The sequence below is a fragment of the Lepus europaeus genome, chromosome 17, assembly GCF_033115175.1.
Source record: "Lepus europaeus isolate LE1 chromosome 17, mLepTim1.pri, whole genome shotgun sequence".
NCBI classification, from domain to species: Eukaryota; Metazoa; Chordata; class Mammalia; order Lagomorpha; family Leporidae; genus Lepus; species Lepus europaeus.
In genome coordinates this window covers 1,001,506-1,069,809 of record NC_084843.1, presented here as the reverse complement: position 1 = coordinate 1,069,809, position 68,304 = coordinate 1,001,506, and the positions used below count along the sequence as shown (strand labels likewise).

At 61.4% G+C, this 68,304-nt stretch overlaps 2 protein-coding genes across 3 annotated transcripts; one reads left to right on the top strand and one right to left on the bottom strand.

Moving 5' to 3' along the window:
* Positions 1-13,287: 13,287 nt before the first annotated feature.
* Positions 13,288-47,886, top strand: PPP2R2D (protein phosphatase 2 regulatory subunit Bdelta). 2 transcript variants are annotated; one of them, XM_062214146.1, is made up of 9 exons: positions 13,288-13,369; positions 13,453-13,545; positions 29,226-29,323; positions 34,172-34,337; positions 35,078-35,190; positions 37,873-38,050; positions 40,182-40,346; positions 42,279-42,540; positions 47,417-47,886. In XM_062214146.1, the coding sequence occupies exons 1-9, from the start codon at positions 13,363-13,365 to the stop codon at positions 47,694-47,696; spliced, it is 1,362 nt and encodes a 453-aa protein (XP_062070130.1). In that variant the 5' UTR covers positions 13,288-13,362; the 3' UTR covers positions 47,697-47,886. The 2 variants fall into 2 exon arrangements, with proteins under 2 accessions (XP_062070130.1, XP_062070131.1); XM_062214147.1 differs by lacking the exons at positions 13,288-13,369; positions 29,226-29,323 and having other exon boundaries at positions 13,463-13,545.
* Positions 47,887-55,101: 7,215 nt separating this feature from the next.
* BNIP3 (BCL2 interacting protein 3) lies at positions 55,102-65,813 on the bottom strand. The gene is made up of 6 exons (XM_062215338.1): positions 65,672-65,813; positions 59,606-59,756; positions 59,008-59,092; positions 57,639-57,745; positions 57,423-57,572; positions 55,102-55,762 (listed from the first exon to the last, which is right to left on the bottom strand). Exons 1-6 carry the CDS (start codon positions 65,715-65,717, stop codon positions 55,717-55,719), a joined length of 585 nt encoding a protein of 194 aa, XP_062071322.1. The 5' UTR covers positions 65,718-65,813; the 3' UTR covers positions 55,102-55,716.
* Between the last annotated feature and the right edge of the window lie 2,491 nt (positions 65,814-68,304).

Here is a 68,304-nt window from a genome sequence, read left to right as displayed (position 1 = left end):
AACAACCCAGAACACCTATCTAGGCAGAAGTCTTATTCCCGGGGTGAAAATGCGACCCCAGAGCCTCCTCCTGCCAGGCCGCGGGGTCCTAAGTGCAGGAGGACCCTCCAGTCCTGCGCCCGCAGCTGTGCGGGGGCGCCCCCTGCTGCCAGGCACTGCACGGGTGCTTCCGGAATGCAGCCGCAGGTAGAGCCACAGCCAGACTGCTCTCCCAGGACTCGCAAGAAGGACGCTGTTGTCCCCTGCTGGTGAGCGGCCTCAGGTGACAAAAACCCACGTCACTGGTGCATCTTCCAATGTCTCATAGACATTCCTCCTCGCTCCCTGCCAAGGCTCGGGGGCTGCAGTTAGGACCTCGGCGCAGACGCGGGGAGACTCCCTCTCGCCTGGCCGACAGACGCGAACACTGCAAGTGACAGTGTTACCGTACCTACACAAAACGAGCTCCAAATCTTCAGGTCTAGTGAGAGAACCTTCCAGAAACCTATAGGGAATCTGCATTTAGAATATCAGAAAACTGAGAAATGTCGGGCGACTTGCCGGGCGATCTCGTCTGCCACAGGAATACGGGCTCTCGCTGTCTCCAGCTGCAGCTCACAGGTCAAGTCTCACCGAGCGCACGCAGCGAGCTGGGGGGGGGGGGGGCAACATCACCACTCACAGCTCAGTCACAGGCCCAGGCCTGCTAGGGTCTGCTGACCGCTGACATGGACCCAGCCAGCCCAGGGAGATGACAGGGTGCCGGGCTCAAGGTGGGGGGACTGGAGCAGAGGGCGGCCTTCCCAGCAGGTGCACATGGCGCTCTGGGGAGACACCGGCCAGCAGGTGCACACGGCGCTCTGGGGAGACACCAGCCGGCAGGTGCACACGGCGCTCTGGGGAGACACCGGCCAGCAGGTGCACACGGCGCTCTGGGGAGACATCAGCCGGCAGGTGCACAGCGTTCCTGACGTCTTCTGGTGATGAGGATCTGAACTGAGCTCTTCAGAGACAACTGCTGGCCCCAAGCCTTGGGATATCTTGTCACCATGGGGACACGACACGGGGACAGGCCCCTTCTCATCTCTGGAGATTCTTACTCTCAACAAAAGGCCTCCCAGCTGGGCGTGGGGCTGCACCTGACCCCCCTCTGGGGGAGCCCAGGGGTCCTGAGACCTCTGACGCCTGGCCCTGCTCAAGGCCCCCACACAGAGGGGCCTCCAGGCACAGCTGGGGCAAGAATGGCCCTGGTGCTGGAGGAGCAATCCAGGCCCTGGCTCAGAGAATCACGTCCCCACCCCTCTGCTTCGCCCCCAGGCCCTCCCCGGGCCCCCACCTCACCCCACTGAGTCCCCCGCTGTTCCTAAGCCCGGACGCTGCCCCTCTTGCTGCCCCCAGGTGTCCCCTGGGGGCCCCAGTTCCTCTCGGCCACAGGAGCCTTAGGGCTCTCTGCTTATGCTGTGCCACCGGCCATCGCCACAGACAGCCCAATCAATGCCATCCTCCTGCCCCCAGAGCCACAGCCAGGAGTGCTACAGACGATCTGGGGTCTTCCATGCCCGGGGGTCAAGGTCAGGACCCTCCAAATCCCCGGGGAAGCTGCCCAGAGCCCAGACTGGCTGCCTGTCCTCACAAAGGCTCTGGCCCTGCTGCCCCAGGACTGAGGGGCCTTGAAGTCCCAGTCCTGACCCCTGGACCTGATGCGGAGAGAGGCTAGAGCGACTTCCCAGAAGTGTGGCGCCCACTCCTGCTGACCAGGGAGGCTCCAGGGCCTAACCTGTCCTCACACAGCACACGGAGCCGGCAGGGCCGGAGGCCATCGCCCAGAGCTGCCGGCACTTGGGGACAAGGGCTGGGCTGGGCTGGGCTGGGAGAGGCGGGGCCCAGCTGCTGGGGAGCTCTCTCCTGAGCAGACACGGGCAGTGGACGGGCACAGGGGGCACAGCGGCCTGGACTGGCGTTGGAAAGGGTGGGCAGTGCCCCTGCTGGGTCCAAGGACAGCCAGGCCTGCGTCCCTGAGGGGCCGGAGCAGCAGCCAGCCAGTGCCTGGCCACGTCCTGGTCATCGTCTCGCCTGGGGCTGCTCCTCACCCGGCTTGCTTTGAAGCCAGAGGCCGCTGCAGGCTGAGGCCCTCAGCGGGGGCCCCCACCAACCAGGAGCCAGGACGGGGAGGGCAGAACCACAGACCGAGTGGGAGGAGCTGGAGGCCGCGCAGGGAGACCTTGGAGCCTCAGGCCACGCCCACCCCATGAAAGCAGAGCCCCTGGCCCGTGTGTCCACGGGACACGTGTGCCCAGGCCAGCTCCACAAATGTCGCCCAGCAAAGGCACCCACGGAAGCCAGGGGCGTCCACGGGACACACACCTGCCTGCGTGGACTGGAGGTCCTGGCACTGTCGTCACAAAGTCTTTGTGGAGGCCTGGGGCGCCAGGAATTCCTCACAGTGTCTCCCCCGACCCCAGTCTTCAGTCCCCCACAGCCAACCCAGCAGAACGATTCGGGGCCCAGGCTGTGAGAATGGGCGCTCGCCCAGCTCTTGTCCTTCAGAGTGGACAGGAAGTGCCTCCATTTCCCCATCTGTAACCCAGCGAGGGGCAAGCGCAGACCCTGGGAGCACTGCCTCCAGCCAAGATGGCCACCCTCCACAGCTCCCACCCCTTCCAGGCCCAGAGAGGTGCCCCGTGTGGTCCGCACATGCTCAGCTCTGCCAGGCCCCACCCGGCTTCCTCCTGTGACTGCCTAAGACCACCTGTCACCGGGCTCCGGACCCCTGGCACAGGCACCCCTCGGGGAAGGCGCCAGGCCATCCACAGGCAGCCTCCCTCTCATGCCCCTTGCCCGGCCATTTGACTGACAGGTGCCATTCAGCTTGAGGCTGGCAGGGTCACAGGACGTGAGGCCCACATCGGGAATCAGCTGGCGGAACAGCTGGCGTTTGGGGCTAAAAATACAAAACTATTACAGACACATTAAAATGAAAGATTCAGGCATAAACATAACAAAGTGTGTCAGACCGACACGAGGAGAACTACATAACTCCGACAGGTGACCCAGAATGGCGAGTGGAGACTGCCCGGGTCCCCGCCTGGAGGGCCCCGCATGGCCGAGGCGTCCCCCGCGTAGCTTCTCCACAGTCCCCGTCAAAACCCCAGCCCATTACCTGCATACGCAGAGCCGCTGATTCCAAGGACAGGACCGAGGGGAGGGCCGTGCAGCACGGCGTCCCACGTGAGAGCACGTGCCATGGGGTCCCACCTCGGCGTCCTGCTCACGTCCACCCTGGGAGGCAGCAGGTGAAGGACCAAGCACGTGGGTCCCTGGGAGACCTGGGTGGAGGCCCTGGGTGGAAGTCCTGGCTCCAGACATCAGCCTGGCCCAGTGCCAGCTGTCACAGGTACCTGGGGGAGATCTGGGGAGTGAACCAGCCCCTGAAGGCGTGTGCGAAGCCCAAGGAGGCTGGCGTGCGGGGCACACGTGTTCCCGAGACCACCGTCACAACTGCGTGGCCTAGAGCAAGAGGCATTCTCGCTGCCGTGGCTCCAGAGCCGATCCAAACGAGGGTCCCGGGCTCAGAACCCGGCTGAGGGCTGGGCGGCAGGGGGCCGGGCTGGGCTCCCTCCGGCAGAGGATCCCCCTGAGGTTCTTCCACTCTCACCTCTGCAGGGGGCCGGGGGCCAGTCGGGGGGGTCTGGGCTCCTCCTCTCGTCCTGGGTTTGTTCCCCTCAGTCTCTGCAGTGAGGGGTGGATGTGCGGGGAGAGCAGGCCGACAACCTGGGGGTGGGTCTGGGCTCCCAGTCTCTGTAGTGAGAGATCTCACTTCAGCAGGGGCGCCCAGGACAACCTGGGGGGTGGTCTGAGGCTCCCAGTCTCTGAGTGAGACATCTCTGCCAGCAGGGGGCGCCCAGAGACAACTGGGGGGGGTCTAGGCTCTCCCAGTCTCTGTAGTGAGAGATCTCTCCAGCAGGGGGCGCCCAGGACAACCTGGGGGGGTCTGAGGCTCTCAGTCTCTGCAGTGAGAGATCTCTGCCAGCAGGGGGCGCCCAGGACAACCTGGGGGGGTCTAGGCCTCCCAGTCTCTGTAGTGAGAGATCTCTCCAGCAGGGGGCGCCCAGGACAACCTGGGGGGGTCTGAGGCTCTCAGTCTCTGCAGTGAGGGTGCTCTGCCAGCAGGGAGCGCCCAGGACAACCTGGGGGGGGGGGTCTAGGCCTCCCAGTCTCTGTAGTGAGAGATCTCTCCAGCAGGGGGCGCCCAGGACAACCTGGGGGGGTGGTCTGGGGCTCCCAGTCTCTGCAGTGAGAGATCTCTGCCAGCAGGGGGCGCCCAGGACAACCTGGGGTGGTCTGGGGCTCCCAGGATCCTTGACAACGGCACTGCCAATCCCTCAACCAGAGGTCCCACTTGCAGCTCAGAGATTGGAAGACGCAGGGCCGAGGGCGTGTGGGGTGTGTGTGTGTGTGTGTGTGACGTGTGTGGTGTGTGTGAGGTGTATGTGGTGTGTGTGGTGTGCACACAAGGAGGCTTCAGAAGCTCACTGGAAAGTGCATTTGGTAATTTGCATGGATTTCAAAACTTTTTACACCAAAACGAACTTTTAATTCCGTTTCCATGAACTTTTGGAGCACGCTCATTACGTGTGATTTATCTGTGCTGTGTGTGGCATATATGAGGGCATGTGTGGCATGGACGCCCATGTTCCACTGTACTGAGGTGCATGTGGTGTGTGTGTGCTGTGTACAGCATGTGCTCTGTGTGTGGTCCATGTGGGGTCATGTGTGGCGCGGATACCCGTGTGCCGTGTGCACTGTGAGGGTGTGTGTAGGGGACAGGGTGCCCCTGCTCACCCGGGCAGGATTGGATCCGGATCCTGCTCCGCCTCCTTAGGCTGCGAGTGCCCCTGGCCCATGGACGCAGTCAGGGGCTCGAAGGGCTGTGGCAGAGGCTGGGCTCTCGCGGGGGCTCCTGGCAGGTGGCCTCAGGAATGGGGCTGGGGTCCCAGCTGGGGAGGGGCGGCCGCATCTCGGCTTCTTGCAGAGGAGCTCTGGGGGCGCAGCAGTCCTCCCAGCTGCGCCCCAGGGGAGAGGCCGCCCCGCGTGGCCCCAGCAGGGCAGCGTAGGGCAGAGCAGGCCATGGCATGTGTCTGCGTGGATGCTGGGCCTGCTTCGCCCAGCCCCAGGCTTCCCGGGGCAGGGGACGCACCTGCCTGCTCCTGTGAGTCCAGACCAGGAGGGTGGGGGCTGCGTTTGCTGCCAGGACGTCGCTGACACCCCTGGGCCAGGTAAGTGCACACTGGGCCTGCTCAGCTGGCCAAGGGCAGGCTGTGGCCGAGGGCCTCACCCCTGAAACAGGGACACAAGGACCCCCTGTGTCAGTGGCCAGTGCATGCCAGCGGGCCTCAGGGGCAGAGTTGGGACAAGGGCTTGGCCAGGGGCCCTGCCTGGCTCCAGGGGGCGCCACACCTCCGGGACAGCGGGTTCTCCGGAGCCGCCCCCTCCTGCCCAGGCAGTACCTGCTGGGCAGAGCCTTGGGGCTTCCACCCCGGGTGGACACTGGGCACGTCTTCTCGCTCAGCCAGCAGAGGGCTGCAACGCACCACCCAGGCCAACCCTGAACGCGGCAGCAGCGCCGGAGCTCGTCTGCCTGGGTTTTCTGGGGTCATTTTCCTTGGCCGGTGAGGGCGGTGTTCGCACGCCAACCCCCAGCACTCTCGAGCCGTGCCCAGGGACTTTCTTTTCCCTCCTCTCGGCCTCGTGACTTCCTCTGTTTACGGAGGTGAGGTCTGGAACGGGGCGCCCGGCCGCACCTGCCCAGTGCCCTGTCCCCTGAGCTCCTTCGTGGGGTCACGCTGACTTCCCTGAGGGGCAGGAGCCTGCCGAGCTCGAGGTTCCGGTTAGGAAGAGCACACTGCTGCATTTCTTCTTCTCTGTTGATTTTATTCATCCGCGGATTGATTGGCTTGAGAGACAGAGCGCCCATCCACTGGCTCACTCCCCACAAGGGCTGAATGCAATCCAGGCGTCCACGTGGGTGGCGGGGGCCCTGGTACTTGAGCCGCGGCTGCTGCCTCTGGGGTGCACCTGTGCAGGGGGCTGGAGGCAGGCACTTGGATGGCGCCGCCTTCCTCTGCCAGATTCACTGACTCGGGAGCAGCCCTGGAGCTGAGCCCCTCCGTTCCGGGGGGCGTTTTGCTGCCCCGGGAGCAGGTGGAGCTGAGCAGAGGACGAGGACAGGAGGGGCCGTGTTCTGGGACCAGGAAGCTCACGGGCCCGGGCACCAGCCTCAGCGTCCTGCTGTCAGGCAGGCTGACACATCCCAGGGGGCCCGGAGGACACAGCTGCCAGGTGCACAAAGGGCTCCCCCCAGTGGACAGAGCCCCCACCCCACCCAGACGAAGGGGAGGAGCTGGCGATGTGTGACACCAGGCACGCCTCCTGCCCGTGTCCAGCCTGGGCCTTTCGGCTCTGCCCAGCTCAGAGTGGCCCTGTTTGTATAACAGAACCAAACCCTGCCACAGAACGCCAGGAAGCTGGCGTTTTCATTCTTGAATGACTCAATCCCCATCTGTGAATTGCTTTAAAGAAAAAAAAAGAGAGACACTTAAAATGAGCAAATGTTTTATTCTCTTCTAAAGATCAAATTTGAAAATGAGAAACGTGAAGTGGCTGACGAGCTCCAGAGAGAAACACACAGTGCAGGTGCACCTTGACTTTGGAGGGGAGAGGGTCCCTGGGCATGTGGACTCTCACGGCAGGGACAGCCCCTCCACCTCGCACACCTTGACTTTGGAGGGGAGAGGGTCCCCGGGGGGCGTGGACTCTCACGGCGGGGACAGCCCCTCCACCTCGCACACCTTGACTTTGGAGGGGAGAGGGTCCCCGGGGGGCGTGGACTCTCAAGGCGGGGACAGCCCCTCTGCCTCGCACACCGCCCAGCACCTGCCACTGTGCTCCTGGGAGCCCCTGCGCCCCAGGGCATGGGCCTCACTCTGCCTTGCTTGGCGTGGAATGGCTCAGGGGCTCCGAGGTCTGCCGGCAGTCGGGCACGGAAGTGAGAGGACCAGGGCTGGTGCTGTGGCACAGTAGGAAAAGCCACGGACTCTGACGCTGGCGTCCCACGTGGGCGCCACATGGAGTCCTGGCCTCTCCACTTCCCACCAGCTCCCTGATTATGGCCTGGGAAAGCAGGACAGCCCAGTGCTGGGGCCCCTGCGCCATGGGGGAGACCTGGCTCCTGGCTTCATCCTGGACCGGCCCCGGCCGTTGCAATCTAGAGAGAGAATCAGCAGGCGGAAGACCTCCCTCTCTCTCCTCTCCATCTCTCTAACTCTTTCAAATAAATAAATTTTTAGAGGTAGCGAAAGGACCAGCACTGAGGGGCTGGAGGGAAGCGCACAGGCCCTGGGCTCCCGGCCGGCAGCCGCAGCCCTCGAGATCCCGGGAGCTCTCCTCCTGGGGGCCTGGCTCCCTGAGAGGACCAGCAGGAGGGCGCCTCACCTACCCCTGGGCGGGATGCTGGGGGGTCAGGGAGGTCAGGGGCCCCTGTGCCGCTGCTGCGAGGCCTGAATGGCCCACAGGACAGGGCACTGTGGTGCCCCGGACCCTGAGAGTCCGGAAGGGTCCTCAGAACCTGAGGTCCCTGGGCAGTAAGAGCAGCCCCGCTTGAGGTGGGGGGCTGGCTCGTCCCGGACCGGCTCAAGTCCCCAAGGGGGTGGGGGCTCGGGGCTCTGGGCCACCCTCGGGGGGAGGGTCCACCCTGGAAGCATCCCCCCAGGGTCGACGACACTGGAAGACGCCTTCTTAGCTCCAGCGACTCCTGAGGGAGATGAAGCCCCAGAAGCCGGGGTGTTTGCACCCGCAGGGCTGCCCGCCCCCCCCGGGGGGGGGGGCACGGGGTGTAAGTCACAGCCACCACTCACGCAACTGACCGGAGCCCTCCGGCCCCTGGTGGCCATGGTTGTACAGGCCCCCTGCTGCCCCTCTCACCTGCAGCCCAGGTCGTAACCCCAGCCTGAGCATTCTGGCAGGGGGTGTGCAGACCTCACCTGAGAGATGCCACTCCCCCAAGTGCCGCGTCTGAGCCGAGCCGAATCCCTCCAGGCTGCACCACACCCTTGCCAATGCCAGGAAGGGAGAGATTTCCCCCCCCACACACACACACACACACACAGCAGGTGGGTGACTGGAGCAGGCGGGAGGTCTGTGGGGAGGCCTCCTCTCCACCCTGCCACAGGCTCGGCCCCTCCCCCACCAACCTGGAGCTCCGCCTCCCTCCATCAGCCTTGCCCCTCGCTGACCCCACATCCTCCCTGGCTGCTGCTGGGACGAGAGCTGTGTGCAGCGCTGCTTTGCTCACCGTGGCTAACCCAGCGCTGCACGAACCCCTATGGCTGCCATGGAGATAGAGCCCAGAGAACGGGGATGGGGGGTCTGAACCAAGGCGAGGGAGCACGTGGACACTGTGCAGGGGCGGGGGCTGCAGACTGGGCCGTGGGAACAGGTGGCAGGGCTGCGCCAAGGTGAGCCCTGTGGGCCCCGATGACAAAGGGAGGCACTTAGGGTCCTCGTCAGGGGCCTGACTGTCTCCCCCTCCCCACAGGCATCCCGCCAGCTCCAGTCCAGGTGAGAGGTCACAAGCTCTTGACTTCCAAACACACAGTGTTGTGCCAAGTCCATGGCTCTCAACCACTGCTGTCTGTCAGAATCACTGGGAAGCCTGGCACACAGATGGCCAGCCTGTCTCCTCATATACACACACCATCACCATCACCCCCATCACCATCACCGCCGTCACCACCATCACCGCCATCACCATCACCGCCATCACCACCACCATCACCACCATCACCGCCATCACCATCACCGCCACCATCACCATCACCACCATCACCGCCATCACCACCACCATCACCATCACCACCATCACCACCATCACCGCCATCACCACCATCACCGCCATCACCATCACCATCACCACCATCACCGCCATCACCACCACCATCACTGCCGTCACCAACACTGCCATCACCACCACCATCATCATCACCATCACCACCACCATTAGTACCACCACTGGCACCCCCATCACCACCACCACCACCACCATCACCATCACCACCATCACCACCACCATTAGTATCACCACCGGCACCAGCGGGGGCAGCCGTGAAGCTCACAGGGCAAGCTCTGCCCACGGCTCCCAGTGGTGGCGGCAGAGGGACGGTCCTGTCCGGGTGGTGACGGCTGTTACACAGGTGGGCCTCCTGCTTCTAGAAGCCGGGGCCATGTACAGGAGGCCCTGAAGCGGGCAGGTTTCGGCCACTCCCACAGGGAAGACGCACAAAGGAACACAGCACAGATGGAAGGGGCTGGTCTGAGTCAGCCCAGGGTCTCTCAGAAGTGAGCACAGGGGCCCGGCCAAGACAGGGCCACCCGCTCAGGGGCAGCACCCAAGCCAAGCTCCTGGAGGACCACAGAGACAGAGAGGAACGGAGGGGAGGGAGGGCATGGAGGCAGGAGCAACGTGGGAGCCGGAGCCGCGAGGCCTCAGCTCCTGCAGGTTCCAGGGACGGCACTAACCTCACGCTGACGTCAGCAACAGCAAACTGCACCCAGCTGTTCCGCGAACAGGGACTGAGGGGCATGGCCGCCTGCCACGGACGGCTCGTCCCCGCCCAGGCCCGGCAGGCAGGCAAGGCCTCGGGACACCACAAAGGATGTGCGGGAACAGCCTAAGTCAGAGGTTGGAGCACTGGGCGCCAGGGGAGAGAATGAGAAACATTTAAAATTCATCTCAAAAACACAAACTGAAGTGGAGGAAACACAAGAACGGGAACCCGCGGCAGGAGGCGCCTGGGGGAAGAGGCAGAAGTCACAGGGGCAGCGGCGCAGGAGCAGGGCATGGCTGTTGAGACTGGCCAAGCCCACGCAGGGGACAGGAGCCTCCAAAGAGCGGGAGCGAAGCGAGGAATCCGCTAACACTGCTCAATCCCATGGGCTCTGGAACCTTCTGGATTTTGCTGGGGACACCCGAGTCTCCCATCGAGTTCCAGAAGGATCTTGGCCATGGCCCCGAGGACCATGATGCCTTTCAGGCACGAGACGGGCAGCCCAGTCCCATTACAACCTGGGGGACACCCAGCTGCCTGTGCTGAGCACTCGGGGAGGGCAGGCTCAGGAGAGGGGAAGAGGGAACAGGAGCGAGCGAGCCAGCTCCACACCAAAGGCCCATGCAGGGGAGACGGTGAAGTGGTGAGGGCAGAAGGCAGGGGCTCCGGCTGCCGCCTCCAGGGAGCCGACGGTCATGCGGAGCCACCCTCTTCCAATGCTTTCATCCTGGCTGGCGGCACTGCAGTGTGGCCGCTTTTCTTCGTAGGAATTCAATCAACAAAACTTAAAAATCCGCAGACCTGCAAAGGCCACGTGATCCACGCGCACCCAGCAGGACGCGGGAAGGCCCTGGGTTGTCCCCACCACACACGCCCGCCAGGGTCTTTTTTGGTGTCCAGGAGAGTCCCGGCCCCACCTGGAGGCCACGCGTGACTCCTTCTCTCAGCCCGGGAAGTGCGTGACCTCAGCGGGACACGTGGGGACCCGGCACAAGTGCGTGGGTTGCAAGGCCCTGTTTCTCTGGACAGCGTCCTGGATCCAACATGCAGGAGATGACACACGGGCTGCAACTGGACACGCAGCCCAGCCGCCAGGCTCCGCCAGGGCCCACAGGAAGCCCCGTGTGCAGGAGCCCCCACAAAGAACCACGCGGCCACAGAGAGCCTCACGCATCCTCCTGCACGCCGTGAACCATCTTCAGGCAACTCACGGTGCCCAACCCCACGGGAAGCCACAGAAACAGCGTGGGGTGCTGGCAAAGCAGTCCTTAGGGGGAGTCCATACATGGATCCAAACACTGAGAACCTAAACCCCCACTCGGAAAACCGGGAGATGAGCAACGTGAAGCTAAAAGCAGCAGAGGAAAAAGCAGCAAAAATCAGAGCAAAAAGCATGAAAGTGCAGATGCGAAAACAGTGGGGAAAGACGTCAACAAGCCAAAGCCCACCTTGTTGTTTAGTGATTTTGTTTTTTAAATAAGATCAATAAAACTTATGGCCAGGCTAACCCAGGAAACAAGTAGAAGACATAAATTACTACACCAGAGCCGGCGCCGCGGCTCACTAGGCTAATCCTCCGCCTTGCGGCGCCGGCACACCGGGTTCTAGTCCCGGTTGGGGCACCGATCCTGTCCCGGTTGCTCCTCTTCCTGTCCAGCTCTCTGCTGTGGCCCAGGAAGGCAGTGGAGGATGGCCCAAGTGCTTGGGCCCTGCACCCGCATGGGAGACCAGGAGAGGCACCTGGCTCCTGGCTTCAGATCAGTGCAGTGTGCCGGCCGCGGCGGCCATTGGAGGGTGAACCAACGGCAAAAGGAAGACCTTTCTCTCTGTCTCTCTCACTGTCCACTGTGCCTGTCAAAAAAAAAAAAAAATTACTACACAAGAAAGAGAGGCATCGCCAATGATCGCAGGGTCATTAAAGGGACATTAAATACTGCGAAGCTCCATGCCACTGATCACTCAGGCAAAATCAGCCAGTTCCCTGAGAGGCACATCCAGCAGAACTCACGCAAGGACAGTGACCACCAGGAGAACTCCGTCTGTGCAGAGCTAAAGCCATGCTCGTAGCCTTCCAAACCTGCCGCACGGGCCCAGGCATCCTCCCTGGTCCCCGCTCGCCCCCACCTCTCTTTCTGGAGCAGGTTCGCCTGCTTCGGGACGCCTGGGCTCTCCAGGAAGGCGCTGTGTAGGAGACGCTGTCTAGGGATATTGTCGCAGGGTAAGGCTGTAGGAGGCCAGGGACAGGCAGTGGGGCTCCTGCCCTGTGATGGTCACAGACAGCAGCCGGCTTCCACTGGGCGTTCACCTGCCGTCAAGGACCACTTCCCAGTGCTCCATCTCCCCCTCCCCACCTTATGGGGACGGGACTTTGAAACAACCAATCCCCTCCGGTGGCAACAGAGCCAGTCTGCACAGCATGGGGGCTGAGCTTGCATCTGATGAAGCAGTGCCGGGTTCTAGAATCGCGGGAGCGAATTGTGATCCTTAAGTGCTGTGATGTTTGGCGACATTGAGACGCTGTTTAGGGAATTGGGCACTGGCCAGTCGGGTGGGAGTGGTCCCCCGTCACCCGGCTGAACTGTCCTGGTGCCCTGCCCCCGCCCCATCACCCGCGGGGTCTACAAACACCCAGACAGCAACACCGGGATGGTGTGGGATGAATCAGGGGCGGGGGGGGGGGGGTCGCCCCAGGTCACCACGCTCCCCCAGCTCCCAGCCCCCCTCCTGCCCGGCTCAGCCTCTCCCCAGGCCACTCGGAACCCTCTGCTGTCGTCCAGGCCATTACCTGCCACCCCAGCAGGCTCAGCCGTCCTCCCCAAGGCCCCGGCCGTCCAGGAGCCCTCCTCGCAGGCCGCTCGCCCCCCCCCCCCCGGTGACCTCGGAAACGGCTCTGGTGGCCCCGGTGACCCCCGAGCACCCGCAGAGGCCCCGGCCACCCGAGCCCGTTAGGCCGCCCCCACGCCGCGCGCGCCCCCAGCCTCGCTCCATGCTGCGGTCCCTGCCGCCCGCTGCACAGCTCCGACTTCAGTCTTCTCACGGCGGCTCCGCCCCAGCCCCGCACCGGGCAGCGCGGGCTATCTGCGCGGCGCCCCGGAAAGCGGCTGCGAACCCAGACCCGGAAGCCCACGCGAGAACAGCTCCCACAGGGGCAGCCATCAATACCTTGCGAGGCCCTCCCCGGGCTCCGCGCCGCGCCAGGTGCGCTCAGGTGCACCACCTGGATGCCCCGCCCAAACGCGCCGAGGGCACGCTCGATTGGTTGCGCCGTGCAGGGCGCGCGCTCCCATTGGCCGGGGCGTGAGCTGGGGGCGGGGCAGACCGAGAGGCCCGCCCGGGACCCGAGAGACGCGGACGGATGTCAGCGGTTGGTGCTCAGGAGCGCGTCGGCCGAACGCCAGGCACACGGAAGCCGCCGGGCAGGCCGAGGCCCGAGACCGTTGTTTGCACCCCCCGGGTTCGGCCTCATTCCGCCGCCTTGAGGCGCCCCCTTCCCGGCCCGCAGTAGGGTCGGTCCCGGCGTCAGTGCAGCTCGCGCAAGCGCAGTCGGCGGGCGGCGCGCCCCCGGCAGCCTCCGCGGCCCGCCCCGCCCGCGGCCGCCGAGGAGGCGGAGGGGGATGACGTCATTCAGCGGGGCGACGGGTATTGGGCGCCATTTTGAAAAGGGAAAAAAAAATCCCTCCCCGGCGGCGCGGCGGCGGCGGCGGCGGCGGCTGGGCTGAGCGCGGGGCGGCGGCGCGGAGGCGCCTCCTGGTCCGCCGCGGTCTGTCCCCGCGCCGCTGCCATGGCGGGTGAGCCCACGCGCGCGCGGGCGGGGGCCGGGCGGGCGCGGGGCGGGCGGGGGCCGGGCCGACCTGACGCCCTGTGTTTGCAGGAGCCGGAGGCGGCGGCTGCCCCGCGGGCGGCAACGACTTCCAGTGGTGCTTCTCGCAGGTCAAGGGGGCCATCGACGAGGACGTGGCGGAAGGTGAGGCCCGCGTCCCCGCCCGCCGCGGCGGAGGCCGCGCCCGGTCCCGCCCCGGTGCCGCGGGGCCCGGCGTCTGCGGCGCCAAGGTCACGGCGGAGCCGGCGAGCGGGTGCGGGGAGTGGGGCTGGGGTCCCGGGCTCTGCGCGGCCGGGGGCGGGCCGGGGGCGTCGCCGCCCTGGCCCCCGCGCGCCCTGGGCCGGTGCGGAGCGGACGCGGGCGAGGTCGGCAGCGGCTGCCGCCCGCCCGGGGGTCCCGGTTCTCGTCTTGAAGTTCGCGTGGACCGGACGGGTCCGGGGCGCCGGCGGACGCGCTCGCTCTCGGAAGGGAGCGGCCGCGCGAGGGTGCACGGCGCTGTTGCGGCCCGCGGGGTGACCCGCAGCGGCGCGCGGACGCTGTTGCTTGGCTTGGTTGCCTGGAGCGCTGAGAGGAGCCGTGATGGAGGCGTGTGGACTGGGTCCCGCGTGGGGAGGTGGGCGTTGCACGGTGACCCTTGGCCTGTGCGCTCCACGTGCTGGTCCTGCCCAGCCCTGCAGAGCTCCGCGGCGGCCCTGCGCTGGAGAAGGCAGCCGGGTCCTCTCCCGGCTTCGGGCGGGGGCCGGGGCCCGGGGTGTGGAAGGTCATGGGGGGGGCACAGCGGCGAAAGAGCTGTGACCTTTGTGTTTAGAACCAGCAGCCCTGGGGATTAGTTCTTGATGCAGTCCGGTGTTGCTGTGGGGGGTGACTGGGGGTGATTCTCTAAGTGGAGGGAGCTGCTCCCTGGAGCAGGCGCCCACAGGAGCGCCCGGGGCTTCCAGCACGGGCTGAGCTGCTGTGCACGGCTCCCTGTCGCGGAACACAGTCCAGCAGCCACCACACGCGTGGCAGCGTCATCCTCAGCCTCCCTGTCTCCGGAGCACGGGCGTCCCCTCCGGCCACTGCGCTTTGTAGCGGACCCAGCAAGGAGGCGATGAAGCTGCCAGTCGTTGAGTGCCCGTTGCATGCCAGAGATGCCCAGGTCCTTGGCCTGTGCCGCTGATGGGATCTTCGCGCAGGCCGTGGAGAGAGGGCCACCTCTTCCTAGTTCCAGACAGGAAGAACGTTATCTTGGCGGGTGCTGGGTGCTGGAGCTGGGCCGCCTGGCTGCAGAGCCTGCCTCAGGGACCCTCTGGGCGGTGCTGAGCCTGCCATTGCGGGATGTGGCCACCCAGCCTCGGCATCAGAGACCCCGCCGCCAAGAACTGTGAGACACGGCCAGCTGTTGTGCGGCTGCTGCTTGCAACACCTGCATCACCTGGGGGAGCGCTGGTTCAGGTCCTGGCTGTTCGCGCTTCCATTGCTCCCTGCCGATGGGCCGGGAGCCGCGGGTGATGCCTCAGGACTGAGCCTGCCGATGGGCCGGGAGCCGCGGGTGATGCCCCAGGACTTAGCCTGCCGATGGGCCGGGAGCCGCGGGTGATGCCCAAGGACTTAGCCTGCCGATGGGCCGGGAGCCGCGGGTGATGCCCCAGGACTTAGCCTGCCGATGGGCCGGGAGCTGCGGGTGATGCCCAAGGACTTAGCCTGCCATGGGCCAGGAGCCGCGGGTGATGCCCAAGGACTTAGCCTGCTGATGGGCCGGGAGCCGCGGGTGATGCCCCAGGACTTAGCCTGCCGATGGGCCGGGAGCCGTGGGTAATGCCTCAGGACTTAGCCTGCCGATGGGCCGGGAGCTGCGGGTGATGCCCAAGGACTTAGCCTGCCATGGGCCAGGAGCCGCGGGTGATGCCCAAGGACTTAGCCTGCTGATGGGCCGGGAGCCGCGGGTGATGCCCCAGGACTTAGCCTGCCGATGGGCCGGGAGCCGTGGGTAATGCCTCAGGACTTAGCCTGCCGATGGGCCTGGAGCCGCGGGTGATGCCCCAGGACTTAGCCTGCCGGTGGGCCGGGAGCCGCAGGTGATGCCCCAGGACGACCTGGATGGGGCTCCTGCCTCCTGGCCTCTGCCTGACCCATGCCTGACTGCTGTAGCCGTCTGTGGAGTAAACCAGTAGAGGGAGGCCACAGCGTCTGTATTTTGTGACAGAGCCGCCTTTGGAACTGCCTGGTTTCACCCGTGACTCTCGAAGTTGAAGGGCGGATGTGAGCGGACCCCGGACAGTGGGAGCGCCTGCCTGTCGGATGCCGCGGCCCCGTTGCCTGGAGTCGCAGCAGAGTGTGTGGCCTCCTCACTTTGAGAGAAGCTTGGGTCTTCCAGAGAGAGATGGGGAGGATCGTACACTGAACCTGGGTTGTGTAACGCCTTGTAGATTCCTCACAGCTGGTTCCTTTTCATCTCAGAATTTGTAGCTGTGGCTTGATGCTGAGATTAATTTTTATTTTGAAAGGCAGAGACAGAACTGTCTGTTGGTTCGCTCCCCAAATGCACAGAGCAGCTGGGGCTGGGCCAGGCTGAGACTGGGAGCCCAGATCTCCCCCTGGGTCTCCGTATGAGACGGGGACCAACTACCTGAGCCACCACCTGCCGCTCCCAGGTGGGCCTGAGCGGCCAGGGAGAGCCGAGGGGGCACTGAGGCCCGAGCCCTCGACGTGGCACCTGGCCACCCCACGCCAGGCGTCACCCCGGGTGCTTTAGTGCTGATGTGCCTGCGGAGGACCCGGAGCAGGCTTGCTCTGTCGCTCTTGGAAGAACTTGAAACGTTTGTTCCTCTTTAAAACAACGACATGCGTGTTTTCCTGAAACTCGGAATGAAGACTACTCTTCTCAAGAGAAAGGTTGGGAAGGTGAGTCCCGGGCGTGCGTGCTCACTCGGGTGCCGCCGTAAGAAGGCAGTCTGGCCTCCCACTCGCGGGGAAGCCAGGGAGCGGTGACGCAGCCTCTCCGTCAGCGTCGTCAGCGGTTGGTGCTGTGTCTGAGCTCATGGCTGCTCCGAGTCTGAAACCTTGTCCGCGAACCTTGATGCCAGGCACGTGAGCATCGGAGGCTCTGCCTGAGCCTTCGTGGTCCAGTGCGAGTGGCTTGGTGACCGCGTCCCTTGGTCGCCTGGACACACGGGTGCCCTGGGCTGCTCTGCTCTCCCAGTGCTGACGCACCGCGGTGAGGAAGCCCCGAGGGAACTGCACTCTGCGTCGCTGCCCCTGAGGGCACCAGAAGAGGCCACGGCCAGGAGCTGTCAAGGCTCAAGAAGTGCACGCCTCCCAGAATTCCAGTTTTCTCCTGAGAGCTTGCATTTTGTCATTGGCAACTCATTTATTTCCTGTGAAGTATGAGGATCACTGTCTTCATTTTCTGGAAAATTCCTGTCAAGTGGGAAAATCTGAATGCCCAAATACGATGGATTGTCCTGGCGGAGGAGTGGCGCTAGGTGACGCTGGCGTCTCGGGTGGCACTAGGTAGACATTGGCGTCTCGGGTGGCGCTAGGTAGACGCTGACAGCTCGGTGGCGTTAGGTGGACGCTGGCGGCTAGGTGGACGCTGACGGCTTGGGTGGCGCTAGGTGACGCTGACGGCTTGGGTGGCGCTAGGTGACGCTGATGGCTTGGGTGGCGCTAGGTGACGCTGATGGCTTGGGTGGCGCTAGGTGACGCTGATGGCTTGGGTGGCGCTAGGTGACGCTGACAGCTTGGGTGGCACTAGGTGACGCTGGCGTCTCGGGTGGCACTAGGTAGACATTGGCGTCTCGGGTGGCGCTAGGTGGACGCTGACAGCTTGGGTGGCGCTAGGTGACGCTGACGGCTTGGGTGGCGCTAGGTGACGCTGATGGCTTGGGTGGCGCTAGGTGACGCTGATGGCTTGGGTGGCGCTAGGTGACGCTGATGGCTTGGGTGGCGCTAGGTGACGCTGACAGCTTGGCTGTGCTTTTCCTGCAGGCGTCCCTCCTTGCCGTGTCACAGCTTGTGGAGGTCGTTCCTGAGCAAAGCGAGGTTTTCTCTTTCCCTGTGCTAAGGCCACCACCACGTGGGTGGGTGCCTGCTGGCAGGACGTGCCCAGGCCCCAGCAGCCTGGCCCCGCGATGGCGCTCGCTGGTCCCTGCCGATGGCCGCACAGTGAAGACAACAGGGAACGTGGCGGGGCCGGCAGGTCTCGGGCTGACCAGCTCCTGGTCGTCCCTGGGTTTTCTGTATGGAAGTGGAGTCTGCAGACGGGAGTTGAGGCGGTGCAGCTGTGCTGAGAGAACGCGGCGAGAGTCCCTCCGTGTTCCACGGCGTGCTGGAGCCCTCGCAGGTGTCTGCCCAGCACATGGGTCTTTTTACACGGTCTTCCATGGGCGCGTCCCTCTGTGTTTTCAAGTGTACTTTGTGTGGGATCGGCTTGTGTCCCGCGGGACCGTGGAGTCCTGACCCCGATGCTGTGCTGCAGCTTGTTGTCCTCAGGTCGCTCTGTGACAGGTCCGGCCGGGACCCTGCCGTCTGCCAAGCTCCCCGGATCCTGGCACAGCCTCTGCGGTGGCCGTGCTGCCATGCTGCTCCTGCACGGGCGAGAACACGGGGCCTTGCTCAGGAAGGGTGCGTCCGCTCCCAGCAGTCAGCTCACGGCTGCTGGCTCGGACTTCCACCCGAGCTTCTGAGTGCAGAGCCCAGACTTAATACTTCTAACCGAGCTGCCTCCTCAGCCTACTGTTGACTGCCTTTCATGGTTATGTAGTGCACTTTTTAAAGATTTGTTTTTGAAAGGTTCATCCCCAGATGGCCACAGCCAGTCCTGGGCCAGGCTGGAGACAGGAACTCCCTCCTGCTCTCCTACATAGGCGGCAGGAGCCCAAGTGCTTGGACAGCATCCGCTGGGTTACCTGGATGGAAGTAGGGTATCCTAGACTAGAAATAGCACTGCAGTGTGGGGTGCTAGCATCGCGAGCGGTGCGTAACCCTCTGTCCCGGTGCCGGCCCTCCCGTCTGCCTACAGGCAGAGTGGGCACAGTGTCGGTGTTGCCCAGCGCCCTCCCCAAGATGGTGCCCACTTACACCTTCCCCAGAGGCCTCCCCACATGCAGCCAACATCCGGGCTTTCGATTTAAGCTAATTTAATACCAAACCTGTCGTAATTTTTATTTTCTTACTAGTTGTGTGAGAAAGATTTTAAAATTATTTTTCAGCTTAATCACTAGGCTCAGTGCCCCTCCCTGTCTTTGTGCCCTGTAGGGAACATTCAAGGTAAAACACGTCCCTGAGTAGAAGTCACTGTGCAGGTCCTCACTTCAGAGATCAGTCGAAAGTTTACCTTTGGGGTCACAAAAACCAAAAGCAGATGGAGCCCCCACTGCAGCCTTTGCTCTCAGAACTCTTGTCTGGGCAGGCAGGCAGGGGCTACACAGGGGGAGCCCAGCCGCCCCTGCGGTGAGACTGTCTGTGCCCTCCCCCAGAGCAGCCTGGGGTGGAGTTGGGCTGCACTCAGGCTGCCATAGGTTTAGATCTGATTCGAAGTCTAGCAGTGGGCTTTAATGCTAATTTTAGGGCCGGCGCCGTGGCTCACTAGGCTAATCCTCTGCCTGTAGCACCGTATCCCACATGGGCACCGGGTTCTAGTCCCGGTTGCTCCTCTTCCAGTCCAGCTCTGCTGTTTCCTGGGAAAGCAGCAGAAGACCCCAGTGCTTGGGCCCCTGCACTTGTGTCGGAGACCTAGAAGAAGCTCCTGGCTCCTGGTTTCAGATCGGCGTAGCTCCAGCCATTGCAGCCAACTGGGGAGTGAACCAGCAGATGGAAGACCTCTCTCCCTCTGCCTCTGCCTCTCTGTAACTCTGCCTTTCAAATGAATAAATAAATTAAAAAAAAAAGTAAAAATCGGAGACTGGTGTTAGCACAGCAGATTAAGCCTGTTGCTTGGGACGCCAGCATCCCATATCAGAGGCCAGTTCCAGTGCTGGCTGCTCCACTTCCAATCCAGCTTCCTGCTAATGTGCCTGGGAGGCTAGCAGGCATGAGCTTCTGCCTGGCCCAGCCCTAACTGTTGGGACCGTTTGGGGAGTAAATCATCAGATGGAAAATTCTCCCTCCTCAATCTACATTTCCAATAAATAAACCTTTAAAAAAAAAAAAAAAGTACACACCGGGCTTGCTGCAGTGTGCCGTGTGGCTGGAGTCCGTGTCAGGTCAGGCGTTGCGTGGTCAGTTTTGGAGTGCCCAGTAAGTACGCGTGCTGACAGCTGTGTCAGGCGGACTCGTGTGGAGGCTGGCGGAGTTTCCGATTGGCTTGTAAGGCTGCCAAGCTCACCGTTCTTATTTACTAAAATGATTTCTTGGGGGGGGGGGGGGGACTGAATTTTATTTACTGGAGAGAGAGTTAGAGGCGGAGACAGAGCCATGTCTTCCATCTGCATGTCCTCTCCCAGGTCGCAATGGCTGGGATTGGACCAGACCAAAGCCAGGAGCCACAGGCGTGTGTTCAGCTGGGCCACCTGTTGTTTAGACTTTTTCATTTTTGTGGCGTGGAGGAAATGGCATGGATGTTTTGTATAAATCAGATTTTCCTTAAAAACATTAGATCTCTGATGAGCTTTCGTGGCAGAGGTTGAGTGTGGCTCCCCACATTTTGGGTCTTCTGAGACGGAATGGTATAGGCTCTGGTGTTACTGGCCAGCCCCCAGCACAGGACTGACTCCCTGGGCCACCCTCCTCTCCTCGTGCACCTGATTGGAGTAGTACAGCCTTTTAGGTTTAGAGAGAAAAACAAGTTTAAAATAGCATTTTTTTGGGAAACATAGTATAGCAGGGTATATTTTTATTTTTATTCTTTTTTAAAGATTTGTTTTATTTATTTGAAAGTCAGAGTTACACAGAGAGAGGGAGAAGCCTTCCATCCTCTGGTTCACTCCCCAATTGGCTGTAATGGCTGGTTCTGGGCCTATCAGGAGTCTCCTCCAGGTCTCCCATGTGGGTGCGGGGGCCCAAGGACTTGGGCCATCTTGTACACCTTCCCAGGCCATAGCAGAGAGCTGGATTGGAAGTAGAGCAGCTGGGACTCGAACCAGCACCCATATAGGATGCCAGCACCGCAGGCAGCAGCTTTATCCACTGCGCCACAGCACTGGCCACAGCAGGTTTTTTTTTTTAATGTTTATTTATTTATTTGAAGAGTTACACATAGAGGCAGAATGAGGCCTTACATCTGCTGATTCACTCCCCAGCTGGCCGCAATGGCCAGAGCTGCACTGATCAGGAGCCAGGAGCTTCTTCCGGGTCTTCCACATGGGTGCAGGGACCCAAGCACTTGGGCCATCTGCTGCTGCTTTCCCAGGCCACAGCAGAGAGCTGCATCAGAAGAGGAGGAGCTGGGACTGGAACCGGCTCTGGCATTGCAGGCGGCGGCTTTACCCAGCAGGTTTTTGCTTGGGAAAAACAAAATAGTTTTGTCAGCTTTTGAATACAATTTTAAAAGATTGCCAAGTTGAGACCCTTTGAATGAAAGGTGAAGGTGCGTTGACCTCATGGTGGACTTCAGTTAGCAGCTTCGTGGAGGCAGAGTTACACTAGCAGAAGACGCGCCTTCTGTTGGTTCAGCTGCGCCAACTGTGGTGCAGTCAGTCCCTCCTTCCTCCATCCCCTGGCAGCCACGACCCACTCTCTGGTCTCTGTGGATCTGCCTCTACTGGACTTTCCTGCAGCGTCTGGCCGTCTTCCACGCGGCCTGGTTTCTCTGGGTCGGTTCTTTGGCCCTGTGCTGGCATGGGAAGCCCCGTTCCTCTCAGGACATCCCTGGCACTTGTGGGTTGGTGTTGCTGGGAGTGCTGTTGTACCAAGGGGGCCGCAGTCTGAATGGATTTGGCTTGGAGGGATGGGGCTTCCTGGAAGGAGCCTGGGCCCTGGAGATGCATGTCCAGGAGGTTTATTGCACAAGGCTGAGTCTGGGCCCCAGGCCCCTCTGCTGCCTGGCTCTGTGTGTGGTCCTCGGCACCTGCTCCTGCTCTGCCTTTGCCATTTGCCACCTTCATCTCAGGCCAGGCCAGTGTGACCACCCCATGGTAGACCTGAACTCCCAGAACTGAGAGCTGAGTAGCCTTTTCTTTTCTTACATAGTTTCCGCAGGCATTTCATTACAGGCATGAAAAGCTAACCCAGCACATCTTCAGTTATCTTGGGGAAAGCCATGTTTATCCGTGATTCTCACGTGTGTGAGCGGAGGGCAGCCCTCTCCGTCTGCATGTGGGTGTTCAGCTGCCCGGCTCCACTGGCTGAAATCTCTTCTTTTCTCCTTGGATTGTCTTGGTGGTTTCCCTTTACCTTGGTGGTATCAGCTGGCCAGAGGTGTAACACGTCTCTGGATTCTGGTTTCCGTCCATCCATCTGTGACTGCCCCTACTGCAGTCCCACATCCTCTTGAGTCCTGCAGCTGTACACTGAGTTTGGAAATCCCAAGTCAGAGTGGTGGGTCTGACATTGTGGTGCAGTGCGTTAGCCGCTGCTTACTGTGCTGGCATCCCACATCAGAGTTGTGGTCTGAGTCCTGGGTGTTCCCAGCCCCTGCTGTTGCACCTGGGAACACAGCAGAATATGCCCAGATGCTTGGGCCCGTCACCCACGTGAGATGGAGCTCCTGGCTCCTGGCTTCAACCTGGCCCAGCCCTAGCTGTTGCAGCCATGTGGGTAGTGAACCAGCAGATGGGAGACTGCCCTCCCTATTTCTCTGCTTTTTAATAGATACATAAATAAGGTTGTTTTTTTTTAAAAAAAAAAAAAAAAAGAAAGAAAGAAATATGGGGCCCGTGCTGTGGCGCAGCCAGTTAAAGTCCAGGCCTAAAGCGCTGGCATTCCATATGGGTGCCGGTTGGAGTCCCGGTTGCTCCACTTCCGATCCAGTTCCCTGCTAATGTGCCTGGGAAAGTAGCAGAGGGTGGCCCAAGTCCTTGGGACCCTGCACCCATGTGGGAGACCTGGAAGAAGCTCCTGGCTCTTGGCTTCAGATCAGCTCAGCTGTGACCGTTACAGCCAGTTGGGGAGTGAACCATCAGATGGAAGACCTCCCTCCCTCCTTCTCTCTCCCCCTTTTCCCCTCTCTCTATAACTCTTTCAAATAAATAAAATCTTGGGAAAAAATGAGTCTTCCAGCCTTGTTCTGATTAGCTTTCTAATTTCTGCCCCCCCCCCAAAAAAAAAAAAAAACAACTTGGCAGCTAGGACTTTGATGGACAGAGTACTACCTTGACGCTGTAGATTGGCTTAGAGAACATTGCCGTCTTCACGTGAAGTCCTCTGCTTTGAATAGTGTGTGCTTTTTCATTTATTCAGGTTATATTTAATGTTTCACTAGTGCTTTGCCATTTTTAGTAGATTGATACCTGCTGCCCCCAGGGTGTGCATCAGCTGAAGCTGCACTGGGCTGGGACCTCCAGTGTGGGGCGCAGGCGTCCTAAGCCGGGACATGCCCGCTGCGTGGTGGTCACTGTCAGGGTGGGAGTGTTTCTGCCCGCTTTGCCCTCACAGCTGGAGGCGACGTTGTTTCTGGCAGTCATTGCCCTCAGCAGGTGGCTCTTTCTGGGGACCGCCTCCTCACTCCGTGAACTCAGCTGTGGGAGGGAGGATGTTGGGAAGGGTAGGGGTCTCGTGAGGAATGTTCAGAACTCCAGCCGAGTCCTGAAGGCTCATTTGGTCAGCAGAGTAGCGTTTGCCTGGGTCGTGGTCCCGTGCCAACACGGGTATCAGGCCAGCCACTGGTGGAGAGGGAGGGGCTGGACGGGTAACTGTAGGCCTGGGTGGGGGTGTCTGACCTGTGACATCACCTGGTCTGGGCCTGCGAAGGCAGCCACAGGCAGGACTCGGAATCAGTAATGTACAGTTGACAACTCTGTGAGCCCACGAGTGATGGTATCAACACCCAAGGGGCCCTTGGCAGAAAAAAGGCTCCCAGCCCTGGTGTAGGTGGTGAGTTGTGCAGGCCCCGTGTCTTGGTGTCTGGTGACCAGGTTGGTTATGTCAGGCGAGGGTGTGGCTGCGAGCAGGGTCGCCGCGGTGCTGTGTGTGCCTTTAAGCAGTCTTTACCGCCCTGTGGAGCCTGGGCACTGGGGGCAGGAAAGGGCCTGGTGAGCTGTGACAGATGGGCGCTGGCAGCAAGGACTGAGCGGGGAGACAAGTCCAGCATCGCACTTGTGTTGTTCTGAAAACCTCAGTGCTGGGAAAGGTACGAGAATAACGCAGTAGACACCTGCCTGTGTCGCCTCCCCCGCTCGGCGGCTTCCTTATCTGCTGTGTGAGTGGCCGTCCTACTTTGTCCCGGACAGCCTTGTCCTCGCCAGCTGTGCGGCTCCAAGTTTGGTCTCAGACCCCCGGGGTGTCTGCTTCCCCGTGTGCCGCCTGCACTGCCCCAAAGCCCTCGTGTGGTGCTGTGGGTTTGACCTGGGTCTCAGAACTCACCTGCTGTGAACTTAGTTGCCAGTGCAAGGGTGCAGGCAGGCGTGTGGGTTGTGAGGGATCAGGGAGGGTCTCGTCCCTCTCTCTGAGGACACCGCAGAGGCCGCACCTTGGTCTTGCACTTCCCGGCCTTGAGAAGTAAGCCTTGGTCCTCATGGGTCGCCTGGTCCCGGGTGTCCTGCCGGAGAAGCCCAGACACAGTCGGACGCAGGCACTCGCCTCCGCTCACACTCACGGCCTCTACCACTGTCCTCCTCCTCCCAGCCCACACCCGAGCCCCCAAGCAGCCAGAGCAAGCGGCCCCGTTTCACACTCGGTGTTGGCTGGCACAGCAGTCACTTGTTTGTGGAACAAAGATGACGGCTGCCCTGTCCCGTGGGCATGATGCTGGAGGGCAGTCTGCATTCCCCCAGAGGGGTCACCCTGTGTCCTGCCCCCACGGTGATCTCTGCTTCCAGGAAGAAGTAGCCTGCATGCATGGACACAGAAGGCCCCTTGTCCACGTGAGCGCCCAGCCTCCCAGAGGGGCTGCCCTGGTGCTGGTGCCTTGTTGCTGCCGTGACGGAACGCTGCCACCTCTGACAATCCCCTCGGCCTCCTTCCCCTGCTCCGCGCTCCCTTGTTCTCTCCTGGCGTGACACTCGTGCCCTTTCCTTCTTTCTTTTTTTTTTTTTTTTAAGATTTTATTTATTTATTTGAGAGGTAGAGTTAGAGACAGGGAGAAAGGTCTCCATCCATTGGTTCACTCCCAAATGGCCACAACGGCCGGAGCTGCACCAATCAGGAGCCAGGAGCTTCTTCCCAGTCTCCCATGTGGATACAGGGGCCCAAGGACTTGGCCATCTTCTACTGCTTTCCCAGGCCACAGCAGAGCTGGATCGGAAGAAGAGCAGCCGGGACTAGAACCGGCGCCCATATGGGATGCTGGCAGTGCAGGCGGAGGACTAACCTGCACCACGGCACCGGCCACAGTCATGCCCTGTAAAGCCACCTCTGCCCCAGTTGCCTGACCCCCCCAGCCCTGAAGCGTCCTGAGCAGCCCCCGTTTGTAAATAAGGACTTCCTTTAGCTTTTTCCTGTCCTCTCCTTCAGCCTCTGGTTCCCAGCTCCAGCTTCCTGCTGAGGTACATCCTGGGCCTGCTGTGGGCTTGCAGGTGACCCGGTCTATGGAAGACCAGGGTTGAGTTCCCATCGGCTCCCAGGGTCCTGCTGTTGAGGGTGTTTGGAGAGTGAATCGGGAAGGAGCCACTCTCAGGGTCTCTCTCTCATTGATTTTTTTTAAAGGGGTGGGGGAATTCCGTTACAGGTGGTTATTACCTCGCTCGAGGTGACTGAGCCCCAGGGTGTGCGCCTCTGCAGCCCACGACGGTCAGGGTTTGCAGGCTCCTCCCGCCGGCGGCTCCTGCCCTGGGACTCCCCTCTCCTTTGGAGCTCAGATCCCTGATCTTCCTTTCTTATTTTTTTCCTCTGGTTTTGCCAAACTGCATCTTCTGTGGTTTCCTGAGAAAATTTTGTTTGCTTTGGCTCGTTGTCTGTCTGAAACTACTTTTACTCGTTCCTAGGAGCCGGCGCTGTGGCGTAGCGGGTGGGGCCGCCACCTGCAGTGTCGGCATCCCATATGGGCTGCTTCACTTCTGTTCCAGCTCTCTGCTGTGGCCCGGGAGGGCAGTGGAGGACAGCCCAAGTGCTTGGGCCCTGCACCCCATGGGAGACCCGGAGAAGCTCCTGGCTCCTGGCTTCGGATCAGTGCAGTTCCGGCTCTTGCGGCCATCTAGGGAGTGAACCAGCAGATGGAAGACCTCGCTCCCTCTCTCTCTTTCTCTCTCTCTCTCTCTGCTTCTCCTTCTCTCTGTGTAACTCTTTCAAGCAAATAAAAAAAAAAAAAGAATACTTTACTCATTTACTCCTTCCTGAGACTGAACTGAGCGTTTGTCTAGGCCTGGGGTGCCGGGTGCGGGTTACAGTGCTTTGCAACGTTGGAGACGGCTGGGGTGCCATCCAGGCTTCTGCAGCCCGAGTGTGGCCTGCCCACTGCTTCCCCAGCTGACGCTCTGGGCCTCCGGTGTCCACCACTGGAGTGTAGACCCCCTGGGCCTGGCTCTGTCCATGGAGGGCGCTGGTCCTCGCAGAGCTGCCAGCCTGGGCCCCGGTGCTGTGCTGTCGCCTCCTTCCCTCCCTCTGTGTCCTTCTGGGACTTGTGAACTGGTGATTGGCCGCCGAAACCCACCCCCTGCCTGTCTTTTCCTGTCTGTCTCTTTCTGTTCTCCTCAGACAGGCTTTTGAGGTTGGCGCCCTTTGAACCTCCAGTTGGACCTCCTCCGCTCTCCTTCCTCCTGTCCGCCTGCTGCCTGCCTTCCGGAAGCTTTGTCGGGTGCAGGCGCTGAGACAGGCCTGGGGGGCTGCCGGAGCCGCGTCCTGCCCTCCCTGTCAGGTGACAGTCCCCCGCTCCTAGGCCTGTCCTGAGGGCTGCCCGGTGACTTGGGTTGTGGCTCGCTAGAGAAGCTCCTTGAGGACATGAGCTGTGGCTCTGATGCGTGACTGGCGTGCTGTCTCTGGCTCTGACACAGGAGCTGTTGGTTAGATTGGTCGACTTACAAAGGAAGCCACACAGTCAGTTGTGAGCCCTGGGTTTGTCAGCTGGAAGGTTCACTAGGCTGCCCCCAGGGGCCAGGGCACAGGTCTGAATATGGAAACCTCTCCTCTCGGGCTCTGGCAGTGCAGAGAGGACCCTTGGGGTGGTGAGTGCTGAGCGCCTGGCATCTTTGAGGAACAAGAAAGGGGAGTAGCCGCTTGCTCCCACCCCACCAGCTATGGCTCCCCAAGCAGACCTCCTGCACCTCTGTGCCAGCGCCCAGCGCTGTTGCCCGGGGCCGAGGAAACCTTGGCAGCCATGTGCACGTGGACCACGAGGGTCCCTGATCCTCACCCTCCACAGGTGGAAGCTGCTTCACACAGAGCTTCTGGCCTCCTGACCTCTGCCTTAGCGGTGAGGGACGACTGGCACCTGCTGTGGGCTGTGTGGGCTTGCGGCATGGGATTGACGGACTCTGTGCAGCCACCAGACAGACAAGCATAGCACCAGAGAGCCGTCATGGCGGAGCTTGTCTGGCTGAGAAGAGACCGGTGCCACCGTGAGACAGCCCGAGGGCACCAGGCTGTGCTGTGGGTAGAGCTCCACACTTCCTGGGCAGAAATTGAATCTTCATGAAGTACAGAGTGATTGAAATACCCTCCTGAGTGTCTGTCACGACCATGCTTGTGAATTCAGCACAATTCTGGTGTTCTATGTATGTATATGTGTGTGTGTGTGTGTGTGTAAAATGAAATGATGTTGATCACTTGATGCTGCTGGTGTTAGCACACTTGTTGGTTTTGGTTTTAGGGCTTGCCACGCTCTGCCGAGGCTGTGCCCATCTTACGTTCCTGCAGAGTTACGCAGCGTCATGAAATCGCGTCTCCGCGCTGGCAGTCAGGGGCGTTCTCTTTTCAGATTTAGTCCATTTTAATCAAGTTTGGAAATCACGGACAGAGCTGGAATACCATTCATCATGTAATACCATACGTCCTCTGGGATTAGTGACATAGATTTAGCTGCTTTTAATCCAGTATATGATATTTTAGTTTCATTTAAGCAAATTATGTTATTTTGAGTAATTTAGGAGTGAGGCTTCTAATAAGAAGTAGCATAATCTTTTCCCTGAGTCTGAGGATTTCTTTAAAAAAAGGGCCAGTATCATGGCACAGTGAGTTAAGTCGCTGCTTGCAACACCAGCATCCGTGTTGGTACGCTGGCTCGAGTCCTGGCTGCTCCACGTGCAGTCCGGCTCCTGCTGACGCACCTGGGAAGGCAGCAGGAGATGGCCCGAGGGCGTGGGTCCCTGCCACCTGTGTGGGACACCAAGATGCCGCTCCTGGCTCTTGGCTTCAGTCTGGTTCAGCCCTGACCATTGCAGCCTTTTGGGGAGCGAACCAGCACATGGAAACTTACTCGTCTTTCCCTCTTTGTAGCTCTGCCTTTCAAATACATGAATAAGTAAATAAGGGGTTCACTAAGAGTGCCTGGTCTTTTCTTTGGGAAGGGGTGGGAGGGAAGCAGGAAAAGAAACTGGAGCACGAGTGAGTGCGTGTGTCCGAGTTCACCGTGACCCCCGCCTGTGTCTCGCGCACAGCAGGTGTTGGCTGTGTTTTGCCCGGCGGCCCTGTGCAGGTGTTGTTGGCTACTTCCGTGGTTTTTACACTCACACTAAAGGGTTTCACCCAGTCATCTTGTTCAGATGGTTGAGGGTTGTATTTCTTTGGCTTACCCTGTGTTCTTGGGTTCAATGGTATTTCTATAATTATGTAGCAAGAATAGTGTTGTACTGTAGTCCATCATATAGAGCTATATGTATGGAAAACTTTGATCAGTTTTTTTTAAGAAATGTATCCTGTTTGGAAAGGCACAATAAAGTTGCATCTTATAGACTGTATGCAATAAAATTAACAATAGACCTTATTTAACACAAAAAAATAAGTAAATAAATAAATCTTTTTTTAAAAGCCATGAGCATAAGAAAAGTTGTTTTTTAAGAAAGCAAAGCAAAGAAACCCCAGAAAGTGGAATCCAGGGATGGAAACAGCAGTGTGGATGCCATCCTGCAAACATTGGCAGGATCTTTTTTTTTTTTAAATTGATTTTCCTTTTATTTGAAAGAGATAGATGGAGAGAGATTCTGTATCACCGGTTCACCTCCCAGTTGCCCACAACAGCTAGGTCCAGGCCAGCGCCAAGAGCCCAGAACTCCATCCAGGTCTCCCGCAGGAGCGGCAGGGACCCAAGTACCTGAGGCGTCCCCTGCTGCCTCTCAGGGTCTGGAACCAGCTTCTCCTGGGTGGGATGCAAACGTCCCCGGTGGCCGCTAACCTGATGCACTCAAACCGCCTCCCAAATTCATTGCGTTCTGGCATGGCCGCTTGGGGGTGTCCCAAAGTGGTTGGGTATTTGGGCCTTTTCTTCCTCGTAGATCACTGTCGCTCAATCACCCAGCTGGTGTAGTTTCTGTGTACAAGCTCCTGACTTCCCGCAGGGCGGCCGCGCTGTGTGCCCGGCAGCAGGGGGACTTTGGGGCCCACCTTCCTGGCGCACCTGGGCTCTCCCTGCACCCAGGGGACCGCGCACTGGGTGGTGAGTAAAGCCCTCACCTCTGCTGTGCGCTGGGCTCTGCACTGGTCCCGGAAGTGGCCACTTGGTGATTCCAAGTTTGCCGTTGAACATTTTGCTTTATCTGGGGAGAAGGCTGTATGTGTGTGTGTACCTTTCTTCTTGTTCTTGGTGTTGATTTGTGATGTTCATTGTGACTCCTCCCACAAGCATAATCTGGTGAACTGCTTCTGTATTCTGTTGACAGCTGACATCATTTCAACCGTTGAGTTTAACTGCTCGGGAGACCTTCTTGCAACAGGAGACAAGGGCGGCAGAGTGGTTATTTTTCAGCGGGAACAAGAGGTCAGTAACTTACCACCCACAGGGCCACGGCGCAGCGCGTCCTCGCTCGCGGCGCTCACAGGGAGGGCCCGGCTCTGCTTCCCCACTGTCAGTCGCGCCTCGTTACCCCCCGTGAGCCGTGTCGCGTCTTCCTTGAGGAGTCGGCTCATCCGGCTCAGGGATGTGCACGAGGCTGTTAGCGCTGCTCTCCTGCGGCTGTGAGTTCCAAACACCGTCGGGCAGGGAGCAGAGGGGGGTGGCTGGTGCGGCCCAGCCCCAGGGGAGACAGTTCCTGCACAGAAGGACGGACGGGGAGGTGGGGGCCATGGCCGTCTCGCGCTCAGAGTGCTGAGAGCTCCGGTCCTTCATGCCCCTGGGAGGTTCCACTGTAATGCGGGAGGGGCCCCAGACACAGCTCTCTCGACAGACCGGGGTTTTTCATCTTGTGAAGAGAATGGGCAGCAAGACCAGGCCTCCTCGCCTCCTTGATTTCTGCTGAGCCTCGGGCAGCCGCGTCCTCAGTGGGGGAGAAGGAGCCACGGCCACACCTGCCGCACCGGCCGCACCTGCCGCACCAGGCCTCTGCAGTGCGGCTCTTGCCTTTCCCGAGCAGTCCAGACGCTCGGTCTCTTTCTCATCTCTTAAGTTCTAGTCTAGATTCGTGGTAAGACTGGCCGGGGGAGGGGCCCTGCTCCTTGCCATGACGCTGTGTGCGCAGAACGTGCCGGCCTGCCCCTGAGGGGCCTTGTGGCGTCTGTAACATACAACCCTGGGCCCGGGGCTGACGGTCCTGACAGGTGTCAGTGGATTACATGTGTTGCAACTTAGGTTGTGATCGTGTCTGTGTGAGGAGAGCTGGTTTCAAAGGCCTGTTTTGGGGTGGTGAGCCCTTCTCTCGTGAGTGATGGCTGTCAGTCATCTTTATAAATCGCGTATGTGACCGGTGCGTGGTTTTGAGCTCTTCTGCCCTGCTGGTCTCCCCCAGCACTGCTCTGAGATGGCCAAGTCACAGCTGTCCACGTGTCAGACTTCCCACAGAGACACGCCATTGCTAAGACCGTCATCTTGTTCTGAGACAGACTGGGTATTGCAGAGTTGTAAGGATTACGATGTGTTACGTCATTGTGTGAGGTGACATTTGTGTAGGACAGGTCCCTGAAGTTGTTCAGTTTGATAAACCTGGCCGACTACAACCTGGTAAACCCTGGGCAGCCTGATTTCCACCGTGGCCGTCCTGTTTTAGTGACCACAGAAGTGTGTCATGTGGTCTGTGTGTTGGGTGTTTTCTGGGGACCTGCGTTTTCCCAGCGTGACTGACGTGCAGCCATGGTTCCCACCTACACTCCCCAGGGGCTGCTGGCGGGGTCGCAGCACCACAGCCCTCCAGTGGGCGCCAACCCAGATTCAGGCGCGTCGGCCAGCGGGGAAATGAGCACCGTGGGCTGCCTGAGGCTCAGGGGCTTGCTGCCGGGGGTGCCCTGCCATCTCTCTGTGCGTCAGGGCACTGAGATGGGCGTCCCCACCACCCTGCAGAACGAGGTTGAAGCAGAAGCTGGCGTGGCCAAGGACACGTGTGCAAGGACAGGAAGATCTGTCCGCCTTCTCCCCTTTGTGTTTGGCGTCCTCTCCCCGCACCTCAGGCTCGCAGCTTCCAGTGCTGCCACGGGCCCAGCGTGCTCCCCTGAGACACCTGCTGCTGCTGGAGGCCGAGGGAGCGCCAGGGCGTGGGCGTCTGGTAGAGGTGGCAGGCGGGTGTCGCTGGATGCGGGAGGGCCTGGGCCTGGGCCTGGGCCTGGGCTGGGCAGCCAGCACGGGCTGCCCGGGCCGACTTTGACTTCAGCACTTCCTCTGCTGGCTCTGGTGGCTGCTTTCTTGGGCGTAGGACTGGCTTGATGGCACAGACTTGTCGTTTGGAATCACTTCATTTTCCTGTATGGCGTGCTGTCCTTTGCTGAGAGGGGAGCAGCCCCCGTCCTAGAGACAGCGAACGTGCTGCCCATCTACCATCAGTGCCTTGGAGAGATGGAAGTCGTAATGATGTTCACCCTCGTGCAGAGGGAACATCGTTCTAGATGTAGAGGTTTACTTGTTTAATTCAGTTTCTTTGGCACACGTCCTAAATGCTGAAGTGTAAGCTTTTCAGGTCCTGATTATAGAGCAAGAATTAAAATTGTGATGTCTGTGTTTCAATGAAATTGTTGATGGAACATTTCACTGCGGAGACACAGTTCAGAGGTGACTCCAGCACCCCAGCCCGACTCCTGTACGGAAGGAGAGGAGACAGATGGTGTCCCCTGGGCCTCGGCCTTTCCCCTGCTCTCCCTGTCCTCCGGGTGACTCGTTACTGAAGGTGGTATACAAGGGGTCTTCAAGGCGTTCATGGAAAATACGTATTATGAAAGGAGCCATGCGAGAATTTCGAAGTAAACTCGTACTAACATGTCACGACCTGGCGGAACAGGCCCTGGTGTGAGGCCCTAAGAAGGCTGTGCAGCCGTTTGAAAAAGAGCCTGTCAGAGCAGCATGGAGGCTGCTGAATTGACGCAGGAAACCTGTGAAACATCAAATTATGGGACTTGGATGGAAGCGTGGTGATATCTTTGATGCTTTACAGAAAGTTAATAGGACTGTGCCTCAGAGAGTTGAGCAGTTTACAAGTAGGTAACTCATTTTTAAAAAGGGCTGAGGTTGGCCGGCACCGCGACTCAATAGGCTAATCCTCCGCCTGCGGCACCGGCACACCGGGTTCTAGTCCCAGTCGGGGCGCCGGATTCCCTCCCGGTTGCCCCTCTTCCAGTCCAGCTCTCTGCTATGGCCCGGGAAGGCAGTGGAGGATGGCCCAAGTGCTTGGGCCTCTGCACCCCCATGGGAGACCAGGAGGAAGCACCTGGCTCCTGGCTTCAGATCAGTGCGGTGCACCAGCCACAGCGGCCACTGGGGGATGAACCAACGGAAAAGGAAGACCTTTCTCTGTCTCTCTTTCTCACTGTCCACTCTGCCTGTCAAAAATAAATAAATAAATAAAAATTTAAAAAGGGGGGGCTGAGGTGTCAAAGGTGCCGCCCGCACGTCTGTTTGCGTGGGGTACGTTCTCCTTGTTGGTGCCCTACCTGACGAGAACCAGTGACCAGCAGCAGAAACGGTAACTGATGGCTCAGGCACCTCGGCTGGCCCAGCTCACACGGTTCCGGCCGCGAGGGCCGCGTTTGCTCAGTGGCTGCGGAGCTCCTGCGCCCGCACAGCCACAGACAGGGCCAAGTGTTCGGCAGAGACTACACAGCTGTGCTCTAGATCCTGAAGCCTGTCTTCCAAGAATCGTGCCCGCCAGGAGGTGGAAGGGGAGCCGTCACAGCAGAAGACAGGCGAGAGCAGAGGCCGTGGCTGCACACTTTGGGGTGCTCAGGCCATTTTTCTTGTTGGCCTTCGTGAGGGGCCAAAGGACACGTGTTTGTGAGAGTGGGGAAAGTCCACAGAGAAACGCCTGCGAGCGTCAGCACCCTCCACAGCCCTCCTGCTCGCTGCTCTCGGCAAGCGCGCAAGGTAGCAAGGGTTTTTTATACATTTGTACATACATATAGGTTGTTATTTTCCTTTTATTTGAAAGGCAGAGAGGCCGGTGCCGTGGCTCAACAGGCTAATCCTCTGCTTGCGGCACCAGTACACCGGGTTCTAGTCCAGGTCGGGGCTCCGGATTCTGTCCCAGTTGCCCCTCTTCCAGGCCAGCTCTGCTGTGGCCCGGGAGTGCAGTGGAGGATGGCCCAAGTGCTTGGGCCCTGCACCCGCATGGGAGACCAGGAGAAGCACCTGGCTCCTGCCTTCGGATCAGCGCGGTGTGCCGGCCGCAGCGCACCGGCTGCAGCGGCCATTGGAGGGTGAACCAACGGCAAAAGGAAGACCTTTCTCTCTGTCTCTCTCTCTCTCTCTCTCACTGTCCACTCTGCCTGTCAAAAAGAAAAAAAAAAAAAAAAAAGAAAGGCAGAGAGAGAAATGGAGAGAGAGAGATCTTCGTTCACTGGCTCATTCCCCAAATGACAGCAGCCAGAGCCGGGCCCCCCGAAGCCAGAGTCCAGACCTCAGTCCAGGTCCCGTGAGGGTGGCGGCACAGCTGCCTCCCAGGGCGTGCATGAGCAGGGAGTGGGGAGAGGGGCAGACAGGCCAGCGTGGGGTGGGGGCGTCCCTAGCAGAGACCTAACTGATGCACAGAGTGCCGGGCCCACGGGACTTCTGGATGGGAGATCGTTGGGCACCCATCCGGGTTTGTCTCCTGCTCACTTCAAAAGTCTTAAAGGGCACTCGTTTCTCTCCAGTTGGTGATGCAGAAGACACCGTGTGCACGTGGCTCCGTGTGCAGAGCCCTCAGCTCTTCAGCGATGCACTGAACATCTGGTGCCGTCGCTTAGGATGAGAGATGGTTGATATGTTTGATTTTATCTTTTAATTCCACTTTTCCATGACCCTTTTGAAGTTCCCCGTGTACCTTCCCAAGCATGGTTTTCTACTTTGACGGTAGTGTACAAACGTACGTGAGCAGTACCTCCTCAGAGACGTGCGTGCTGTCTGCTGTGTGCTCGCTGCCCGCTGCGCGGTGGCCACTTCCATTTCACCTTTTCTGGTTGCATGTGCGTGGCTTGGCTTTGTGACCACCTGTGGTGCCGCGGCCACGTCGCCAGGCTTCCCTGGACTGGGCCAGCTCCTCTGTCCGGCTGGAGCCTGCCCGCCGCCCCCGCAGGTGCCGCACACACTGTGTGAGGGCTGGGAGGCGCTCTTCCCTGGCTGTTGGAGTAAGTCAGTTCCGATGCTCAGGTTGGTGTTTGGAGAGTCCCCTGCACTGTGCTTTGTTCATTGAAGCAGCTGTTTGTTTCCTTGCAGAGTAAAAGCCGTCCCCATTCTCGGGGAGAATATAATGTTTACAGCACCTTTCAGAGCCACGAGCCAGAGTTTGACTATTTGAAAAGTCTAGAAATTGAGGAGAAAATTAATAAAATCAGGTGGTTACCACAACAGAATGCTGCTCATTTTCTACTGTCTACAAATGGTAAGAGTTTTAAAAAGTGGTTATTGATTACTTTACTTCAGATTTTCTCTGTGTGTGGATTCCTTTTTTTTAAAGCGAATCTAGACGTTATCTCTGCCTTGAACCTTGGTGAGGAGGATAAATTACGATCCAGGAGCAGGCAACAAATTAAAATTGGTAGTATCGGCCGGCACTGCGGCTCACGAGGCTAATCCTCCGCCTGCGGCGCCGGCACCCCAGGTTCTAGTCCCAGTTGGGGTGCCGGATTCTGTCCCGATTGCTCCTCTTCCAGGCCAGCTCTCTGCTGTGGCCTGGGAGTGCAGTGGAGGATGGCCCCAAGTGCTTGTGCCCTGCACCCACATGGGAGACCAGGAGAAGCACCTGGCTCCTGGCTTCGGATCAGCGCGGTGCGCCGGCCGCAGCGGCCATTGGAGGGTGAACCAACGGCAAAGGAAGACCTTTTTCCCTGTCTCTCTCTCTCACTGTCCACTCTGCCTGTCAAAAAAAAAAAAAATTGGAAGTATCGAAGCAGCCCCCGCCCCCGCCCCGGCCTCTCAGGTGGCTGTGCGTGTGCTGCGTGTCTCGCTGTGCACAACGCGGGGCTCACGTGTGCCTGGAGGTGCCCGTGTTCGGAGACTCCGGCGAGGAAGCCGAGCAGTCCCACGCGGTCGCTTAGTGCGATGCTTAGGAACGGTGCACATGGTACCAGGTTGTCTTTTAATACCAAGAATAAAGTGGGTTTTTTGTGTTTTGTTTTTCAGATAAAACGATTAAATTATGGAAGATAAGCGAACGGGATAAAAGAGCGGAGGGCTACAACTTGAAGGATGAAGACGGACGCCTTCGGGGTCCGTTCAGGGTCACGGCACTGCGGGTACGCGCTGTTTCCTGCGTCTGACGCTTCTCCGGTCAGGCGTGCTCCCAGCAGCTGTGGAGAGGTTGCTGCCTTGTGATGGGCGGCGGCCACCGCTGTGGCTGCTCGTATTTGCTCGGTGGCAGAGTCACACGGTACCCTCGGAAAACACGACAACACCAGGGGACACTTAGATCTGTGTGACACAGCCTGAGATGCGCCTGGGCAGCTGAGGTTCGGGCGGTCCTCAGAGCTCTTCCAGGTGGAACAGCACCGCTGCTGGTGAGGGGGACACGGTGGCCCGGGGGAGCTCCTGGGTGGCCAGGGCAGGCCCTGTCAGTCTGTGAGCCTCATTCCTCTGATTGCTGAATTCTTCGTCCCCTGCTCGGTAGCCCTAGGTGCAACGAGAAATGGCCAGATACCATCAGTTCTGATTCCTTGATCTTTCCACGTCTTAACCTCTGAAGTTGGGTCAAACTTAAGTCGAAGTGTCCTCTGCTTGCCTGGGGCGTGCACGCCGTTGGTGTCTCAGATCGGGCGGGGTCGGGTGCAGGAGAGACACCCACTGGGATTGTGGCTAGGGCTGCCCTGTCCTGGGGAGAGCGGCTGGCAGAGTTGAGGAGGTCGGTGATGGGTTGATTTTTTAGGCCTCTGTGGCCCTTTGTTGATGAAGGGAAGACCCAGCCAGCGAGCAAGGGTGTTGGCAGAGGGCAGCGCGTGGACGCCGACCCCTTCCCACGCACACCCCCCATGGGTGACGGCAAGTCCCCAGGCCCAGGGTGGGCTTGGTCTATGTTGACACATTTCTTGAGCAGCTGTTTGCAGGAAGCAGGCCCCGCCCCCAGGTGGGCAGGAGGAGGAGAGGGCCTCTCACCTGAGCCAGGTGAGCAGCACGGGTCCAGGCATCTGCTGGGCTGAGCAGCGCTGTGGTGTTTGCTCCGATCTGGTGTACAGGAACCGCAGTCAGCGCCAGGGGCTTTACTCCAGGTGTCGTGGTTCCTGACACCCCACACTGCTGGCGTTCGCACACTGATCGTGTCAGTCATACTCACTGACAACGTTTTGGGGTGGGTACTACAGTACAGTGGGTTTGGCTGCTGCTTGGGACACCGTATCCCACTTTGGAGCACAGGTTCAAGTCCTGCCTGCTCCACTTCCCATGCAGCAGGTGATGGCCAGGTACTTGAGCCCCTGCTTCTCACGGGGGAGACCCAGATGGATGGAGTTCCAGGCTCCTGACTTCTCCTGGCCCAGGCCCAGTGGATGCAAGATACTTATCTCTCTCTCACCCAGTTCCTCACCAGGTGATAGGACCCCCTTCATGACCCCAGAGTTCACATTGTTTATTTTGAAAAAAAAACTACAAGTCTTTGTCTGCCCAGTCTTGGTTTTATGTGAGGCCACATTTAGCCTAATAAAACCAGTCCACTCGGTGGCCAAGGTGAGGTGGGTGAGACAGGTGGCACTAGTGTTCCCTACAGGGTGTGGGGTGGCCTCCCAGTCCCATAGCGCTGTGCCGACAGGGCCGCAGGTGAGTTCTTGTTTATCTGCACCTAACTGGGTTTGACTCAAAAATGTTGGTGTTTTAGTTTCCATTCTCTTAATTTAGTGCCAGAAAAGAGGTTTAATGACTGAGGGCTTCTCGCCCTCCTGTGCGTTGCAGCCGTGAGTGTGCTCCGTAGGCAGTGCCAGTGGCCGACTGGCTGTGTGCCTGCATCAGGTACTTCTAGCCCTGAGGAGGCAAGGGTGAGCTTAGCGCTGGCCAGGCGAAAACAGGGCAGGTGTCCCTACGTGTGTCTGCACACAGGCCTGTACATGTGCTTGCGTGTGTATGTGCCTGTGTGTCTGCACGTGTGCCTGTACCTGTGCCTGTGTGTCTGCACCTGTGTCTGAGTGTGTGCCTGCACATGTGCCTGCGTCTGCGCATGTCCCTGTGTGTGTCTGTGCGTGTGCCTCTACATGTGTCTGCGTGTGCCTATTCATGTGTCTGCATGTGCCTGTGTGTTGCCTGAGCGTGGCGTTTTTATGTAGGACTTGGCAGGGAAGACTAAGGTGAGGGCTTCTTTCCAGCCTTCAGGAAGGAGCTCTGCCAGGAGCATTTTGTCTTGTTTTCCGGTCAGGTGCAGGGCACAGGTGCTCTGTGCCTCCATGGTCAGTGCTTGGGTGCTCTACGCCAGCCCCCACCCCTGCACCTTTCTCCACACTCACTGCCCTCTGTCCATCGCAGCTCAGACACCTGCCCTGGGGAAGCCTCCCTGAGCACACAGTAGTCGTCACGGGGTGAGGTGGGGGTGAGCGGGCTGACTTTCTGATGGCCTTTGCTGAATGTGACGTACACCACACGTGACGGTGCCCTGGAGGGCCGTGGACTGACCGCGCCGTGTAGCCGACCCCTCGGGACATGGAGCCTCCCGGGGCCCGGCGGGGGAGCAGCAGGATGCAGCAGGCTCTCCCCTGAGTCTCCCAAGAACTCTGCTGTCCGGGTTGTGGCTGGGCGCCCCGTGGCATGCAGAGTGAAGCTGGGGCTTGCTGGGGGCCGGACAAGCCACAGGAGGGGGATGCCCCGTGGGCAGCTGCTGGCACAGCTCTGCTGGTGAGGGACTGGGCATGTGCTCTGCATGACACCGGCTCTCAGCCGTGAAGGTCTGTCCCAGTCCGTGCCGCCGTGGTCTTCATTTGAATTCCTGTGCCTTCCGTTTTCAGGTCCCCACATTGAAGCCCATGGACCTTATGGTGGAAGCCAGCCCACGGCGGATCTTTGCGAATGCTCACACGTATCACATCAATTCCATTTCAGTGAACAGTGACCACGAGACGTATCTCTCTGCAGATGACCTGCGAATTAACCTGTGGCACCTGGAAATCACAGACAGAAGTTTCAGTATCCTTCCCCGCACATCACATGCCTGCTTCTTTCTTTCTTTCTTTCTTTCTGTCTTTCTGTCTTTCTGTCTTTCTTAGATTTATTTATTTATTTGAAAGAGTTACACCAAGAGAGAAGGAGAGGCAGGGCGGGGGGTCTTCCATCCGCTGGTTCACTCCCCAGATTGCGCCAGTCTGAAGGCAGGAGCCAGGAGCTCCCTCCAGATCTCCCACACGGGTACAGGGGCCCAAGAACATGGGCCATCTTCCACTGCTTTCCCAGACCATAGCAGAGAGCTGGATCGGAAGTGGAGCCGCCAGGACTCGAACTGGCGCCCACATGGGATGCCGGCGCTTCAGGCCAGGGCTTTAACCCGCTGCACCACAGCGCTGGCCCCCTGCTCCTTAGTCTCGCCTCACACTGCACGCAGCTTAGAGCCAGTGCTGTAAGTTCTCCATGAGGTACAGCACTTTTCCCTAAGAACACGGAGTTCTTCTGCCTTTGGGGAAGGTTCCCAGTGTGGTGGGAATGATCCGAAGGCCATGGCCCGCGTGGCTCCACCAGTGGCAGTGATGAACAGGCTGTGTTGTGTGTTTTTTCTTCTACATTGCTGACAGATCATGAAATGGCGGAAGCTTAGACGAGGGTGACGAGGATGGCATTTCACTCCCTGCCTGGGAGCAGCGTGGCGTGGGGCTTCCGCTGCATCTGAGCAGTCTCACACATGCCTCGTGCCCTCCATCCCCTGTCCGGCTGCTGCTCCCCGGTGCCGTGTGGATTCTCGGGGGAGCTCCAGCCCTGCTCTCTCGCATGGTCTGGGGACTCGGCCTCCGTGCCCGTGCTGCCCCGCACTGAGGTCATGGGGCCTGGCTGGGCAGGTTCCTCTCTTGCGCTGAGCCCTGCAGACTGGAGTGCCTCAGCCTTCCCGGAACTTGCTGCCTCCTCTCAGACTCGCTGGGCCCCTCGTGGGTTCCCCACGCCCCGTGTCCCGCACGTGCCCCAGCCAGCTCACTGTGTGCATCTCCACTGGCTCCAGCTCACTGCCTGCTGTCGGCGTCGGTGACTTCCCCTGGACAGCTGCAGGCTGGTCTCCGTCACAGCTGCAGCGGGCGGCCAGGCTGGCCCATTGCAGAATCCTGACTTCCCTGTTTTCTCAGTTGACTGGTTTCTACGTGGACATTGCTCTAAGTATTCAGAGCAAGCTCGCCATGTAAGATAATCAGAAAAGCAGATTCTCGGCCGGCGCCGCGGCTCAATAGGCTAATCCTCCGCCTTGCGGCGCCAACACACCGGGTTCTAGTCCCGGTCGGGGTGCCGGGTTCTGTTCCAGTTGCCCCTCTTCCAGACCAGCTCTGCTGTGGCCCGGGAGTGCAGTGGAGGATGGCCCAAGTGCTTGGGTCCTGCACCCCATGGGAGACCAGGAGAAGCACCTGGCTCCTGGCTTCGGCTCAGCACACCGGCCGCGGCGGCCACTGGAGGGTGAACCAGCGGCAAAAAGGAAGACCTTTCTCTCTCTCTCTCTGACTGTCCACTCTGCCTGTCAAAAAAAAAAAAAAAGCAGATTCTCTGGGGATGTGGCAGTAGTGCGCGTATTGGGTGCGTGTAGGGCGTGTCTGCTACTTTTTCTTGGTGGTTAAGCACACGCTGTCTCAGGCTGCACAGAGCACGCGCTGAGAACAGCAGGGAGGTGGTCCCTGCCACTGCTCTCCGCGCGCTCCGTCGTCTGTTAGCGGGCTCATGCCTGCCCTCTGTGCGGTCCGTCGTCTGTTAGCGGGCTCATGCCTGCCCTCTGTCCGGTCCCTGCCACTGCTCTCCGCGCGCTCCGTCGTCTGTTAGCGGGCTCACGCCTGCCCTCTGTGCGGTCCCTATATGGCCCTCTGCGCGCTCCGTCGTCTGTTAGCGGGCTCACGCCTGCCCTCTGTCCGGTCTCTACATGGCCCTCCGCGCGCTCCGTCATCTGTTAGCGGGCTCATACCTGCCCTCTGTCCGGTCCCTGCCACGGCTCTCCGTGCGCTCTGTTAGCGGGCTCACGCCTGCCCTCTGTCTGGGAGCTGCTTTGCTCTGAGCCTTCCACTTCCCTGTGTGGTGACGTGTTCCCTGTTGAGTGCAAACTTGGCGCTGAGCCCTGAGCCTTAACGCTGCTCCGCAGACATCGTGGACATCAAGCCCGCGAACATGGAGGAGCTGACGGAGGTCATCACGGCGGCCGAGTTCCACCCACACCAGTGCAATGTGCTCGTCTACAGCAGCAGCAAGGGCACCGTGCGGCTGTGCGACATGCGCTCGTCCGCCCTGTGCGACAGGCACGCCAAATGTGAGTGTCCGCGGCCACCAGAGACAGGCGGCTCCCTGGGGCCCACACGGCGGGCCTCCCGGCGGGGCAGTACTGTCTCCCTCAGAGCACTAGCACCTGGGCCGGGCTGCAAGAGCGCATCTCACCTGGGAGCTCTGCTGGATCTGAAGCCAGGTCCTGAGGTCTGGCGTTCGAATCCGTGCAGTCGTGAGTGAGAACGGCGGTGGCTTTGTTCTTCCTTAGCCCGACTCTGTGGAGAACCACAGTCTGTCACGGTGTTTGGAGACAGGCGTCCTGGAAACCTCGCGGGTCCTCCCCCAGGCCGGGCAGGTGCAGGTGCGCCTGCGGAGCAGAGCACACCCCCCAGCCCCAGAGCTGCCAGGCAGCGCCTGTGGGGCCTCTGAGCTGCAGCCTCGGGCACCTCGCTCATGCTCGCTCATTGACTCTCTAGCTGTTGACAGCTTGCTGCCTCACTCTCTTCCTCAGACTAAGTGTGTTAAGGATTTGGCACTCCTGGGGAGAGAGTGTGGCACGGTGGTTTAAGCCATCCCTTGGGAACCCTGCCTCCCACGTTGGGGTGCCTGCAGCCGAGCCCCAGCTCTGCTTCCAGTCCAGCGTCCTGCTAATGCTGACGCCAGAAGCCGCAGTGAGGCCCCAAGTGCTGGGTCCCTGCCCCCACCCCACATCCCCACATGGGAGACCGGTCCTGGCTCCAGCCCGGCCCAGCCCCGGCTAGTTTGTGGGCATTTGGGAAGCAAACCTGCGAACAGAGGCTGTCTCTGTCTCTCCCTCTCTGCCTTCCAAATAAATAAAAATAAACTTTTAAAAGGGGGCGTTCTGTGCTCCTGTGCTTGCTACAGAGGGCTGTGGGGCAGAAACCCTGTCCCATGGCGCTTGGGCAGGGGCCGTGTCCTCCGACGCCTGCCTGTGTCTTCATGGTGGCGTCTAGAGCACAGTTTGCTATTCCTGAAAGTAACGCTCTGTTTTTAGTCTGGAAGACAGCTAGAGCTGCCGTCCGCAGATTCGCTCAGGTGCTGCAACAGCTGGGAGCGGGCCTGCTGAAGGTGGGAGCCCAGAACGCCCATCTGGGTCTGTGTGTGACTGACAGGGCCCGCCTGCTGTCTGCCAGGGTGTGCACTGCAGGAAGTCGGGTTGGACTGGAACCACTCCTGCAAGGCGCATCCTAGCCATTGTGCCAGGGCCCACCCCCGGTGCAAAGGAATTGGTCTGTTACTGTTTGGTGTTAGCGCCTGCTGCCTGAAAGTTAATTTTGGTTGCAAGACCTGCAGGGAAATAAGTTTGTAAGTTAGAAGAGAGAGAAGAAGCAAAAGCAGCTGAAAACCAAGGGCTGCCGTGTCCTGTGCTGCAGGCGTGGCCACGTGCTGGGCGGGGAGGGCCTCTGCCCAGGAGGCATTCGGGGCCTCCGTGAAGGCGGGAGTTGAGTGTTGTCGTGGCAGCACGTGACTGTCGCAGTTGAAAATGAAGCCCTTTTGCCGAGTGGCTTTGGCAGGTGGGACCCTAGCTCTGCCAGGTTGAAGGGGTGGTCACTGCAGCAGACTCTTCAGCGTGTACACCCCAGACATGGCAGGACACCTTGTGCTCGGCCCAGGGCTGGGAGGGGGCCGGCGTCCCCGTAACAGTGGTCTCTGGTTGTGCCGCTGTGCTGAGCCCAGGGGCACGTGTCAGGAAACCCGAGGAGCTCTGCAGATCACAGCCCAGGGCCTTGCCCGGAATCCAGGAGATTCATGTCAGCACCTCCGTGGCCCGGCCCATGTTGGTGCCTGGTGCTGGGATGTCTCACGTGGAGCCCTGAGCGTGGGCGTTGAAGGCTGTGAAAACCTGGGAGGAGTCGGAAGGAGCGGAGGTGCAGCCCTGCCCTGCGGAGCCCCCGCGGGCCGGGCCCGCCCGAGCCCAGAGCAGGCTGCTCTCTGACCTGTCTCCTCGACTTTCCAGTCTTTGAGGAGCCCGAGGATCCCAGCAGCAGGTCCTTCTTCTCAGAGATCATCTCCTCCATCTCCGACGTGAAGTTCAGCCACAGCGGGCGGTACATGATGACCAGGGACTACCTGTCGGTGAAGGTGTGGGACCTCAACATGGAGAGCAGGCCCGTGGAGACGCACCAGGTGCATGAGTACCTGCGCGGCAAGCTCTGCTCGCTCTACGAGAACGACTGCATCTTTGACAAGTTTGAGTGCTGCTGGAACGGCTCCGACAGGTGAGCCGCCTGGGGTCGCCCTGGCCGTGAACCCGGGCCAGACTCGCGGGTCAGGGGAAGGGCGCGCCGTGGTCCCTGCGCAAGAGGAAAGCGGGAGCCTCCTGGGACGCGCACGGCACCGGCTGCCCCACGGATGGCGGCTGGTGCCCGGGTGGGTGGACGGGCACAGCACTGGCTGCCCCACGGATGGCGGCTGGTGCCCGGGTGGGTGGACAGGATGGCGCTGGATTGGCCGTGTGTCTGGCTGCCCTCTTCTGGAAGGAGGGCCAGGGCCCCGGCCACGCTCACAGGGCTGACGGGGCACCTGGGCACTTTGTGCGGACGCTGGTGATGGCACCATCTCTGGGGGTTTTAGTATTGTACCAGAAAATGACATGTCAGGACAGAGGGTCTGACATTTTATGTAGAATTTAAGTTAACAGAGTTCAGTGAGTAAGTGATTGACCAGGCATTCTTTATTTTGTTTTATTTTATTTTATTTTATTTTACTTGAAAGGACAGAGAGACAGACCTCTCTCATCTACGGGTTCACTCCCCAAATACCCATAGCAGCCAAGACTGGTCCAGGTCAAAGCCAGGAGTTGGGAAAATTCAGTCCTGGGCTCCACATGGTTGCCAGGAACCCGGCTACGTGAGCCGTTGCCTGCTGCCTCCCGAGTGCATGGGCAGGATCTGGAGTCAGCAGAGCTAGACTCTAACCAGGCATTCCGATGTGGGATGCAGACCTCCCAAGAGGCGTCGCCACCAGCACAGCCCCTAACCAGACACTGGCAGAGCCCCCTGGAAATGCCGGCTGCCGTACATCCTCCCGCGGTGCATGGCTGAGCTCACACAGGGGCGCAGGGGATCTCACCAGGGCCAGAAGTGACGCGGGAGCCAGAACCAGAATGAGGAGGAAGCCCAGTGTCCAGGCTGCCGTGGGGGCATCGGCCGATCCCAGAGGGCACTGCTGCCCCTGCTCTGACGGCCGAGTGTGCCGCGGTCTCGGCCAAGCATTCTGAGAAAAGCTCTCGCGTGTGACCGTGCCTGCCTCGGAGGCCCTGATGCCGGTCTCGGGACCGCAGCAAGCTGGAAACCCTCACGCTCAGGAGCCCGGGGTCCCACACGGCAGCACCGCGCGCCTGGAGGGGCAGGATGTTTCCAGCGCTGGGCTTTTGCACTGTTTGCCAACTGACAGGCCAACCCCAGAGTTCCATGGATGCTGCTGAAGACGTGGGGTTCCTGGGTCAGAGGGCAGAGCCCATGGCTACACAGGGCGCAGCAGGCAGCGTGGGCTTCGGGTGAGCACCCTTGATTGTGCAGTAAGCAAGCCTGCACTTTTTGTTAGTTTGTTTAGGGAGTGACACAGACATAGATCTTCCACCCATTGGTTCACTCCCCAGATGCCCATAACAGCTAGGGTTGGGTCAGGTTGAAACCAGGAGCCTGGAGCTCCCATCTGGGCACAGGGACACAGGTGTTTGGGCCGTCACCAGCAGCCTCCCAGGCTGGGCACCCACAGGAAGCACAGGTGGGACCTCCAGGCTGCTGCCCCCAGGCGCTCCGCGTGGGCTGCTGGCATCTGAACTGTGGCCGGGAGCACCGGCCCTCAGCTCATTCCTCAGGGTGGCCTACAGCAGCCACAGCCCGGGGGGGGGGGGGAGCCCTCCCACACACCCAGGGCGCTGAGGGTTCTGAGATCGGCGCCTGAGCAGCGCACGGGCACACGCTACCATGTATGTCTGCCTGTGACCTGCAAGGAGTAGAAGTTTTCCACGGTTCAGCCCAGAATGTCAGCAGAGAGGTGATGGCAGACAGCTGGGGGTCAGGCTGGCCGTAGCCAGGCAGAGAAGTGTCGGGGTGAGAGGAAGGTAATAGGCAAAGGGATTCCGGCCAGAAATTCTCTTGGCTTCGGGAGACCCGGATTCCGGAAGTCCAGCGGTCCCTTCTGTTGGTGACACGACGCGGCCACAGGGACCTGGCTGAAAGCGTTTCCTGTCTGTATGGCTCCTAACCAGGAGAGCTGCATTTACTGCAAAGCCTTGGGCTTGACTGGGGTGGGGCGGCTCTGCTGGGCCTCTGGCTGTGTCCCAACGTGGCAGGTGGCATCCTGTGGCAGGAGGGAGGCAGAGGGAGACTGCATGGCGGAGAGCAAGCTGAGGAAGGCCCCTCTTGCAGCCATTGTCATGGTAACTAACCCCGGCAGCTCCCTGCTGCGCTGGGGAGGAGGCCTCCCTGATTTCTGGTGGGTGCAGACTGAGGCTGAGCCAGACACGGCGTAATAACTGTCTAAGCTCCTGTGAGCGCACAGGAAGCGACCAGAATCCTGTGCTGAATCAAGTGATGGCCCAGGAAGGTGCCCGTGGGGGCTGGCGTTCGGCGCAGGGTTAAGGCGCTGATTGGGCCGCCCACACGCTGGAGTACCTGGGTTCGAGTCCCAGCTCTTTCCAAGTCCAGATGTTGCTAGTGCGCACCCTAGAAGGCAGTAGGTGACAGCTCAGGCGTTCTGCCACTCATATGGGAGACTTGGGATGAGTTCTGGGCCCTTGGCTTTGACACAGCCCAGCCCTGCTCTGGCAGGAGTGAACCGGCAGGTGGAAGATGTGTCATCCGCCCCTCCCCCCGCTGTATGTATCTTTCAAACCGATTTGTAAAATATTTTAAGATACAGTTATTTATTTGAAAGGCGGAGTTACAAAAAAGAAAGGCAGGAACAGAGAAATCTTCCTTCCACTGGCTCATTCCCCAAATAGCTACAATGGCTGGAGCTGGGCCAATCTAAAACCAAGAGATGGAGCTTCCTTCTGGTCTCCCATGTGGCTGCAGGGGCCCAGGCACGTGGGCCGTCTTCCACTGCTTCCCTAAGCCATAGAGATGGAGCAGCCGGGACTCCAACCAGCCACCCATGTGGGATGCCGGTGTTGCAGGTGGTGGCTTTACCCACTGCATCACAGTGCTGACCCCCAAATAAAAAATTCTAACAAAGTAAAGCATTATCAGGCAGAAACCAGGGTTTTTGGGTCAGGAAGCCCACAAGAGTGAGACCCAGAGGAACCAGTGTGGGATGTGCTGCAGCAGGGGAGCCGTCCTGGACGTGGGTCGTGTCAGAGATGGACAGCTGAGCCGAGAGGCCTGGAGGCGGAGCAAGCCGTGCACACCCGTGCTGCTCCCGACGGCCCCTGTGGGGCGAGCCCGGCAGCCCTTCCACACCACGCGGTGAATGAGCCGGGTGTTCGGGGGGTCCTGAGGGGGCCGTGTGGGCCTCCTTCAGCGACACCTGAGGGAAGCAGTGAGAGGCTCAGCCGCACTCAGATCCTCAGGCTTCTCTGGGCTGAGGTCAGACCCGCACAGAACCGGAGGGGCTGAGCCAGAGCCCAGGCACTCGGACAGGTAAGGGCTGCAGGCAGCTCACTGGAGAAGAGCAAAAACCGTCCGTGGGAAATCCCAGAAGCGGATGCAAACGCTCATCCTGAGTAGGAGTCGGCAAGCTGATGTCACCAGGGCGCCTTTTCTTCCCTGAGAGGGGAATGCAGGAAAGGGGCGGGGCCCGAGGGCATGCCCACGGCTGGCTGTGGGGAACCCCGGGACCGCCCACCAGGCATGGGCAGCGCAGAGGAAGTCAGGACAGCACAGCTGTGGGCGCCACAGGAGACGCGGCACCCAGAGCAGGCTCAGGAACACAGCCCCCCGTGGGCGCCGCCGTCTGCCATGCAGGGTGCAGGTGCCGGAGACCCAGGCCGGGACGGCAGACTCTCAGGGCGCTGTCCCCTGGGAGCCTGTGGGGAGAAGCTGCCCGAGATCATGGAGGCTGTCTCCCTCGCTCTGCCTGGGACCGTGCTCCTGCGCCCCCTGGCCTTGTCCAGCAGAGACCGGCAGAGCCCCTGGCTGTGAGTGGGGCACAGAGCCAGGTGCTCAGGCGCTGAGGCGGGCACGCCACCTCTGCTGGGCGCTGCCTGCCAAGCACTTGAAGTCGCCATAAAGCTGCCGGGAGCTTGCTCTGTGTTGTGCCGTTAGCACGCACCGGAAACGCGAGGCGGTGCCGTGACGCAGTGCTGCTTCCTGGACGAGAAGTGCGCTGCTCTGCTGAGTGGCGGCCGCTGCTGCTTTCAGAGCGTCACAGCGAGCCCCACAGGGAAGGCGGTGTGGAGAACTCGGGGCTGCGCCGGGCCTCGCCGCCACGGTTCTGAGTTCTGTCCGGCGTCAGTGGCAGCCGTGTGCTCTGTGGAGTTGGTCAGATGCAGGGTTCGCAGGCAGCTGGCTCAGGCCTGGTCCCCTAGTAGGAACCGCAGGCGTCACGGGGAGGCCCGGAGACAGTCCCCGGCCGCTGCTCCAGCCGCGTGGCATCTTCAGGCCCAGGGTCAGGTGGCAGCCGCCGCCCCTCGCCTTTCTCTTCCTTTGTGGCAAGGGTGAGGTTGCACACAGCGTCGTGCCGTGGGGATGCAGCCTGTGGTGGACGCAGCCATGCACGCTGACCCTGGACTGCGGTGTGGGGGGAGTGGGGGGCACCGGGCGGCCGTGCCGCCGTCCTCGCTGCAGAAGGCGCTGCCTGTGCCTTTGAGTGACAACTTGGAAGCTGAAACGCACCGTGCGGCCAGCGGGCGAGTGACAGCGCTCAGAGCTGGGGACCTGGTCTGCCTCACGTCCCAGTCACTGCAGGGCAGAGGCCAGGGCTGGGCAGGCGGGCGGGCGGGCCCACGGCCCCCAGACCCCAGCCGTCCCCCAGGCCCATTCCTCCATCCCTGCAGAGACAGCGTCGTGAGTCCAGGAGCGGGAAATCACCTGCCCCTCCTCCTCCTCCTCCTCCTCCTCACCCCCTCCCTCCTCCTCCTCTGTCCCCGTCCTGCCGTCTGCCCGGGACCTGGCTGTGCTCACGGTGTCGCTCTCTGGCTTTGCACAGCGCCATCATGACCGGCTCCTACAACAACTTCTTCAGGATGTTTGACAGGAGCTCGCGGAGGGACGTCACGCTGGAGGCCTCTCGCGAGAACAGCAAGCCTCGCGCCAGTCTCAAGCCCCGGAAGGTGTGTGCGGGCGGGAAGAGGAAGAAAGACGAGATCAGTGTGGACAGTCTGGACTTCAACAAGAAGATCCTGCACACGGCCTGGCACCCGGTGGAGAACACCATCGCCGTGGCCGCCACCAATAACTTGTATATATTCCAGGACAAGGCCAACTAGGGACGCCGGCTCTGTCTCTGTCGCCATCGCCATCACCATGCCGGCCTCCCTGCCCCAGGAGGGCAGCGGCCTCCCCGGCACAAGCGCCAGGCCCCTCTCCCTGCCTTCCCGCGTGCGGGGAGAGCTGGGGGCTGCTGCTGCAGGCAGAGTTGGACGTTGCTCAATAAAGGCCATTCCTCAAGTAAACGTATTTATGTACGTCTGAGCCTTCTTTTCCAGTTGATAAACCCCGAACACCCAGGGGAAAGGGCGCCAGCAGGTCCTCGTGGCCTGGGCTGGCTCCCGCGGCCCCGTGGACGGGCCACTCGCCTGCCACGCCCAGCTGCCCTCACCTCCCACTGCAGCACACAGTAGAGACGCAGGAACGGGACCCGGAGTTCACGCCCACGGAGGGCGTTTGGGTCCCGTGGAAAGTGCCTTGCTCAAAGCCAGGTCTTATGTCGTGTGCTGTCCGTGACTCCGTGTGGGGCGGAGTCACCCAGCGTGGCCTGTCAGGAAGACAGGGCTGTGTGTCTTTGTTCAACTGTTTTGACCAAAAAGTGTAGTGAGCCGTGTGGTTCGACGGTAGGCACTGTGGACAGAACCGCCCCTGCTGAGCGCTGCAGGGATGGACAGGTGAGCGCACCTGTGCGTGGGGGGGAGGGGGGGGGCGGAGCCAGAGATGCCCTTATGAGAGCCCAGCGCTTCCCACAGGCTCCGCCATCAGAGTCTGGCGCAGACTGTCACAGAGTGCTTCTCACAGGCTGGGAGTCTCCGCCATCAGACTGTCACAGAGTGCTTCTCACAGGCTGGGAGTCTCCGCCATCAGACTGTCCCCGAGCGAGCGCGTCCCACAGGCTGGGAGTCTCCGCCATCAGACTATCACAGAGTGCTTCTCACAGGCTGGGAGTCTCCGCCATCAGACTGTCACAGAGTGCTTCTCATAGGCTGGGAGTCTCCGCCATCAGACTGTCCCCGAGCGAGCGCGTCCCACAGGCTGGGAGTCTCCGCCATCAGACTGTCACAGAGTGCTTCTCACAGGCTGGGAGTCTCTGCCATCAGACTGTCACAGAGTGCTTCTCACAGGCTGGGAGTCTCCGCCATCAGACTGTCCCCGAGCGAGCGCGTCCCACAGGCTGGGAGTCTCCGCCATCAGACTATCACAGAGTGCTTCTCACAGGCTGGGAGTCTCCGCCATCAGACTGTCCCCGAGTGAGCGCGTCCCACAGGCTGGGAGTCTCCGCCATCAGACTATCACAGAGTGCTTCTCACAGGCTGGAAGTCTCCGCCATCAGACTGTCCCCGAGCGAGCGCATCCCGCAGGCTGGGAGTCTCCGCCATCAAACTATCACAGAGTGCTTCTCACAGGCTGGAAGTCTCCGCCATCAGACTGTCCCCGAGCGAGCGCATCCCGCAGGCTGGGAGTCCCGCCCCCGTGAGGCAAGGCTCCACGGCTGTCAGACTTGCCGTGTTTTCCGTGTTTTTTGTGGACTGTGGTCTCCCCTTCCCTGCTGGGAGCGCTCCGGAAAGCTCACCGAGGCGGGTCCAGCGCTCGGAATTCGCAGGCTGCGGCTGCTGGCCTGCTGAGTGCTCCTCCCTCCCCTGGGCTTAGCTGTTCCCCTCGTCCCCTGTTCACTCCCCGGGCAGCCAGGGCCAGGCCACCAGGGCCGGGAGCTCCGTGGCGGGGACCCAGGGCCTCGCTGCCACCTGTGCCGCCTCGGAGGGCGCGGAGGAGCCAGGGCTGCAGCTGGCACCCACGGGGTGGGCATCCCGCGCTCCCTGCCCCACGCGTTCTTCGAGAGGAAAATGGAGCTGTACACGGGTTTCGCCATTACACGGTGGGCTCCCGAGTGGGCAGTGCGGTGTGAGACACAGGTGTTCTCGGGGTCACCTACCACGTGGGCTGCGAGGCCACGCCATCCCCTCTACACCGAGTGAGGCGGCAGCAGCAGGCGAACAGGAGCGCAGGGCGAGGCGCAGGCAGTGCGGCCCCAGGGCTGGGAAGCCCCAGTGGGGGCGGGGGGTGGCCGGGGACGCCGTTTTGGCCGTTTTTGGTAAACTCTTCAAAGCAACACGTGAGGAAAACAAGCAGACCTACCTCTTCCTGCAAGTGCGGTCCTGGGCGAGCGGCGTCGCAGGGGCTCGTGGGAAATGGGGTCCTTTCTCCTGGGACATGGGGTGATGGATCCCCGGCAGCGCAGCCAGCAGGCGACTGTGTGACTGGCCTGGGGAGGACGGCGGTGAGGGTCCTGGCACGAGCGAGGTCTGTGGGTCCTCAGGTCACAGCTTCGGCAGGAGGAGGGCTGCTCGGGAGCCAGGGCCGCGCCCGCCAGCTCCAAGAGGCGCAAGCACAAGTGTCCCCCCAACCCCAACGGCGCGCACAGCCCCGAGGGTCCCCTCACCCCACGGCGGCACGCACGGAGCCCCGAGGGTCCCCCCACCCACTCACCCCACGGCACACGCACAGCCCCCAGGGTCCCCCCACCCCACTCACCCCACGGCACACACACAGCCCCGAAGGTCCCCCCACCCCACTCACCCCACGGCACACGCACAGCCCCGAAGGTCCCCCCACCCCACTCACCCCACGGCACACGCACAGCCCCGAAGGTCCCCCCACCCCACTCACCCCACGGCACACGCACAGCCCTGAGGATCCCCAGCTTCTCCCAGCACTCTGAGGACACAGGGAACCGGCCCTCTCGGCCCCTCTGGGCCGCAGCCCGGGCCCCGCAGGAGCCGGTGTTCTGCGTCCACACACCTGGGCTCCGGTCTCCTGGGGCTGCCGAGGGAGCCGATCTCTACCGTGACCACGCGGGCGTGCTGTCACCTGCCGGCAGCGTGGGCTGGAAAGCCTAAAGCTTCCTTGGGGGAAGACTTACAGAGCTGACGCCTCCTCTGGACTGGCTTCCGGGATGGAAAGCAGCAAGCACTCAACGCCTCGCGGGAGAGGACTCCCGGCACCCCCAGCCCCCCAGGGCCTCGCTGGAGAGGACTCCCGGCACCCCCAGCCCCCCCCCCCCCGGGGCCTCGCTGGAGAGGACTCCCGGCACCCCCAGCCACCCCCCGGGACCTCGCAGGAGAGGACTCCCGGCACCCCCAGCCACCCCCCGGGACCTCGCTGGAGAGGACTCCCGGCACCCCCAGCCCCCCCGGGGCCTCGCAGGAGAGGACTCCCGGCACCCCCAGCCCCCCCGGGGCCTCGCTGGAGAGGACTCCCGGCACCCCCAGCCCCCCCGGGGCCTCGCTGGAGAGGACTCCCGGCACCCCCAGCCCCCCCGGGGCCTCGCTGGAGAGGACTCCCGGCACCCCCAGCCCCCCCGGGGCCTCGCAGGAGAGGACTCCCGGCACCCCCAGCCCCCCCGGGGCCTCGCTGGAGAGGACTCCCGGCACCCCCAGCCCCCCCGGGGCCTCGCTGGAGAGGACTCCCGGCACCCCCAGCCCCCCCGGGGCCTCGCTGGAGAGGACTCCCGGCACCCCCAGCCCCCCCGGGGCCTCGCTGGAGAGGACTCCCGGCACCCCCAGCCCCCCCGGGGCCTCGCTGGAGAGGACTCCCGGCACCCCCAGCCCCCCGGGGCCTCGCTGGAGAGGACTCCCGGCACCCCCAGCCCCCCGGGGCCTCGCAGGAGAGGACTCCCGGCACCCCCAGCCCCCCCCCCCCGGGGCCTCGCTGGAGAGGACTCCCGGCACCCCCAGCCCCCCCGGGGCCTCGCTGGAGAGGACTCCCGGCACCCCCAGCCCCCCCGGGGCCTCGCAGGAGAGGACTCCCGGCACCCCCAGCCCCCCGGGGCCTCGCTGGAGAGGACTCCCGGCACCCCCAGCCCCCCGGGGCCTCGCAGGAGAGGACTCCCGGCACCCCCAGCCCCCCCGGGGCCTCGCAGGAGAGGACTCCCGGCACCCCCAGCCCCCCGGGGCCTCGCAGGAGAGGACTCCCGGCACCCCCAGCCCCCCCGGGGCCTCGCAGGAGAGGACTCCCGGCACCCCCAGCCCCCCCCCCCGGGGCCTCGCTGGAGAGGACTCCCGGCACCCCCAGCCCCCCGGGGCCTCGCTGGAGAGGACTCCCGGCACCCCCAGCCCCCCGGGGCCACGTGCTGCTGCTGTCCTAGAGCGGAGTGGAGGTGAGGGCTCAGGGACGCGGCCCCCACCCCGCCCCGGGAGACCCAGCCCTTAGCGCAGGCGCGGGGAGTGGGCCGGCAGTCTCTGGCTCTGCTCGCCAAATTAAAGTGCAGTTCTAAAGCTGCTGCCTCAGGGGCCGGCGCTGTAGTGCACTGGCGCCGGCATCCCATATGGGCGCCGGTTCGAGTCCCGTCTGCTCCACTTCCGACCCAGCTCCCTGCTGTGGCCTGGGAAAGCAGAGGAGGATGGCCAAGTCCTTGGGCCCCTGCACCCACGTGGGAGACCTGGAAGAAGCTCCTGGCTCCTGGCTTCGGATCAGCGCAGTTCCGTGGTGGCCATTTGGGGAGTGAACCAGCAGATTAAGACTTCTCTGTCACTTTCAAATAAATAAATCTTCAGAAAAGAAAAAACACCCTGCTGCCCCCTGCTGGTCCCGAGGGGAGCAGCGGTGTCAACGGAGGCAGGGAAGGTGGGGCGAGCGGCCGGCAAGGCCCACAGGGACCTCAGAGGACGGCAGCAGCTGCCCCGCCCACCCGCAGGAGCCAAAGGCGCGGGACGCCAGCCCCCCACGCTCTGCGGTCAGGCCTCTCCCTCCCTGCCTCAGGGGTGCAGGTCCCACGTGTGGAGCCCTAGCCAACCCAGCCTCCCGGCACCAGCACAGGAGCCCTGGTGAGCACACGTGCCTGTGAGCGCGCCTGTGGGCGTGTGCCTGTGAGGGCACGCCCACCTGCAACGGGGGCCAGCCTGGCTGCAGGGGAGCAGGGAGGCCTGAGCCCAGGGCCTGCGGGCAGCCAGCGCTCCGAGCGGGGGTCCTCACTGCGGCCTGGCCAAGGCGCTGCCCCTCTGAGGTGAGCACCGCCCCTGGGGAGGGCAGTGGGCCCAGCGGGGCCCTCCAAGCCTGCGGTCAGGCTTCTGCCCAGCCCCCTGCTGGCCCAGGGCCCCACCCCTCTTGGCACCTGAGCCAGGGCTCTGAGCACTGCCCCCTCGCAGGCCGGACGTGGATGCGTTTGGGCTGGCCTGGTCCCCAGTGGCCCCCGCCCTGTGCCAGTGCCAACACCCATGTCCTCAGCTCTGTGACAGACGCAGGGCCCTGAGGCCGGGCCGGGGCAGGCGCAGAAGTTCCCAGTGCATCTGCTGAGGTTTCTCAATGACGTGGTGCATGGCTGTCACTCCTGCCATGTGACTGGGTTCCGTCGTGGACACCTGCAACACCACGGTCGTGGTCACAGTGTCCCAGTTCTGGCCACTGGCACCTGGGTCCCGTGTGGGCTTCGTGCTTGTCCGAAACCAGGATCTTCCTGTTGACCGGGCTCATTGCTGTCAGGGTACAGTCAGCACAGCCAGGACACGCGTGTACTCACGCACACAAGACACGCATGAACTCTCACACAGGACACACGTACAGAGCCAGGGCACACATGTACTCTCACACAGGACACACACGCACAGAGCCAGGGCACACATGTACTCACAAGACACGAATGCACTCAGGACACACACGTACTCACAGGACATGCTCTCTCTCACACAGCACACGTACTCTCACGCTGGACACGCATGCACACACAGAGCCAGGACACGTGTGTACTCACACACAGGACACACATGAACTCTCAGAACACACGTGTGCTCACAGGACACACATGTACTCACAGGGCACACATGCAGGCACAGAGCCAGGGCACACACGCACTCACACACAGGACACATATGCACACAGCAGGAGTCCCTGCTGGACCTGCAGCTCGACCCGCAGTGCACGCGCTCTGCCCCTGCCTTCGCCCCACACGAGCTCTCGCGTCCGCCATAAGCCGGCTGCGGAACTGCAGGGAAGGACGAGCAGGCGACGCTGCCGCTCACGGGGCCGTGCGTCCTCCCCACCCCCCCGCAGCTCAGCCAGCCCCTTCCCCCTGAGGGTTCCCGGTGGATTTTACTTATTTAGGGTCTGAAGCATTGGTGGGACCCAGAGCCAGGCAGGCACGCCTCAGCCACGCGCCTCCCTCGCGTGTGCCCACACTACCCTGGGTCCTGCTGCGTGGTCCCGTAGCTGTCTGGAGGTCGGTGGTTGAAAAGCAGGCAGACGTTCCATCCACTGCTTCACCCAAAGGTCCCGAACAGCCAGGCCGCGCCAGGCACAGCCAGGGAGCCAGAACTCCGTCCACCTCTCCGAGGGGCCAGGGAGCCAGGCCTGGAGCCATCGCCGCTGCCTCCCTGGGCGCACGTGAGCAGCAGGGACCAGAACCTGGCCACTCTGCTGTGGGCGGCAGGCGTCCCAGGCTGCGTCGAAACCCCTGTGCCACATGCCAGCCCCCCCCACCCAGGTCTGAGCTGGGCAGGGCGCCCGTGTGGCCCGCAGAGGCTGGGTGCCAGCAGACGAAGTGGCACTGCCCGTTCCTCACTTGTGCAGCCGAGCAGGACCGCGCCCGTGGGAGGGAACAGACCCGTGTCCGTCCCCAGGCCCACTTCCTCTGCGCCCCATTGTACTGACTGCACCCCAGAAGCCACTCGGCTTCCTGGGAAGTCTGGTCCACACGCGGATGCTTGTGCACCGACCCCGGTGCCTGACGTAGCGTGGATGACGGAGGTGGGGGGCAGCGGAGACGCCCGCGCTGCACGCTGGATCACCGGTGCCTGGTCCGGCTTGGCCCCAGGTTCCTGCTCGTGCAGACCCTGGGAGTCCTGCGATGAGCCGCAGCTCACGGGTCCATCCATGAGGCCGCTGCCTCAGCGCCAAAACCAGGGCAAGGAACTGTGTTAACCCACGCAGGCGGAGCTCATATCTAACTTTCTGAAAACTTGTACACATGGATTTCAGTTTTGGCACCAGAATATTCTTATTTTTTAAAGATTTACTTGAAAGGCAGTTACAGAGAGCCAGAGAATCTTCCATCTGCTGGTTCACTCCCCATTGGCCACAACAGCTGGAGCTGGGCCGATCTAAAGTCAGGAGACTGGGGCTATCTTTCACTGCTTTCCCAGGCCACAGCAGAGAGCTGGATTAGAAGCAGAGCAGCCGGGACTCGAACCCAGCACCAGTATGGGATGCCGGCACTGCAGGCAGTGGCCCCACCCGCTACACCACAGTGCTGGCCCAGCCCCAGCACCAAAATACTCTTCCCCAAACCTGTTGTTTTGAAATTCTTAGCGGCAGATTCCTACAGGTGGATCGTGGGCCAGAGAAGCAGCGAGCCCTCCCATCCGGCTGCCCCAGCCCCCGGCCCCCTGAGCCCCACTAATGCAAGAAGAAGGGAGAGCAGGCCTGGCTTACTGATGTTGATGTAAAACCGCACGTGAATACAGTGCTCTCTGAAGGGTTTGGCAAAGATTTATTATTTTTTTCTATTTCCAGTCTCTTAAAAGTAGACAGATTTGCTTAACACAGCTTTACAAGTACACCGGGGTCGAGCACAAAGCAGGGCAGGAGAAGCGAGGGCGCCCGGCCGCGGACCACGAGGTGGGGCTGCACCTGCCCCCACCCTGTGTCTAAGCATTACTTAGCAACAATGAGCATAGTTAAGAGGTCTTCAGTAGACAACCTCATCAGTCTAAATGAAGCACATTTTCTACAACAGTGTGAATGTAAGGCCACGATAGTATTTTAGACAAACCACTTCATGTGGTGATTTTCACATCAACATTACTCATTCGTCTGAATTTAGTGTTAACCGGATTCATGTTTCAGCTACACTTTTCAAATACTATAGCACATCATGGCTGGAGTATTAAAATTATCTACTAGATATTTCTACCTAATATCCTAAGAAAACTTGCAACCCGATTGGTGCGGTGGGTGCTCCTCAGTCTGACCTGCGCACTGATTGGTTCCCGCACGGCCCGCGTCTGTTCTCGCACTCAGGGAACAGCGCGGCCAGCACCGACCCCGAGGTGAGCGAGGTCCACGTCCACGTCCACGTCCACGCTGTCCTCAGAAGGTGCTGGTGGAGGTGGTCAGACGCCGTCCAATGTAGATGCTGAGCGGGAAAGAAGGCGGTTAGTCCCTCACTGCCCGTGCGGCGCCACTTAGATCTGTTACACAGGACGTGAGGCCGCCCGTGACCTCCGTGCGCCTCTCGCTGTGAACGTCCACTGAGCGCTAGCCGAGTACGGAGCAGCACCAGGCAGGCGCGCCCTGCTTAGTACCTGCCACAGCCGGGTGCCAGGCCAAGTCGCCCAGCAGGGCAGGCTGGCCTCACTCTGAGCCACCTACCAGCTTCTGCCCTCACTCCTGGGGAGAGGCGCCCCAAAGCTGAGACAGAGGCGTCCCAGGGCGTGGGGGAGCAGGAGGAGGGGTCTTCAGGGAAGGGCAAGCACAGAAGCCCGGCCGCCCAGGCCTGCCGAGCCGCACACCCTGCTGCAGGAGAGCGCGCGGGCCCTGTCCCCGTGTCAGCGGGAAGCTGCTGGCACCGTCAGGCTCCGTGGACAGAGCCGCGTCCTGGAACCCACCTCCGGGCTCCGTGGACAGAGCCGCGTCCTGGAACCCGCCTCCGGGCTCCGTGGACAGAGCCGCGTCCTGGAACCCGCCTCCGGGCTCCGTGGACAGAGCCGCGTCCTGGAACCCGCCTCCGGGCTCCGTGGACAGAGCCGTGTCCTGGAACCTGCCTCCGGGCTCCGTCCCCAGCTGTACGGAAAGCTCAGAAATGCCACTCAGACTCCCTGGTGACACCAGTGCAACCAGATGTGACTCCGGAAAGCTCTGCCAAAAGAAGCCGTGGAGCAGCGTGGTCTGTGAGAGAAGCACGCACGTGGGGAGGGGCAGGCGGGTGACCCCTGACCCAGGGGACAGCAGCTGCAGCCCAGGAAGCAGAGGGGTGCATCTCCACAGGCAGGTGAATGACAGCTCCACAAGGTCCCATGGGACATGAAACAGACTGGGCCTCACCGGCCACAGGGTGGGGGGAGGGGTGGGGGGTCTGCATCCTGCCCCAGGCACGCACTCTCGGGCCAGCCCACACCAAAGCCCAGACAGAACACGTGCGCACACCTGACTAGGGGTCAGTGCCTCCTAGGACAGACTGGGGGTGAGCCTGAGGGAGAGAGCAGCTGGGGGTCCCGTCAACCCCCTGCTCTGCCACGCTGTTTGAGCTGAAGTCAGAATTATATCCACCTTTTCTCTGAGAGACAGACACACACACATCTTCCACCCACTGGTTCGCTCCCCGGATGCCTGCGACAGCCCAAGTCTGGAGTGTGGAACTCAGTCCAGCCTCCCATGTGGGTGGCAGGGGCCCAAGGACTTGAGCCATCGCCTGCTCCTCCCAGGGAGCCCATTAACAGGGATTCGAGCTGTGCCAAGGGCCGGTCGGCAGCTGCACCTGCCTGTCAGTGTCACCGCGGTTACAGCCAGTATGCAGTGGCCAAGCCGCCCAGCAGGGGGAGCAGCTGAGCACAGGCAGGCGCCGCGTGCTGTGCGAGGGAGGCTGGCTGCACCACACGCGTGATACACGCAGGCAGACAGGACTCCCTGGTTGGACTCCACGTACACGCGGGGACAAGAGACGCGCCCAGGTGTGCGGAGACGGCAGTACTGCCCGTGCTGGGGGCGACACCAGCTCGCGGAGCTGTGAGCGTGCCGCCAGCGGTCAGGACCTGTCCCCAAGCAGAAGTCGGAATGGCCCCCGGCGCCGCACCTACCCCAGCCCGATGGCCAGCAGGTGGGAGAGCAGCAGGGACGGGAGGAAGACCTTGAGGAAGTCCGCGGAGAAGACGCCCCCCTTCCTCATGACGCTCGTGTTGCGCATGCTCAGCGCGGCCGCGCGCCTCGGGTGCTTGAAGAGGAACTGCCTGCGGGAAGAGGGAGGTGAGCCCGCGCCTCCGGCACCCCCGGCGCCCCCGCGAGCGCAGACTCACTTCGGGGGGACGTTCTCCGGCCGACTCGACCAGTCCCATATCCAGTCTGAGTTCTTCTTTAAGATGCTTTCCACTTCTTTCCTTCTCTCAATAAAATCCTCCTCGGACTAAGGTAACACAAAGGGGAAAAGATTAATCCACCGCGTTCGCAAGTGACCGCCTCCCGAGCACCCCGGCGACAGCCGGCAAGCGCGGCTGGTGGCCCTGGGAGGTGAGGGGACAGAACCCTCTGCGGAGGTCCTGCCCAGAGCGCCCAGACCCGATGCAGCCGGATGGTGGTGGCACCAGGAGCTGCAGCCACGCCTCTAGGGAGACCTGTGACGTGCGCTCAGCCAGAGATGTGCGTGGAGGCACAGAGGCAGGGGAAGGTCCTCCCGTGGGGAGCGGAAAGCAGAGAGGTTTACAGATAGCCACGGTTTAAGCTGCATTTTAAAAAATCAGATATTTGTGCAAAATGCTAATTAAAGGGGATTTTAAAATGCAGGAATATAGGTGCTTTTCTTTTTGCATTTTCAAAATTCTCCATCTAATCATGAATTCCGTTTTAAAAGCAGGGGATATAAACAATGCAGACACCCACAGCGTGGGTCCGCCGAGCCGCACTCGGGCCTCACCACGGGCTCCTGCCGCTCGAGTCTGCCAGCGCTGGAGGTGCCGGAGGTGCCCCAGCCAGCGCCCAGGGTACCGAACGGCCTGCCAGCCCCGCTTCCTCCACAGCTCTGGAGGTCACGGCAGGCAAACCATTTCAGAACACACACACACCGTGCATCTGACAGGCGCAGCACAGCACACCTGGGTACCACTGAACACAGCACTGCCGCTCATGGCCTGAACACCCCAGAGAGACTTGGGGCTCACAGACTCAGCCTCCAGAGGGTCTGCAGCCCCGCCCACAACGGTGCTAAGCACCTGTGTAAGGCGGAGTTCAGGCTGGTGAAGCGGTTTCACCCTGGGCTCTGGCTGCTCAGCTCCCAGTGCTAACCCCCCGCGCTGGGTGCTAGGAAGGACCTGGTGTCTGGAATGAGGACGCCCAGGCCACAACCAGAGCAGGAACGGCCCTGAATGGCCCCAGAGGTAACTGACAGCCAGGGAGGCCCAATCTGCGCTACCAACAGCAGAGGGAACGCCCCCAGCAGGGGGCTCCCTGCCACCCTGCAACCTCCAGGCCGCAGGCACAAGGGAACGCTGTCTCGCTTGCCGGGGGTCCCTGGATGGCAGGCAGGGCACCCACGCTCCACGTTCCTCCCTCCACGCCTTCCGTGGTCAGCTCAGTGTGATGTCCCTCTACTGGGGAGATCCCCACCCAGAGCCCCGCAAAGCCAGACCTGTCCCGCTCAGTGCCCGGAGGCTCTGCCCCTCCCTAGCCTACCTGGGAGCTGTTCTTCTCCCCGATGCTGTGCGTGTCCGTCTCAGAGGCTCTGGTAGTATCCTGCGGCGTCTGCGAGCGAGGCGGGCTTGGGGAGCGTGTGAGCAGAATGGAAGAGCAGACGGCCACGTTAACATGCTACCAGAGAGGCAGGGCCCGTCCGCAAGGACCAAACTTCTCCGTCTTGACAGCCGAGCAAGTCAGCCACCAGGTGTCCCCCAGAAGAGGCGGGTGGCCGACTGCCACCGCCAGCTCCGTGGTCTGCCACACGGCTCTGGGGAGCAACCTAGCTTTAGACCAGGGACTCGCTGTTGTGCGGCTGACCAGCACCCGCAGCCCCGCGGAGGTGTGTGTTCCCAGAGACCGACCATCCCGCAGCTGTGAGAAGGGGCGGGGCTCCTTTGCTTTATCTGTCCCCCCACAGCAGCCCCAGGTGAGCCTCCTCACCAGGGGGCGCAGTTCCAACATGGGAGTTGTTCCCGAGAGCAGCCCACCTGTCCTGGACCCAGGCATCTGCAGGTTCTCCAAGCATTCCCGTCGACCCATCGATCCCTCTCCCCAGGGCAGCAGCACTGCCACGCGTGTGCCTGTCCACGCCTACCTGTCACAGTGAGAGCTCTTGGAGCTGCTCCGTCCGGACTCATGCTGGGCGTCCAGCAGTATTTTTTCCATGTCACCGTTATAAATAGAAGCGGAGGCTGGAGCGCTGCTGCCGTTCCCACTGCTGCTGAAGTGCAGTTCTACCCAGGAGCCTGCGGGACCGAGAAGGGAAAAGGGGGCAGGGCTGGACTGGGACCGGAACCCGTACCCCTGCCAGGCCTTCCATTCCCAAGAGGTCCCCCGGCGACACACATGAACCCTGTCTGTAGCACACTCGCCCCCACGCAGCCTGGGCTGGCCTCACTCCCCGTGCACAGGCAGCCCATTACCAGACAGCTCAGTGCACCTCCACCGCCTGGCACTGCCCAGGGTGCTCGCGTGCACGGGCTTCTGCTGGGCACCTACTGAGCGGGATCACTGGGCTGAGAAGTAACGTGTGCTCGGGTTAGAGGAAACACCCCGCTGTCCGACACAGCCGGCAGGTCCGCGGTGCCTCACGCCCGGGCCCGTGTGCTTCACCTGCCGGTTCTTTTTTTTTTTTTTTGGACAGGCAGAGTGGATAGTGAGAGAGAGGCAGAGAGAAAGGTCTTCCTTTTTGCCGTTGGTTCACCCTTCAATGCCGCTGCGGCTGGCGCACCATGCTGATCCGAAGCCAGGCACTTCTCCTGGTCTCCCATGCGGATGCAGAGCCCAAGGACCTGGGCCATCCTCCACTGCCTTCCCGGGCCATAGCAGAGAGCTGGCCTGGAAGAGGGGCAACCAGGACAGAATCCGGCGCCCCAACTGGGACTAGAGCCCAGTGTGCTAGCACCTTGCCAGTTAAGCCACGGCGCCGGCCTACTTTTTAAGATTGATTGATTCATCTCAAAGTCAGAGTTACAGAGAGAGAGAGAGAGAGAGAGAGAGAGAGAGAGAGAGCGCTCCCAACTGGCCGCAGCGGCCGGAGCTTCACCAATCTGAAGCCAGGAGCTTCTTCCAGGTCTCCCACGTGGGTGCAGGGGCCCAAGCACCTGGGCCGTCTTCCACTGCTTTCCCAGGCCATCAGCAGGGAGCTGGATCGCAAGTGCAGCAGCCAGGACACAGGCGCCCAATGGGATGCCGGCACCGTGGCGGCAGCTTTACGCACTGCACCACAGCGCCGTGCCCACTGGCGTTTCACTCCTAATGAGGGTTTGCGCTTCTCATGACTGTGGGTCACTCGGACCTGGGCCTCCACCACGGCTGTCTTCCCCTTGTGCAAAGCCTTTGGCAGGTGATGCTCACCTGTGGCTGCTTCCCCCACGCACCCACCTGCATGCCACCTCTACCCCGACCTCAGACAGGACAGCCTCGCTCCCCTGCACTGCGGTGCCCCCGCCAATCCAGCACACACACAGACGTCTGCTTGACTATAACAAAGCTCTGCTCACAGGTAACGCAGGTGGCACACAAGGTACAGGCTGCAGTAGGGAGAAGATGGAGGCAGACTACAAAAGATCGGGAAAACATTCATGCTAGAAAGAGTGAATAAGCTAATTCTGCAGTCACTATCATTTCATTAAGTACAACAGCCATCACCCCGAGCTGTGACCTGTGCTAAATCCAACAAGTCCACACAACACCACGCAGCAACAGGGAAGCAAGGCAAGTTCCCGATGCCACGGCACCTCCTCTGGGGGAGGCAAGGCCTGGCCCTGTCCACAGAGCACGCCTAACATCAGAAAAAGCAAACCAAAGGCCTGGAGTGCAGTGTGGGTTCAGCAGACACAGTCATCAGCCCCAGTTGGGTTCTGTAAACCTACGCCTGCTGCGCTCCGCTCCGCGCTGGCCTGGCCCACGTGGGGCACATCATTAATTCACACGGGGGGGGGCCTGGCCCACGTGGGGCACATCATTAATTCACACGGGGGGGGGCCTGGCCCACGTGGGGTACATCATTAATTCACACGGGGGGGCCTGGCCCACGTGGGGCACATCATTAATTCACACGGGGGGGCCTGGCCCACGTGGGGCACATCATTAATTCACACTGGGCCCCGTGCTCTGCAGCACTCCAGTCTCCCCAGCCTGGGGACAGTGGCGCCTTGAACGCGGAGCCATTCCCCGGGCCACGGCCTCTGGCTCCTGTTTTCCTGTGTTCGCTGTGTTACTCAGATTCTCCATTTACCTGAGCTAACACTGCCCAGGTTGACACTGACAGGTACGCAGTTCTAGGGGAGTGGTTTTTTTCTCCAGCTCCACCCTGACACCAAACGTGGGTTTCCTTCCCCCACACCAACAATGTTCTGACACCCACCAGCTGTCCCAACAACTCAATCCCGCTACTGCTTAGAGCAGTAGAGTAGCAAATGCCCCCCTACAGACACCAGCTGCGAATGGGGTGCCAGGCTACCCACACTTCTGCCTTGCCGCCTACACATGCGGGGTCCCCATGACCCTCAGGCCCAGTACTTGGTAAGTTCACTGGTTTATCAGAAAGAACACAGTTCGGGAGGGGAGGGGTCCAGCACCCCCACTTCAGGACACACCACCCTGCCACCACAGGGATGTGCCCACAAACTCGGAAGCTCCCTCCCTGGGGCCTTGCCAGTTTCCACCGTCCACTCCTCCTCTCGTCTTCCCAAGACCTTACGTGCTGGCTCCACTGAGCACAAGTCAGTCCCCAGGTGTTCCTTTTTTAAGTTTTTATTCATTCATTTGCACTTCTGAAAGGCAGGGAGAAGAGACCTTCCATGTGACTGTTCAGTCCCCAGATGCCAGCTATAGCTAGGTGTAGACCAGGCCAAAGTCAGGAGCTGGTACTCAGTTCCAGTCTCCCACGGGGTGCCTCCCAGGGTGTGGTAGCGGGAAGCAGAGCTGGGCGTGACCCAGGCACTGCCATGAGATGCGTGTCTCGGGCAGCACGCTAACCACTTACCACGTGCTCACCACCGCTGGAGCTGCAGACAAAGACAACGGGGGTTTCTCACACAGGGAGGCGAATGCACGTCTGTCGGTGCTGCTTTTACAGAACACCAGACGAAACGCTTCCCACATCCTGGAGGTCAGGACCCCAGCCAGGGCACTCCACCAAGCCCCTTCAGCAGCACCCGGACCCACAGGGAAGGAGGAACCCTCAAGCCTCGCTGACTTTAAAAGATTTATTTGAAATGCAGAGTTGCAGAGAGAATCAGAGGTAGAAAAGGAGAGGGCCAGAACTCCCATCGGCTGACTCCCTCTCCAAATGGCCACAACAGCCACGGCTGGGCCAGGCTGGGGCCAGGAGCTTCATCCAGGTCTCCCCCATGGGTGGCAGAGGTCCAAACACTGGGGCCACCTCTACTGCTTTTCCAGGTGGATCAGCAGGAAGCCAGAGCAGCCAGGACATGCACAGGTGATGCCAGGGCCACAGGCGGCGGCTTTACCCACTACGCCACAGCGCCAGCCCCCTCAATCAACTCAAACTATCAAAGCACAACCTGAACTCTGGAGGGGACGTTCAAACGAGGCCCTGCATTCTAACGTCACCCCAGGCGGGCGAGCAGCACCACATCCCCATCAGAGTTGTCTCGGCTGCTTCCGGCCAGCGGACACACTCCAGGAGGCAGCAGGTGGCGGCTCACGTCCCTGAGTTCCCTCCGCCCGTCGGGGAGACCTGGACCGAGTTCCGGTCTCGTGCTTTGTCCTGGTCCAGTCCTGGCTGTGGTGAGCATTCGGGCAGCAGACGGAAGCTCACTCTCCATCTCTCAAAATAAACAAACTCAGAAAACAAAAACTTTGGGTTCAAAAGTTGTATTTCAGGAAATGATTTACTAAGGGACAGGAGTTTTATTATTAACCTGTAGCAGCTCCCTAAGCAAGTGCTTCCTGGAAAGTGAGAGGCCGCTGTTAACCTCCTCGCTTCCTGGAGTTAGGCACTGGTGTCATGCAGGAGTTTAATGTCTCTTAGTAACTGTAACCACAATGTATTCCCAATGACCTTAATGCACGCAGGCCACAAAGACAGGAGAAGCTGCTGCCGACCCCAGGGACCTCATTCTAGAAGTCTCTATCCAGGCTTACATGGTTGGGGCTGGCAATGCGGTGCAGCAAGGCAGTGCCACCCCCCCGGGGCACGGGGTTCAGCACCCAGGTCTGGTACCGGCTCTCCTGCTTCCAACCAAGCTCCCTGCAAATGCACCAGGCAGGCGGCAAACGAGGGCCCAGCACCTGAGCCCTGTGTCTGTGCGAGAGACCGACGGAGCTCCTGGCTCTGGCCCAGCCACCCCAGGCTGCTGCCGCTGTTTGGCAAGTGATCATCTGTCTGCCTTCCAAATAAATCAATGTTTGTTTTTTAGTTTTTAGTTTACTTTGCTAACAAGAATTGAAACACCCTCAACAGCATCAACTGAGAGGCCACCTCAGAGGTTAAGTACGACCCAGCCCTTCAGAATTCTGAATCCATTTCTTAGGTTCCACTTATTCTTTCATTTTGTTAAAACAGCAAGCTTCGTCGGGCCTCCACCTCACTGCCTGTCAGAGTGGGGTAACCCTGCAGGCCCCCGTCCCCCGGCCACAGCCAGCCATCCACCCTCACGTGGCGTCTGGGATGGGACAGTCGCCGCGGGGCCTGTCCCCTTCTTCAGAATCCCTGTGCCACGCCCAGAGAGCCCCACGGAGACGGTGCACAGCCGGGGGCTCTGAGCCCGGGAGATGGGGCCGGCAGAGGGACGTGGGGGGGGGGGGCTTCCCGGGAAAGCCTAAAGCAAGGCAGCTGCTGAGCCTGGAAGGGACGGGGCCCCAGGGCCCCAGAGCGCTTCTTCCCCCAGGGTGGGCTGCAGAAGTCGCTGGTCTTACATTCAAAAGCCCCCATTAGTTGGGAGAGGAAGAGACCGGACTGGCACGGCTGGGCGCACTGGACAGGAACTCAGGCTGCTGGCTTCTAGGAGCGCCCCAGCGGCGCTCCCGAGTCCCGGTCTTGCCTCACCCGCTGTCCCAGCCTTGTTTCCCACTTCACCTCTGAACCCTCCTGGATGTAGAGACGGAACCCGAATGCCTGAGACCCCGGGCAATGGACCCGACGCCTCCCCCCGCCCCACAAATGGACTTTCTCCTCCTCCTCTGCAGGACACCCTGAGCACAGCAAAGGCAGGGACGGCGCCCGGGGCGGGCAGCGGGGACCAGGGCTCCCGACCTGCTGCCCGCGCCCAAGGAGGACCGCCCGGGCCCGCGCTGGGCCTGGCCCGCAGGCCAGAGGTAAACAAGAGGCGATCAAACCTCGCAGGCAGGGATTACATTTCCTGGGCAGCTGCGAGGCCCCACGTGACGGCGCTGGGCTGGGCAGGGAGCGAGTGCCCGGCCGCACGTACACCCAGGCCCGCAGGATCCGCAAAGCGAGTCTGCCCCGGTGTAGCCGTCCTCTCTCCGACACGCAGAAAGCTCCGCCCGACGCTGGCCGTGGCCGAGCAGGCCGGGGCGCGCAGGGCACGGCAGAGCCAGAGACCAGGGGCGGGGCGGCCGGGGTGCACCCTGGGGTCTCGCTTTGCACCGGGACCCCGGTCTACGGCATGGGGGCACCGCCAGTCACTGCAGCTTTCAAACCCCCTGCGTTACAAACGGGGCTGCAAAACGGGTTTCATGAACCGGGAGCCGCGGGCGCTGCGGGCCAATCTCCCCGTCACCGGCGCTCTCAAGCAGCGGAGTGGCGAGCAGGGCGCACCCGCCTCGGGGAGCTCGCCCCGCGCCCCGCGGGCCCGCGCGCACGCCGCCGCCCTCCCAGCCCACGGACCAATTCCAGGCCGAACTGCGGGCACCCAGCGAGCCGCCGCGGGAAATGCTGGGGACCCCGAGACCCAACTGCGCCGAGCCGGGCTCCGGGGGGCGAGGGCGCGACTGCAGGCGGCCCCGCGCCGCGGAACGCGGGCTCCTCCGTCCCGCCCGGCCCCGCGCCTCCTCCCCGGCCTCCCCGGCCTCCCCGGCCTCCCCGCCCGGCCCCGCGCCTCCTCCCCGGCCTCCCCGCCCGGCCCCCCGCCTCCTCCCCGGCCTCCCCGCCCGGCCCCGCGCCTCCTCCCCGCCCGGCCCGGTCTCCCCGGCCTCCCCGCGCCGCGCCCGCCGCCTCCCCAGGCCTCACCCTGAAGGTTCTCCTCCTGCAGCCCAGGGGCCCCGCTCTGAGCCATGGCGCCGGGGCCGGCAGCGCGGACAGGCTCCGCCCGGGCCGCGGGTGGGTTCTGACGGTCGAGGCCAGAGCGCGGGGAGGGCCCGCACGGCCAGGCCAGCGCGCGAGCCGCGGCTGCGCGAGTGAGGCGGCCCCGGCGCCCCGCCGGCCAAGACGCACTGGGCGGGGCCTGCGTGTGCGCGTGCGCGGGGCCCGTGGCGCGTGCGGCACGTGCGGCGCGTGCGCAGGGCGGGCCCAGGCCGGCGCTGGGCGGGGCTGCGGCGCGGGCGGGGGCGGGGCCGGGCCGGGCTCCGCCCCCGGGGCTGTCCGAGTGGCCGGCGCGGTCAGCGGGCTGCGTCAGCGCGGGTCGGCCCCGGTCCGCGTCCGCGCGCCCTCTCCGAGCGTAGGCTCTGCTGGGGCCTCGGGCGGGCAGGACGCAGCCCTCCGGCTGGTGTGGAAGCTCGTGTGGCGTCCCGTGTTCGTGCCCTAAGGGCCTGGGTTTGGCCGGGCGACCCCGTGAGCAGGGCGGCCTCCAGGTGGACGCGGTCGGGAGCCCCGGGGCGGCCTGCCTGCCGTCAGGAGACCTTCGAATCCTAGTAAGTGAGGAGTGCCGCGGAGCCGTCCGTGAAATGGAGCAGCCGGGACTCGAACCGGCAGCAGGAGGTACATGAAGTTCCCTGTAGGACGTGGGCGATGGGCAGGCGCGCGGCCGCCTCTGCCCTGGCAGGGACGTAGCTCCGGCGCACTAACTCCACACTCAGACCCTTGTGATGTGGTTGTCCATTTCCTACTCATCTGCAGGGCACAGAGCAGGAGAAAGAGCTGTGCTGGGTCGCTCACCAGACGCCGCACAGCCAGAGCTGGGCCGGGCCGAAGCCGGGAGCCAGGACTCCGTGCAGGCCGCCACCGCGGTGACACAGGCCCAGGACCTCCACACAGGCCCCCACCGCGGTGACACAGGCCCAGGACTCCGTGCAGGCCGCCACCGCGGTGACACAGGCCCAGGACCTCCACACAGGCCCCCACCGCGGTGACACAGGCCCAGGAGCTCCACGCAGGCCCCCACCGCGGTGACACAGGCCCAGGAGCTCCGGGCCCCCACCATGGTGACACAGGCCCAGGAGCTCCACGCAGGCCCCCACCATGGTGACACAGGCCCAGGACTCTGTGCAGGCCCCCACCGCGGTGACACAGGCCCAGGAGCTCCGCGCAGGCCCCCACCGCGGTGACACAGGCCCAGGAGCTCCGCGCAGGCCCCCACCGCGGTGACACAGGCCCAGGAGCTCCGCGCAGGCCCCCACCGCGGTGACACAGGCCCAGGAGCTCCGTGCAGGCCCCCACCGCGGTGACACAGGCCCAGGAGCTCCACTCAGGCCCCCACCAGGAGGCAGGGCCCGGTATCTGAGCCGGCACCTGCTGCCTCCCGGGTCCACACTGCCAGGGAGCTGCGATGAAAGTTGAGTCAGGACGTAGGTTTGGGCGCTCAGATAGGGGTGCAGGTGTCCCAGCAAATGCCCAGCTCCATAATACATTTTTAAGTTGAGATTTTAAAGTTTAGCATTGTCGTGTAGCGGGTAAAGCTGCCCCTGCAACAGGTGCATCCCAGCTGCTCCACTTCTGATCCAGCTCCCTGCTGTGGCCTGGGAAAGCAGCAGAAGATGGCCCAAGTGCTGGGGCCCTGCACCCACGTGGGAGGCCTGCATGGAGCTCCTGCCCCTGGCTTCTGCCTGGCCCAGCCCTGTGGCCATGTGGGGAGTGAAGCAGTGGAAGGGAAATTCTCTCTCTCTCTGTGTAACTCTGCCTTTCAAATAAATTAATACATTTTTTAAAAGACAAATTAATAAACTAACATTTTTATTAAAAATAAGGAAAAGTAAACAAATTAGAAATTAATTATCCTCTTTGAATTCAAATTTTATTTTGTTGATAAATGACTTTTTTAAAGATTTATTTATTTGTAAGGCTGAGTTAGAGAGAGGGAGGGACAGAGAGAGAGAGGTCTTCTATCATTGGTTAACTCTCCAAATGGCCTCAATGGCCAGAGCCGAGCCTGGCCAGAGCCAGGAGCCAGGAGCTTCTTCCAGGTCTCCCACATGGGCTCAGGGGCTCAGACACTTGGACCATCTTCTACTGCTTTCCCAAGCACACTAACGGGGATCGGAAGTAGAGCAGCCGGGACCTGAACCGGCACCCATGTGAGATGCAGCATCTCAGGCGGTGGCTTTACCGGCTGCACCACGACTTCGGCCCCAGTAAGTGACATTTTAAATGGTGAAGATGCACAATTAAAAATCCAAAAGAAATAATAAAATCATGCAAGCATCATCTGTACCTTTATTTTAATAAGAAGTAAACAAGATGCATTTCTTTTTTTAGATTTTTTATTTATTTATTTGACAGGTAGAGTTACAGATAGTGAGAAAGAGAGATAGAGAGAAAGGTCTCCCTCCGTTGGTTTACTCCACAAATGGCCGCAATGGCCGGAGCTGCGCTGACCCAAAGCTAGGAGCCAGGAGCTTCCCCCTGGTCTCCCATGCGGGTGCAGGGGCCCAAGCACTCGGGCCATCCTCCACTGCCCTCCTGGGCCACAGCAGAGAGCTGGACTGGAA

Excerpts from the sequence above, each read along its gene's own strand:
- PPP2R2D (XM_062214146.1), top strand. Across the intron at positions 13,546-29,225 it reads CGACGAGGACGTGGCGGAAG|CTGACATCATTTCAACCGTT; the intron begins GTGAGGCCCGCG and ends TTCTGTTGACAG. Across the intron at positions 38,051-40,181 it reads AATCACAGACAGAAGTTTCA|ACATCGTGGACATCAAGCCC; the intron begins GTATCCTTCCCC and ends GCTGCTCCGCAG.
- BNIP3 (XM_062215338.1), bottom strand. The coding sequence starts at position 65,717 with ATGGCTCAGAGCGGGGCCCCTGGGCTGCAGGAGGAGAACCTTCAGG. Across the intron at positions 59,757-65,671 it reads GCAGGAGGAGAACCTTCAGG|GCTCCTGGGTAGAACTGCAC; the intron begins GTGAGGCCTGGG and ends TCGGTCCCGCAG. Across the intron at positions 55,763-57,422 it reads CTGCTGGCCATCGGGCTGGG|CATCTACATTGGACGGCGTC; the intron begins GTAGGTGCGGCG and ends TTTCCCGCTCAG.